Source organism: Schistocerca gregaria, chromosome 3 (assembly GCF_023897955.1).
Source record: "Schistocerca gregaria isolate iqSchGreg1 chromosome 3, iqSchGreg1.2, whole genome shotgun sequence".
NCBI lineage: Eukaryota > Metazoa > Arthropoda > Insecta > Orthoptera > Acrididae > Schistocerca > Schistocerca gregaria.
In genome coordinates, this window is record NC_064922.1 from 383,165,605 (window position 1) to 383,237,693 (window position 72,089).

Below are 72,089 nucleotides of genomic sequence, written 5' to 3' on the forward strand. Positions count from 1 at the left end.
ATGTTACTCTTATCTATAAAATGAGTGAGAGCGACCAAAAAAGGTCAACTTTCTATGCTAGGAGGCGATGGCATCGTCAAATCTTTCTACCCTAGTAATCTCGACGTTTTATGACAATCCGTTAATGGCCCGTTTGAATGTCGCTATTTTAAATACATTGTGGAACAGTTTGACCTGACGTGATGTGATAGCTAGTGTGAAATGGCCTACAGGTTAAAGTCCAGTTCACAGCAGCCGTCACACCACGTCCAAACAGTCCATACTGCGTTTCAACTACTGGCATTCATATAGGCTGTAACGGACTATCGTGTCACGCCAAGTTTTCTTTGGAAGGAATTTTTGGCTGTCTCATCGTCTGCTAACATAGGAAAGTAACGTAATTTCGATGCGCTCACTCGTTTTAATGGTATTGAATTTAGTATTTCTCCTTAATCTGTGTCTTATTGTGCTTTGTTTTCGTGGCAAAGATGGAAACGTTTCATAGCAACTTGGATAATTTTACCATTGAGCGTTCTTCCACGAGCGGGATCAAATATCTGAAAATTAAAAGTTATTTTCGTTTTACAGCGACAGAACAGATCTGATGCCTACATAGTATAAAAATATCATAAGCTGTTAACATAAATTTCGTTAAACGATATTTTAAGTGAAAAAGTCATCTCTAAGAAAGAAGAAAAATACAATTGTGTGTATTGTTAATCATTATGTAAGAAAACAATAATGGATGAAATAAAGAGGCTCTACTTATTCTCCTATAAGTACTGATTGATGTGTTTGTGTGTATATATTTTCACTAGCGAACAAATGTCGCTCTTTTGAAATGTTGATTTATTTCTCGGCAATTTACCACACAGACTTGTTCAAGAACATACGTTATGAAGTTTGCTTTTCCATTACTAAACTTTTCCGAGAATTCCAATACAGATAGACTTGGTATCACAGATGGTAAGTCAGAATCTCACTTTCATCTTTCAGTACTGGGCTATGTGAATTGATGTGACATGACAGACAGAGTGAATACGCAATGGAAGTATAAAATTCTTTACTCCATGGAGTTCACCCTGACGTAGCGGTGAGAGACGTTACGCGAAGACCAATGTGAAATGGCCGAAACTAACGATGTTAAGAAGACTGCATCACCGTTCCCCTGGTCAACGTCAAAACATACTTCTCCAGAAACTTTGACGTTCCGTCCCTTCTCAATCCGTTGTGTTGATGGATTGCTTAAATAGCGCCATTTGAATATATATATATATATATATAAGAAAAATTATACGGTGATGTTTAAAAGTACAAATAGACGTACAAATTAATTTTCAATATGAATGTAAAATGACTCGTTACACATAAAGACGATTTATCATGCATTGTGGGATGTTCCGACGAAGTTCCGGCCAATTTCGCTCCGACAAATGTAAATCGATCTTTATAGTGGAAGAATGTTGAGGTGTAGTTTTCGCTTCGTTGCTAGTTGCTTTGATAATATTTCGCGGTATGTTTGAATCTCCGTTGCTAGGCAACGACTCTTTGAGGACAGTTCCGCATTTGTGACGAATTGATTAAGGAAGAAAACGTTTGCGTCTAAAACTGTTATAAAATGTCAGCCTTCTAAAAATGTATTTCGAGACAGTTTATGGATTTCTGATTTTTTATTTTTGTGAGTATTATCCAACCTCTTACACTGTAGTATATAAAACTATAAAATAACCTAGCCGTGTTTCCATTTTCTTGTGTTACGTAAGGGATTGTGTGTTGTTACAGGCATTGAAAAAGTTACAGTGCTTTCATATCGACCAATTAATTGGAGCAAAGCCTTAGTTAAGAGTATTTACAATAAAGAACGAATGCGTTATCATCCAGCCTACAATGAAGCTATCCCAGCTTTATGTGATCTAACAGAAAATTGTGATATCTGTTGTAGTGATCCGGTAAGAAATTCCAACGTCTGTTAAATCAGCGTTGATATGATTATCAATTCTGTAGGGATTTTAATTTAAATGTTTATTTATTTTGCTTGTAGACACCAACTGGTGTATCATGGATATGTAATCACACACACACACACACACACACACATATATATATATATATATATATATATATATATATATATATATATAATAGAAAGAAACTTCCACATGGGAAAAATATATTAAAAACAAAGATTCCAAGACTTACCAAGCGGGAAAGCACCGGCAGACAGGCACAATGAACAAAACACACACACAGAGTTACTAGCTTTCGCAACCGATGGTTGCTTCTTCAGGAAAGCATGAAGGAGAGGGAAAGACGGAAGGATGTGGGTTTTAAGGGAGAGGGTAAGGAGTCATTCCAATCCCGGGAGCGGAATGACTTCCCTTAGGGGGAAAAAAGGACAGGTGTACACACACACACACACACACACACACACACACACACACACACACACACACACACACACACAGTGTTTTGTTCATTGTGCCTGTCTGCCGGCTCTTTCCCGCTTGGTAAGTCTTGGAATGTTTGTTTTTAATATATATATTAAAATTAAAAACAACAGACCATAGTCCTCTATAAGGTGCCACATTTTAGAGCTTGGTAATTTGTTGTACAATATTTGACCACTAATGCATGGACTATGGTCTGTTGTTTTTAATTTTGTTCTTTGTCTGTAGTAGCAGTCTTTATTTATTGTATTATAGGCATGCATATCAGAGCACTTTGTTGCTTTGTTTTGATGTGTCACAAAAAATATAATTAATTTGTAAAGATACAGTGAGCAGACTGTGAGGTATTTATGATGGACAAAGATTTCCTTGCATTAATCTCTATACCCTAATCCATGGATAATTCTGATTGCTCTTTTCTGTAGGGTTAAGAAACTAAATTTATATGCTGATCAGTTCACCACAGATGAATGTTGCATAGAGGTGTGAGAGTTATAATCCTAATGATATTTTGTGATCAGTTATCCCCCCAGCACGAGATTGTGTCCCATTTTGGCAAATGATTCAGTAATGACACGTAGAGCCCACATGTGCTGCTTTTATAAACTGGGAGTCTAATTTCAGCCCTACAAACTGGGTCAAGATCTTAAATCACTCCTTTCAACTGTTATACACTGATATATTTTATTACTTGTGTCTGCTTGGTCATTTATATGTGCTTTTCATTTATCACTGATAGCTTGTTAATTATGTCACTGCACTGTTATTTATCAAGAATAACAAATAAATACTGCTGTGTTGAAAACTGACAGGGCAAGACCTTGTTTGTGTGAAAATATAGCTTAATTCCTACAATAAGATGAAGGCAGCTACATGTCACTGTTTAAACAATGCCATTTATTGTATGCAAATAGCATTGTTACTCGTTTTGAACTGATTGGTTCAGTGTCAGATGGCTGTTCCCATTTTAAATGGCAAAGTTAATACTCTGGAATACAGAGATTCATTAGAGAATATTCATACACATTCTAGAAATGAGTGGATAACTGCCAGTTGTCTGGGGGATAAGCTGTTTTTGTGTCATCTACAAAATTTGGTTAAGGCACAGGGGAATTACAAATGTTGGCTGCAAGTGGGCATTGAGCTAAATCAGTGGGGGAGGTTGAAAATTTGTGCTGGACCAGGATTGGCTTCCTGCTTACTAGACAGATGCCCCGACCACTAAGCCATCTAGACACAGTGGTCATTGTAACTGCATGGGCTACCCTAGCAAGCTTCCCATCAGACCCAAATTTTCAACTTGTCCACACACTATTGGTGGAGTGCCACTTGCCGACTATTCTCCTTATTTGCGGGATTTTGCCGATTCCCGTAAGAATTCAAGCCTGTTGTGCATCAGCACTGAAGAGATCATTATCCGTCGTGTGTGTGTGTGTGTGTGTGTGTGTGTGTGTGTGTGTGTGTGTGTGTGTCTGTCTGTCTGTCTGTCTGTCTGTCTGTCTGTCTGTCTGTCTGTGTGTGTGTGTGTGTGTGTGTGTGTGTGTGTGTGTGTGTGTATTTGTTTGTTTGAAAGAACAGCCCCACCATTTTGATGTACCAGCCACTATGAGTTCAAGAGACAGAAGAATTATGGTTATTGGCTGTGAATGGGCGTTGATATAAATCAATAGGGAAAGTTGGGAATTTGTGCTGGACCGGAATTTGAATGTGGGTCTGCTGTTACTAGGCAGATGCTCTGACCCATAATTGGACGCAGTGGCGACTGCTCAGACTACCCTATCATGCCTGTGTCTGGTCGGGTTAGTGGTCAGAGCATTTGCATAGTAAGCAGGAGACCCGAGCTTGAATCCTGGTCCGGCACAAACTTTCTACAAATCAGTTTCCACCCACATTCATGGTCTGTAATTCATTTGTGTGTTAATTCATAGTGGGTAGATCATAAATGGTTTTGTCGGTGGAGAATATTGCAAAACACTGCGCTGATAACAATAGCTGGAGTCACAAACAATGGCAGTCAAGTTTAGGCTTGTTGTGTGCAACTATGTCTTGCATTCTCTGGCGGCCTATGAGTGTTCAGTAGTGTCCTGAGTACTCCACTGTGATTGTAGTAGCTAGTGTGAGGAACTGAAAATGATTGTAATGAGTTATTTAGTGAATTGTTACTCAATTTGTTGCAAGTTATCATGGCTGATGTCAGTGGCAAGCGACAAATTCTACGCAAGCACATGAGAGACATAATTTGCGAGGTACATGCTTTCATCAAGTGTAAAGCATTTGTATGTGTGCAGTGCACCCGTCACCTGGAACTGGCAACAATGCAATCCCTGTCCACATCTTGAACTACCCGAATTACCATTGTTCATGGATCACACCATAGCATCATTGGGGACAAACTGTAATTGGATAATGGGAGTGGAAAATGAGGCAAAAATATGGAAGCAATACATCGAGTGGCTTACAGACTTGGAATCAATGAATTTCACAGGATTGGTGAAACATCAGAGGGAGGGACTCTTAACTTACATCAAGTGAAAAGGTAGGGCGAGCACTATATAACCTCATCATCTTAGGATCACCATTTTCTTTGTCTACTTTATATGTCTCTCTCTTTCCTTCTGGATTGTATCTCTGTACTCTATTGTATACTTTCATCTCATTCTATCCACATGCAGTTTTCCTCAACAACTGTATTCAGTTATCTTATCAGGAAAAATATATGGTGGACATTGGGACTTGGTGATATGCACACTTACTGCTGAACTGATATTGCGAGATCATGTGTGTTGGTGTTTACAGAAATATATATAAAGCTGAGAACTGAATTGTGAATGGGTGGGTTTACGTGATAACAGTTATAGGTAAAAATAAATTAGGGTGTGTTTGGGTTGGTATCGTGATTTACGTTGGAGATCTTCCAGGGGTGCCAGATAGCTGTTCATGACATCAGAGCGGACAGGGGCTCAGCATCTTCTGAGAAGTGCGGCATGCTTGGAGCTCCATCCATGGCAAAATTATGTGATCCTGAGACTTGGTGACTGGGTAGACCAGTAGATAACACAGAACCAAATTTGACTCAGAAGTCTAATTACAGTCTGTTCTCGTTGTTGGTTGTAAAAAGTTCTTATCAACTGGAAGTTAAACCAATTTGTAATTGGAATAATAATCCCTTGTTTGTGAACCCACCAGTGCCTGTTACTTCGTGATAATAGTTATTTCACAGGAGAAGTCTGATGGATGGCAGGATCCCTCCGAAACGAGTAGGAACACTTCAAGAAGGAGAGAACTCTCACAATGGCATGCTCTATACTACTATACGGAGGTCACCTTTGAAAGTTGTTGGATAGTCAGTGCTTGAATAGGATGACCATGAACATGTCTGTCAAACTGATCCCACAAATGCTTGATGGGGTTTTAATCACGACTCATTGCTGGCCATTCCATTCTTCAATGTCCAGGTGTCACAAGACATCCGAAACCAGAACGTTATCTTAATGACGATCCACTCACTGTAGTGGAGACATTCTTAGGACTGGTTTTCAACGTCCAATTGATGTGGCTTCGTTATCTTCGTCAGCTGAAGTGGAAGTGCTGGCAGCACCTTAAGCCCTCCACTGCCTGAGCAACACCAACTGGGATGCAGATCGCTCTAAGCTGCTGCAGCTCTAGAGAGTCCTTGTTCAATTCTGCCTGTTTTATGGTTCAGTGGCACCCTCAGTGTTGCATTTACTTGACCCAGTGCACCACTGTGGCATTTGACTGGCAATAGGTGCTTTTAGGATGAGTCCAGTGACCAGCGTCCTGGTGGAGGATGGAGTCCCTCCATTGAAGGTTAGATGTGGACAACTGCTCACCAGTTATGCTGCACACATTCATAGTTTCCTCAGCATCTGAATTACCGTCTCCTTTTCCCATCCACAGCAGTTTATCTCCCACATCGGAGGCCCAGGTCAGGGCTTAAGATTGTGGTTCACATCTGATCTCTTCTGTCTGAAGTGGAGTCCTTGCCTTTACCACCTATACTCAAGGTCCATTCATGTACACCTCCATGGTGTACACTTAGGCAGCTTCTCCTGGACCTTTCAATGGTCCTAAGGGCTCAGTTAACCCTGCGGATCTCTGCTCTCACTACCCCTCGATTCTTGACATGTACTGGGACCATGAAGTTATGTATACTGACGGCTCGATGGCTGATGGTCACGTTGACTTTCACATATGTTCATGGAGGACACATTGAACAATACTCCTTGCCAGATGGCTGCAGTGTTTTCAGTGCAGAGCTGGCAGCCATTTCTCATGCCCTTGAGCGCATCTGCTCATGTCCTGGCAAATTGTGTCTTCTGTGTACTGACTCCTTGAGCAGCCTACAAGCTATTGACCAGAGCTGCCCTCGCCATCCTTTGGTACTGACCATCCAGCAGTCCATCTATGCCCTGGAACAGTCCAGTTGTTCTGTGGTGTTTGTGTGGACCCCAACCCATGTCGGAATCCTAGGAAATAAACTTGCTGACAGGCTGGCCAAACGGGCAACATGGAAACCACATCTGTGGATTGGCATCCCTGTAACTGACCTGCGATCATTACTACGCCGCAAGGTTTTTCAGCTTTGGGAGACGGAATGGCATAATCTCAGTATGCACAACAAACTGTGTGCCCTTAAGGAGACTACGAATGTGTGGAAGACCTCCATGCGAGCCTCTCGCAGGGTCTCTTTGGTTATCTGCCGGCTACACATTGGCCATATGTGGCTACCTTCTCTGTCGCGAGGACCCATCTCGGTGTCACAGTGGCTCACATACGACTGTCATCCTTATCTTACTGGACTGCACACTCTTAGCCGCTGTTCAGCAGACTTTTAATCTTCCCAGCATCGACAATCCCTCAACAGCAAATTGAGTTTTCCATTTTATTCGTGAGAGGGATTTTTATCATACCACCTAAGGGTGGGCAGTTAGCCTTCTAGAATGAGATTTCCACTCTGCAGCGGAGTGTGCGCTGATATGAAACTTCCTGGCAGATTAAAACTGTGTGCCCGACCGAGACTCGAACTCGGGACCTTTGCCTTTCGCGGGCAAGTGCTCTACCAACTGTAGCTCAGTTGGTAGAGCACTTGCCCGCGAAAGGCAAAGGTCCCGAGTTCGAGTCTCGGTCGGGCACACAGTCTTAATCTGCCAGGAAGTTTCAGTTAGCCTTCTCTCTGAGGTCACCACCCTCCCTCCATTTTAACTCTGTCGAACTTTCTTTGCAGTTGTTTGTCTTGGTGGTTGTCATTTCACTACATGTGTTCATCTTGCCTTGTCTTTTTGGGGTGGACATTTTAATGTGTAGCAGAACGGCTGGCTCATCCTCTTTTATTACTGTGATCAGCCAGCCCAGACCATATGCTCTATGGTTTTAATGCCTTCTCCTACTTTTCTTTGTGGTGTATGTTGTCCCCATTTTCTGTTCATTCCATTCATTTTCTTTCTAGGTGTGGTGTTGGGTGTTGTTGTACCTTGAGTCTTGATTGCATCAATAAAAAGGGACTGATAACCCTGTAGTTTGGTCCCTTTATGCCCCAAATCAACCAACCAACAGCCATTGGGAGATGACTTGTATTTTATCTGATCAGTTTAACGGTATTTTACAGACACTCAGCAGCAGAGTAATAGAGGGAAATAGAAACAGTTGCAGTCAACAGTTAGGTATAGGAATTTTGACAGCAGCCAATAATGATTCAACATCAGTTATGTAAGTTTTCTTTCGGCTTGAGTAGCAGTAACTATGCAATCCGTATTAAATTTTTAACTACCAAAAGTGTCCTTAAACTGCTACGACATTTCCATGTGATTGATAAACATAACATAAGCAAGTGTTCCCTAATAGTGCAGTTACTCAAGCACATCACAAATCATGGGAAAATCGTAAGCCATTCATTAACACTGCATCATAATTCATAATGACTTCACTGATTACAGCTTAATATTAATAAGACCCATTGGGGTGTTGGGTGAGTTGTGTAGCAGACGCATTGATAGCTACTGGCTGTGTCGTTGGTCTCAGATTATTGCAATGTGACATGGTGCTGTGATGGGATGGAACAGAGCTTGTCAAATGCTGATAACCATCACTGAGTGCTTGTGGATGTTGGCAGTGTATTAACACAGTCATAGTCATGGACTCTTCTGTTATAACTCACTCTCGATGGGAGTGTGGAAAGAGATGTTGCAGTTAATAATTACTTTTATGTGCAACATCTGATTTTAATTGAGGTGGTTTTCTCCAGTTAAATATTCTCGATACGTTGTTATTGAAAACTTGTTTATTGTTGTTTAATAGCCTGGCAGCCTGTTAGTTAATGCTATTGTCAATCTCAATTTCTTTGTGCATGGTTGAAAATTAATTTAGCATGGGGCTAACTCAGGTAAATTTTTGGTTAACAAATAACTGTTGTATACCATGTGTCTTTCCTAAGAGCTGTTTGGCGCATTTTCTCTAGCATTTGTCCAAACAAATACTGCTCATCATTTCTTCCAAGCGATGGCCAGTGTTGACAAAAAGTGTTGGTTTGTTTCCTGTTGCAAACAAAATTATTTGTAAAGCAAAATTTTATGTGCCCATTTGATACTGCTGTCAGAGTCTAGTGTGATATTTGTTTTATCAGTAAGTATTATCAGGGACAGTAATACACTAAGAATAACCAGCACTTCACAGTGACTGAACAGTGTTGACAGGTAGTTGTAGCTGTCAGCACAGGCCAGGACAGTGCTGTCGTGGACTGATAGCCTTTGTAGCCTGGTCCCTTCAACCCCACAAACCAACCAACCAGTGCTGTCGCTGCTGGAGTACTGGTTATTCTTCATGCTTTACTGTCCCTGTTAATACATACAGATAAAATGAATGTCACACTTAACTAATTTTCAGCTGCTCTATTGAATGGGCATGTGAAATTCTGTTTTAAAAATCACTTTGTTTAAAATGGGATACAAACCACTGCTTTCCATCAACACTGGATATTGCATTAAAGAAATGATGAGCAGTATTTGTTTGTGGGAGAGATGGCCTATGTACGGTGTAGACATTATATCTCTAATTTTTATGTTCTGTAGTTGTTAACACTGCAGTACAATATCGCAGCACTGTTACTACAACTGTACAAGTTGAAAGCTTCGATTTAATATAATTCTTCTTCATTGTTCTAATAGTTTCTTATTGTAGGTAAGTGTCTGAAAATATCAGGCTCCTGAAGTGACACTTTTTAGACATGTCTTCTTCTTTGTTAAAATATTTCAGCTTTGTATTCATATCTTGATGTAAGGCTTGAGACTTTGTTTCTGAATCCATGGTTTTTCTTGGAGCAGTCACCACTTGTGAGGGCTCCGATGCTCTTTGTGTAAGTTTTTATGTAATTTTTATTGAAATTTTTACTTCTTCCAGACTTCCTTTGTATACCAATCTCTACTTTCTATACGAGAGGCATATTGATAATAAGAAAGGTTGGTTTATTCCGGCTCAGTAAATAACTTTTGAGTGCTTGAGTTCTTGCAAAAAAATCCCCTTTTTACATTGAGTATCTTTTTTTTCCCTTAGATATCTGCATAGATTATACTAGCTGGGAAACACAGCTTTACCCAGTATTTATTTATGCTCATGCCCGAGACAGTGTATTTATTTTTGACTTGAAAAGCTTCTTTGTATACATTGTTTGAACAAAGAGCTTTTTTGCGTCACTAATATCGAAAAGAGCCATGTGGTTCTGGCTGCATGAAAAGCAACTGACACACATGCACACAACATGCAGTGTCTGGGCTTGTCTCTTTTTTTATGGTTATAGCGTAACATAAGTTGACTGGGAATTGTACAAGGTTAAAGGGAAATAGTAAATTGTTTGGAATAAGCAGGGTTCAGGGTACAAAAACCCATTTGTCTGTGCCACTTCCTGACAAAATTTCCGTTTATATGATGTTATGTTGGAATTAAGTAACTTTAAGCCTCTGTGAATGAAGGAGTCTTAGGAGTGAGAGAATGAATGATGCTCTCGGTCACAGGTACGTTGGGCTTCACTTCTAAAAAGAGTTTGCAAAGAGCACATTAAGGCCTAATCCTCTCAGGCCACAGCAAATCGTGCCTCATGATCTTCATTGGATTCTTGAGACTGCATAGTGATCAGTCTTTTAGCCATTCTGTTGTGTTTAGAAAGACTTGACCATTTTATGGGCAGTAGGCACCCAAATCATGAAGGAAACTTAATAAATTTGTTTTCACGAGCAAAGAAAATAAATAAACCCTACTGTAAGAAGCAAAGCACTGTCATAAATATTTTAATGCACAAAGTGAAATCAGTAAATCCATATATCCTAGCCAAGTAAATTGTCTGTTAGTTTGCATTCATAAAGATAAGATTGCTGCACTTAGTTCTGTCACCGATGTAAACTATGGAAAATACGTGATTCTTGAGTTTATCTCGGCGTATTTGATAATCAAAATATCCACGGGTGTACTGCCGGTCTATAGTGTCCAACGGGCACTATAGACCGGCAGTACACCCGTGGATATTTTGATTATGGAAAATACGTCTGTTACTTAGAAAAAATAGTGCCATCTTTTGGTTCTTGAGCATACTACGAAACTAAAAGTGCTGTCTATTGGTTCCTTGGTGTGCTACGCAATGATGATTGAATGTCCGAACTTCTAAGCTGAGCAGACGAATTTAGATAAAACTTTAAATTATGATATCTTTTATTTTGTGATCTGGTTCTGGTGAAATAAAGCTTACACGTTACCTGTTAATACCCGAAGAAAATTAATCATCTAGTTTTGGAGATTAGCTTGTTCAAACATACAGACGCAGCAGTCTTAGATAAAGCTTTAAAACATGAAACATTTCTTATTTATGATCCGATTTTGATTAAATAAAGCCAATATGTTGTCCCAAGTTATGCTCAAGTTACCTGTGAAAATCCTATGAAAATGTGTCAAGTAGTTTTGGAGGTTAGCATGTTCAGACAGACATGGCAGACTCTGTGGCATACTGTATGGCATTGCAGACTCCTAGTAAATACCTGTGTTGATGTCAGTAAGCTGAATGAGGTCCTCAACTGCCACACAACACCCCTGCAGCATCTTGTACAAAAATATACCAAATACCCCCAGTATGTAACAGTATTATGAAAAGGATACTACTTCTCACCACATAGTGGAGATGCAGAGTTGTAGACAGGCAAAACAAAAAGACTGTCAGAAAGTGAGCTTTCAGCCAACAAGGCCTTCATCGGAAATAACCCCCCCCCCCCCCCCCACACACACACACACACATGACCACAGTCTTTGGCTGTCGAGGCCACGCTGTGTGGATGCTCTCTACGAGCAGATTTTTCGAAACTTAGACTCGAAAGGTAATAAATGGAATTGAAAATTTTGTTGTCATTCTGACTCTCAGTCTAAACTATTAGACTTAAAAATATGAAAGTATGATAGGACTTTCATTATGTAATGAAGGTGCACACTACAGTAGGTTTTGTAACACTCAACCTACAACGAGGCTAAATTTGCATTTCAGTAGTGCAGCTCAATGCCTGGCACGAATCACTGGTTCTAGAAACATGAAATTTAGAGAGAATATTCATTATGTATCATAGGTACTGTCCAAGAGAACATTTTTCCATAATTCAACACGCAAGAGTATAAATTGGGTATGAAGTGTGGCACACACTACAAACTAATTGACAATGTAGGTTGCATTGTGGACCAGGTAGTGATGGAGCAAGAAAAATTTGTTCGTGGAGTGTGATAGGCATTGGCAGTTTATTTCATAATTTTGTTGGTAAACAGCAATTGGGGACTGTATTATGTGGACACTACACTGGGGCAGTTTTAGATGGGGAGTTTTTTTGAACTGTAGAGACAGATAGGGGTTGTCAACTGCACAAACAATTGCACTGTAACCACTACCAGTGCTTTGTGTACTCGAGTTTGCTTTATGTTGTGGATTGCTTGTTACCTTTTTTTCTCATTTTGAAATGAATGAAGAAAGTAATTCTGGTGCATAAAGGGATTTGCATGTGATGCTTCCCACAACAAAAGAAATCAACAATGCCTATGACCATTATGTCAGTTATGCTTAAGTGGAAGCACAGAACCTGGACTTAGGGTGACAGCCTTTTGTGATGGAGACAGGGCTTATTCCCCTGCACTGTTCCTCTCCCCTTGGGCGGTCTAAATTCTCATTAGTTTGTGATTGTGGCGGACTGACACAATATACTGTCTGCATTTTTCTAGTCTTGCACTTAAGAGTTTAAAGTAAACAACTTTTAGTATTTGTGTAAAGGGGGAGTACACCCAGGTGGACTTTTGTGCTTGCTGTGAATTGAATAACTGACTGCTACTATTAATTCAGCCCAAACATCCATGGTAGTAGAAAACTGTTTCCTTGTTATTGTTGTTAATGGTGGCTGAGTTGTATGCTTGCAGGTAAACACTTGTTTGATGGGGTGACTCTACAAAAATTATCTGGCAATACAATTAGGAATAACAAATTACATTTATTAAGAGTATGTTACGAAATGGTACTAAACTCTGGTACATTTTGATGTGTGGCACTTGATGTCCTAAACCTAATATGATGAAATCTAAATAACTTTGCTGTTTCTTGTCTACGATATTGTTCTTGCAACAGAATGTAATTACACTGATGGCCTGTCAATGGTTCTAGTTTAGTCTTGAGAGTACTGTACTGAGCTGACTGCAGGGACTGTCTGTACTAATTGCTGTCCTGGAACTGTCTTAGTGTGTGTGGCACTTTGTGCCAAGCCTGTTGACGGTAGAACATCCACATCTGCCAGCACAAACTCTGAGTGATGTAGTCTGCGGTTGACAGCATTCTTTATTGGCTGTCCACACAACTGGTGGATGTGCATGTCATGCTAAAGGAAGGGGCACAAAATCAGAAAGATGTCTGTATTAGTGAGTGCCATCTGGAGGCCGTTGCATTTAACTGAGGCACACAAGGTGAGTGGTTGCACCGGTGTGGTGTTAGACCCTCGCAGCATTTGTTGTGCACCTCTTGCTTAGTACACAATAGTTCTCTCTACACCCAATGTTTAATGTGTGAAAGCAGTACAAATGGCTGTAGAAGTGATAAATATTAATGGGCAAAGTGCCATGACATATTGTTTTCCATTATTGGCAATGAAGCCTGCCTGTTTCATTTCCTCCCTTTTTTTGTGTTTCACATGAGGATATGGTCAGAATAATGCATGTGAAATCTTCAATTTAGTTGAAAATCACTGGAATGAATTTTCAGTCACTTTACACTATAGTGGCAGTGCTAATGGCAATACACAGAATGAGCATAATGATGATATTATTCAGCCTTTGACATATGTGTTGACTGCGTGAACTGATTGCAGTAAGTGGAATGTTGTGTATGTTTTTTGTAGATTATTTTAACAGTAATCTATTTGCTGAAGCAGATACAAAGGTGTTTACAAAATATGTGTCAAATGGTCATTTTGATGCTTTCCTGTCTGACGAGGAGAAATTTTCTGAACCAGCAAATAATTCTCCTCTAAAAGTAAATTGTGCTCTAGGTAATAAATCAAAGTAAGTACATAAAACTGGTATTTTTAAAAATTTAGTTTGATCATCTTCTACTGAATCTTCTTCAGTTTTGCCGGAAGTTTTCAACAGTCAATAACAGAAGCTGGGGGTTGGATAGATAGAACACTTAATAAATAGTGTGTTCAGTAACTGGCTATGTAAGGGATACCATTATTTGTTGTACATTCAAACTGCTGCCAGTTAACTAACACTTTCACACTTGTTTCCCTCTGATATGGGACACAGTAGGCCTCTCAACAGTGAAGTGTATCTCAGTGGGCCAGTTTCAGTGGGAGACAGCACCTCAGATTTGTTAGTTATGGAGATGAGTATTAATACCATGAGTTCTCCCTGATCTGTGCATCACCTGTACAGGGCTCCTAGATCTGCTGTTGGTACACCACTTACTGTCAAGTGAATGAGTGCTGATAGATACGGTATATTCTGTAGAGGAGACTATATTTGTGGGAGAGGATTATTGTGATTTCATGTCATCAGTATCTTCATTGATCATCACGAAATCCATTCCATTAGACAGTAACCTAAAGTCATAAACAATGACAACTTTCTTATGTACAGGAAACTTCATTTGCTATAACATAATCATACACTACACACTTGAAGAATCCCAGAAGATAGAGTTAAATGTTAGTCTTCTATTTAGATCTCTACATTGTGAATACATTTTGTTCAGATACCCAGTGGTAATTCTCCTCTTTCAGTTATTCCATTTTCAAATATGATCTTGCACATTTATAGAAGAACCAGTCGTATATTCTGTTTACAAACTACATGCTTCATAGCATTAAAACACTGTATGTGTTGGGTATATTTGAGTATTTTCATTTCTAATATGTAACTTCCTGAACACTCAGGAGTTTTACTGTAGAGGAAGCAGAGAAAAATTTAGGAGAACATAAAATCATGAATTGAGTGGTATACAGCGAAACACATATGGTACACTGCTGCTAGAAGACGAGCAAGTTCTTTTGCTTACTCTATGTAAAAACGTATTGGTATTCCACAATGTTCGACGCCCTTTTTTTGTGTTGAGTGATTTCAGTTGCTTTGTTATGCTGTGGTCACGTACTTTGATATCTTTTATTTGTCATTGATGTGACAATGTAAAGGAAGAATCTTCCTCTCTGAAACAGTTTTGTAAAAAAGATGTTTTGTATTCTGGCCTTTTCTGTTTCATCCTGTGTTTCAGTAACATTACGGTCACATTGTCTTGACAGATGGCTTTGATTGTTTACTGATTTATCATGATACTTAAAATTAGAATTTTCTGTCAAGAGCCGGCCCCTGTGTCCGAGCGGCACTTCAATCCAGAACTGTGCTGCTGCTACGATCGCAGGTTCGAATCCTGCCTCGGGCATGGATGTGTGTGATGTCCTTAGGATGGTTAGGTTTAAGTAGTTCTAAGTCTAGGGGACTGTTGACCTCAGATGTTAAGTCCCATAGTGCTTATAGCCATTTGAACCATTTCTGTCAAGAAGATAGATACACTTTTACTTTCGAATTTGCTAAATGCTTCTTGCATGGTTCTCCTTTCCAAATGTATTGAAATGGAGCACAGTTAAACCAATGCATAAAACAGGATCCAAGGAAGAGGTTTCAAATTTCAGGCCCATATCATTAATACCTGTCTTCAGCAAAGTATTTGAAGTTGTGCTACTGACACAACTTAGTGACTATTTCTTGAAAAATAAGTTCCTAACAGAGACACAACATGGACTCCGAAAATATCATAGTACTATCACAGCAATTACGGAATTTCTTCACAAAACATATGGTGCCCTTGATCAAGGAATGCAAACAGCTGGCATATTTCTAGACCTTACTAAAGCTTTTGACTCGGTAAACCATGGGTTACTTTTAAGTAAACTTGAGTCATACAATGTAAATTCTGCATCCATGCAATTGCTGGCTACATATTTATTTAACTGCAAGCAGTGTATAAAGCTGACTTACAAAATCAATAATTCGATCATTAATTTCCAGTCCAAATATGGCCAGTCACACAAGGTGTACCCCAGGGCTCAATTTTGGGCCCTTTCCTTTTCCTAGTGTACATAAATAATATAGAGCAACCTTTCAACTCTCAATTGGTAACTTATGCAGATTATACCTCACTGTTATTTCTTGGTAAACAAAATGATGAGTTAATGTTGGTAGGAACTGAGGGACTACGTCAAATAACTACTTATTTCCAAGGTCAAGGTTTGAAAGTTAATATCAGTAAATCTCAGTTATTGCCATTTAAACTTACAAACTCACACCAAACCTGTATCAGTAACATAGGTGGAATTGAAATAGTGGACACAGAAGGCTGCAGATTTCTAGGTATTCACCTAGATGAAAATCTAAGATGGGTAAACCATATCAAATTTTTATTCAATAAAATCAGCAGTTCATTACATCTAATCAGCCAGTTATCAAAAGTAGTTCCACATCAGACATTAAAAACAATTTATTATGGAACCATTTTTGCACAGATTAATTACGGGATAGAGATATGGGGTTGTGCTGCCAACATACATATGAGCAGAATATTAACCCTACAGAAAAGAGCAATCAGAATTATCCATGGATTAGAGTATAGAGATTCATGCAGGGAAATCTTTGTTCATCATAAATACCTCACAGTCTACTCACTGTATCTTTACAAATTAATTATATTTTTTGTGACACATCAAAACAAAGCAACAAAGTGCTCCGGTATGCATGCCTATAATACAATAAATAAAGACTGCTACTACAGACAAAGAACAAAATTAAAAACAACGGACCATAGTGGTCAAATATGGTACAACAGATTACCGAGCTCTATAAGGTGCCACAAAGGGAACTCATTCAAAGTGAAACTGAAATATTTCTTGATTGATATAGTTGTGTAAAATCTGAATATTTGTAATAGGTACGATGTAACACCCAATTTGTGCCTTATTAGGTACAATGGTACATTTGTATCATGTATATATGACTGTACTAAGCTCTAAGCTTGTAAAAAAAATGCTATGACGTTTGCAAAAGACACCAGTTGCTGTCTCCATGAAAAATAAATAAATAAAAAAAAATATAAAAAAGTACATCAATAAAAATAAACAATAGTTTTGACTTTTGTTAAGTTTTTGCTTGTTCTGGAGGTTTTGGCTGTGTTTAAATTTCTGGTGAAGCTATCTTTGTTTTCGTAGCAACTTTCTAACATGGCTGTTGAACCACATCAGGTCTGTTTTACCAGTCACAAATTTACGCAGCACATATCTGTCAAAAGCATATTATACAATACTGTTGAACTTCATCCGTTGATACTCACCATTGTTAGTGCTCAAGATGAAATTTCCTAGGTGGCTGTTAAGGTAGCTAAAATCTGTTTCTTGTCATTTTTGCTAAGCAGGAAGATCTTCCTACCTTCCTTTGTATTCCTATTTACAGCTGTATTCAGTGATATTGTAATGGACTCTGTAATGGCCTTATGATCACTGATCCCATATTCTACGCTGAGTGGAAAAGTTCGAAAATGTTTGTCACCAGCGTATTTAAGATGTTATTGTCATGAATCAGTTCTCTGGTTAACTGCTCAAGGTTATTTTCAGATAAGTCATTTAGAACTATTTCACACAATTCACTGTCCCAACTAAGTGTCCTAATCACTTGAGTCTCCCAGTCCACAGTTATTAAGTTTAAATCTCCAACTAGTACTATAATACAACCAGGAAAATTACATGAGATATCTTCAAGTTTCCCCTTAAATGTTCAGCCACTACTGCTGCAGAGGCAGGAGCATCTATAAAAGTATCTGATGATAGTGTTTGATCCACCTTTAACATTTGTCTCCACCAAAATTGTATTGTATTGTTTATTTATTGGTGCTGTGAATCAAACACTTTACAGGTGAACATAATGATACAGGACAAGTCAATGCAATGTAATTTAACAGAAAAAAATGTTGTATGGTTTTCACTATATAGCAGTATAACTCTAACATATGGGAATAATATTTCACAAATACACAAATAAATTTTACATGCACACATTTCATACTTTCGGCCTTGATTATACAGACACACACACATATGTAATAGACCACATATAATACACAGATAAATCTACATGTACACATTTTTTATTTTGGCCTTAATTGTATAAACTATTTAAATTTTTCACATGTTTACATTGTAGATAAATATTCATCAACACTATAGTAGCAATTCTGTAGCAAGTAGTCACTCACTGCAGTTTTGAACTTATGCAGACGAGTTATTGCCTTAATTTTTTTAGGTAGATTGTTATACTGTTTTTTTCTGCTTGCAAGGGTCCTTTTTGTTTTAGTGTTGTATGTGAAAACTGTGTATGTAAATATTGATTATTCCTTGTGTTGTGTGAATGGATAATTTTGGTTTTTGGAGCAATTGTGCTATTTTCATCTGCGATTTTCCTTATAAACATTATTCTTTCTAGGATATCTAGGCATGGTAATGGAAGAGTATGAAGCTTTTTAAATGAAGGTTTGCATGAAGATTGAGGTGCTGAGTCTTCCATGGTTCTTACAATTCTTTTTTGAGCAGTAAAACAGCTTTTGCTGGGTGGTGAATTTCCCCAGCAAATTAAACCATATCTTAGTAGTGATTCTGCATGGGCATAGTACACATTTTTTTATGGCTTGCATTGATGTGCATCCAGCAAGAATTTTTATACTATAACAAATGGTATTTAATTTACTACATAGGTGTTCTGTGTGTTTCTACCATCTTAGGTCATCTTTGATCCAAACTCCCAAAAATTTGGTGCTATTTACAATTTCAAGTCTTTTGTCTAACAGTTCTATGGTTTCAGTTAAAGGCTGTTTATTCTGCACTGTGTGTAGATGCATAGTGTGTGTTTTATGTGTGTTTATTATTAAGTTGTTCATTGTGAACCATTCTGATACATGTGAAGTGCTCTTTTTTATTTCATTTGGGAGCTCTTCTGGGTCTTTCCTTTGATAAGTATATTTGTATCATTGGCATATTTAATGTACTTATAGCTAGGGCTGGATGGTTCCAGGTCATTTACAAACAGCAAGAACAAGATTGGTCCCAGTATGGAACCCTGCAGCACACCGTATTTAATACACTGTTTTTGTGATTATAGGAAGTTAATTTTTTCCTTCTTTGTACAAGATTTCAACTATTTGGTGTCTGTTTTGTAGATATGACATTACCCACTCATAGACTGGGCCTCTGACACCAACATTTTCTAGTTTTATTTTGCTATGGCTATAAATGTGTCTCCACCACCAGCGTTCAACTTATCTTAGCGATATACCCTGCCAGTGCTGGAAAGATGACACTAATTTTGATCCCATGATGGCATACGCCACCTGCAGGCTAGCAGATGTACTTACAACGGTTTGAACATAGTCCAATCGAAGTTTAAAGTTTAATCGCTATTAATATCTGGTTGCAGCCAGTTTTAAGTCCCTAGTACTATCTGAATATTATTACCGTTTTTAAACAAGGCTAGTCCTGGGACCTTTCCCTTAGGTGTTCTACAATTATCTAATACTAAATAAACATTTTATTTCTCCTATATACTGTGATGAATGCTACCTTTAATCGGAATGCATCTTATCAAACTTGTGGAGGGATTTCTCTATCCTAAAAAACCAACATGTGCACGCCATACATCGTCTGCTATCTTAGTAAACATTTCCTGCATGTAGTGCCTGCCTGACCTGTTCCTACAATACTCCATCCAATAGTGGAGGTTGGGAAATCCACATCTGAGATAGCCACAAAATCATCTGAGCCTCTGGTTTAAGGCTCCCTCTGAGCTTCAAGCCAGAGGACAGCGATCAATTCTGGGGACTATGCTGCAGAATACTAGCTCTGGTTCCACCCCCTGAACGAGGATAGATGCCTTCACCTAAGCAGCCAACCACCTGTAAGAACCGAAGATGACCTCTGACGCCAGGCGACAGGTGTCATTCATACCAACGTGAACCACAATTTGCAGCTGAGTGCATTCAGTCTGCTCACTTGCCACTGACAGAGCCTCCACATCTTAGACGAGGCCTCTAAAAAGAAAACACAGAGGACATCGCCTTTCTATCCCAACCTGACATTGTCTTTCTATCCCAACCTGCCCACCGTATCCCTGATGGGCTCCATCACTAGCCCACATAGGAGCTCCCAATGATATCATCTTTTTCACTGAAAGCCGTGTACCACTCTAAAGTTGTTATGGCTTTATTTTTCAGAGATGAATGATAGGCATACCAATTTTTGGTGTTAAAAGACGAGGCGGCATACCTGGCAAATAAAGTGACTGATTCATTACATTGTTGATTCACCTGGTATTTCATTTTGAATGCTGAAATTGGTGCCTTTGACATCACTATTTTTGGCTGTTAATATAGAACATGCAGTGAGCCACTGATCAGTTTTGTAATTCTCTGCAATATGTGGGAAAACTTTGTTAGTCAATTCATCTGTGGTTACTGTGATTGTACATAAGTTCGTTAGCACTGTGATTTATTGTGTGAATTCATAGATTGCTATTTTGTCATTCTTAGTATCCAGCAATTGTTTTGTAAAACATTCAGATGTGTCGTGTTGTAGTTGTAGACAGACATTGGCCTTTAAAGTGAATTTCTGCAGATTTTGCTGCAAAACTGCTGATGCATTAATTTCATCAGTGGCTGCTGAATGCAGTGTAACTGGTGCAATTTGTCGAAAATTGCTAGATGATAAAATGAGTGTCCCACCAAAGAGAAGTTTCTTAATTTCCCCTCAAATCTCTGTGTATGATGAAATGCTTCCTAACCTTTTTTGAGTGGTAGATTATGTTTGTCTCACATAATGATGTGACATGATTTAAGCACTTTACCCATTCCAGAATTTTTGTTGATATTACACGTTGATATCTCATTGATTTGCATATTCAGTGGCAATTTCAGTGTTGATTGTACTGTTGGGCTACCATCCAAAAGAGGTGCCCCAATTCCAGATGATACGATTGGCAGTGCAATGTCTTTTCATTATCATATGGTTGCTAAAATAAATGAAATGAGAAAAGTTTTGCCTGTAGCTCTGGGTGCATCTAGGAAATACAGTCCACTGCTTTGGTTTTGACACAGTTCTGTCATAAGCTATGTGTTGTACCGGAATCAGTTTTAGAAGATTTATTTGGCAACTATAAATGTCACAGCTTCATTATTAGTTGGTGCATTCTACTGTCTTTTGTGCTGGCAAGCGGATGTTTTCTCAGCTTGAATCAGCCGGTATTTGTTTAAGGACAGTTCCGGACAATTGAAATAATTTGTTGTGTTGATTGAATGGAATTTGTAATTTAGTGACAATTTCTTTTTTATTACCAATATTGAATTGACACCATTGATTGACTTGTTCATCAGAATTTTTCGTAAAACAAATTTGAAGAAATTTGTGATCTGCCTTTGGCAGTGGTGGTAGTGATAAAGAACAATTGTAAATTAGCCATTGTACTTTGAATGTTCTTACGTAATTCTCATGCATGATATTTGTTGCACAAAATATGCCATTTGGGGACATAAACTGTACTTGCATATGTTTGCCAAGAAATGTTTAGGCTAACTTGTCACATGATACTACCATTGACAATGGTTTGGGTTGAATTTGAGGGCACTGTAATGCACACGTAACTTACCCATTATTCATAACCACACTTGGATGAAAACTGTTGTCATAATTAGTATTACAATGGGATGCATCTAGATGTAAATCAATGAGAGTGTTAATCTAGATTGAGCCATGTGTACTCGAAAAGTATCGAGTCTTGCTTCCCATTGCTTGTCTGTTGCTGAAGCTCAAGATGCCTTTTTCTTTTCTGTTTGAGGTATAAACAAAGCAGTTAGAAGTTACTTCGGTGGGCATAATTGATTTAGTTATGTTCATTCAGTAATAAATTATGGTATTATTTTCTGGGGAAACAGTGCTCAGAATTTACAAACAGTATTTAAAATGCAAAGGAGAGCAATAAGAATTATAACAAAAAGCAGTAAGTGGGCCAACTGCAGAGAACTTTTCAAAATATTAGAAATTCTAGTTGTTCCTTGTGAATTTATATTCCAAACCACAGCAGACGTTAAGAAAAACATAGAAAATTATAGCACAAATAGCAGTTTTCTTATAGTACAAGAACAAGTCACTGTCTTCACCTAGACAGGAAGAATAAACATAAGACTCGAAATAGCTTCTTGTATGAAGGTGTAAAACTGTATAATACGGCCACAGAAAATAAAAGAAACAGATAACATGTACCACTTTAGGAAAAATCTTAAATTGTTTTTGCAGGAACACTGCTTTTACACTATAAGTGAATCCCTTAGCACACAGTGATTGTGAATAACTCTTGTTTCACAATATTTAACTAAATGTAATGTTTTGATAAGGTCTGTAAATAACTTATATGTCACAATGTTTAACTACAGGTAACAGCAAACTGTATAAATATATGAATGTACACAAACTGACAACATCCATACATTTTCAAATGTTCATGGATGGATGAATAAATAAATAAATAAATAAATAAAATAGAAACCGGATTATATGTATCATAAGAACCTTAAAATATGTATGCAATATGGGTGAAAAATGATTAAAAATGAATGAAAAGTGTCAAAATATGCAAGATCAAGTAATATAAAAACATGGTAGTTACTGCATGAATTTTATCTCAGAGCCGAACCTGTGCATATCAATTACGAGGAATAACACTGGCCATGTGAAAAATCGGTACATTTAGAACACTGCTATCATTTTCTGAATTACTTCTGGTAGAGGTTAGGAAGGGGACCTTTTTGGGATTATTTTCTAAAAATTTGCAGAATGGGGACAAATACTGTGTTTCAAGAATTGTTCCTTCTTTGCTATAGTTGTTGGTAACAAATGTATGTGATCGAATGAGTCGCAGCAAAACAGTCGATATGTACAGGACCATCTTCTAGATATATTACACGTAGAGGGGCACGTACAAAAACTCTGTAATATTTTATTTAAAAAACAAAAGACAGTCATGAAATTTTTTGAACAGCGTTAACTTTTAATTAATGCCATTGGCCCAAAAGATCATTTCCAATTTATTTTACATTTTTCTGCTATTGTAAACATAAACGACAAAGAACTGTTCCAAATGTGTGGAAGTAAGATTGTGTCTTTGATCACTCAAAACATTTTTATAAGTAGAAAAGGACCGTTCTATATCAACTGAGGTAACTGGGCAGAATTTGAATTTGGGTGCTATGTTGGCACTTATTGTTTCTGGTAAAAGTTAAGCCATCTCATTAATAAAACTATCAATTTGGGACAACGGTTCAAAGCCTGGGTTATTGTTTGAAATGTTTTCAAATTTATTTTAAGTTTTCTTGCGAATACCTGTGGCAATGAAGAGTTCACTAGAATAATTTTATTGATTAACTGAATATATTCATTCAGTGCCAATATTTGAGTGTCAAGCTTTTTAATGCTTGCAGGTATATGAGAAAAATGAGTGCTAATCACAGCAATGTCTGTTTTAATATTGGAATCCTTAAAAACTTCCTTGCACTGGCAAACTGCCAAAGGCTCTGCGATATGGAAGTCATTTACTACCTCTCTAATGGCCTCAAAATGTTCATTGTAAAACAACACAGCTTTGACTCATGTACCCCAGTGATTTACCACTGGTTTGGAAGGTAAAGGCACATTTGGTAATTTTTCTTTGTAGGTCTTGTGCAGGCAGAAGCCTTTAGAAACATTTTCTTCATGGATGAAATCAGTTTATTTACAGGCACAAACGTGGAACGTACTTCTTCAGCAAGGCGATGTACGCCATGAGCAGAGCACGTCACATGAATCAAATTGGAATAAAATACTCGGAGGACTCATCTTGCTTTGATCATACAGGGAGCATCGGCAGAAATAAACACAAACACCCTTTCATCTGCAGAAGATTCTGAAAATATTTTTCTAATACCCTTATTCACAAATGTGGCAATTGTAGAATGATTTAGTTTTTCAAGTTCTTTGCAGGCCTCTAAATAGGAGGAAGAAGGCTCTCCTTTTAAGGCACCAACAATTAAATTTGCAATGTAACAGTCACAAGTGTATACATCTACATCTACATGATTACTCTGCAATTCACATTTAAGTGCTTGGCAGAGGGTTCATCGAACCATAATCGTACTATCTCCCTACCATTCCACTCCCGAACAGCGCACGGGAAAAACGAACACCTAAACCTTTCTGTTCGAGCTCTGATTTTATTTTAATGATCATTCCTACCTATGTAGGTTGGGCTCAACAAAATATTTTCGCATTTGGAAGAGAAAGTTGGTGACTGAAATTTCATAAATAGATCTCACCGCGACGAAAAAGTCTTTGTTTTAATGACTTGCGTACCAACTCGCGTATCATATCTGCCACACTCTCTCCCCTATTACGTGATCAAACAAAACTAGCTGCCCTTTTTTGCACCCTTTCGACATCCTCCGTCAATCCCACCTGGTAAGGATCCCACACCACGCAGCAATATTCTAACAGAGGACGAACGAGTGTAGTGTAAGCTGTCTCTTTAGTGGACTTGTTGCATCTTCTAAGTGTCCTGCCAATGAAACACAACCTTTGGCTCGCCTTCCCCACAATATTATCTATGTGGTCTTTCCAACTGAAGTTGTTCGTAATTTTTACACCCAGGTACTTAGTTGAATTGACAGCCTTGAGAATTGTACTATTTATCTAGTAATCAAATTCCAACGGATTTCTTTTGGAACTCATGTGGATCACCGCACACTTTTCGTTATTTAGTGTCAACTGACACCTGCCACACCATACAGCAATCTTTTCTAAATTGCTTTGCAACTGATACAGGTCTTCAGGTGACCTTACTAGGCGGTAAATTACAGCATCATCTGCAAACAACCTAAGAGAACTGCTCAGATTGTCACCCAGGTCATTTATATAGATCAGGAACAGCAGAGGTCCCAGGGCGCTTCCCTGGCGAACACCTGATATCACTTCAGTTTTACTCGATGATTTTCCGTCTATTACTACGAACTGCAACCTTCCTGACAGGAAATCATGAATCCAGTCGTACAACTGAGACGATACCCCATAGGCCCGCAGCTTGCTTAGAAGTCGCTTGTGAGGAACGGTGTCAAAAGCTTTCTGGAAATCTAGAAATACGGAATCAACTTGAGATCCCCCATCGATAACGGCCATTACTTCGTGTGAATAAAGAGCTAGCTGCGTTGCACAAAAACGATGCTTTCTGAAACCATGCTGATTACGTATCAATAGATCGTTCCCTTCGAGATGATTCATAATGTTTGAATACAGTATATGCTCCAAAACCCTACTTCAAACCGACATCACTGATATAGGTCTGTAGTTCGATGGATTACTCCTACTACCCTTCTTAAACACTGATGCGACCTGCGCAATTTTCCAATCTGCAGATACAGTTCTATGGGTGAGCGAGCGGTTGTATATGATTGCTAAGTAGGGAGCTGTTGTATCAGCGTAATCTGAACGGAACCTAATCGGTATACAATCTTGCCCGTATCAAGCGATTTGAGTTGCTCCCAACCCCTAAGGTATCTACTTCGAAGAAAAACATGCTAGCAGCTGTTCGTGTTTCAAATTCTGGAATATTCCATTCGTCTTCCCTGGTGAAGGAATTTCGGAAAACTGCTTTCAATAGCTTCGCTTTAGCGGCACAGTCGTCGGTAACAGTACCATCGACACTGTGCAGCAAAGGTATTGACTGCGTCTTACCGCTTGTGTGCTTTACATACGACCAGAATTTCTTTGGATTTTCTACCAAATTTCGAGACAATGTCTCGCGCTGGGACCTATTAAAGGCATCTCACATTGAAGTCCGTGCCAAATTTCGCGGATCTGTAAATTTTAGCCAATTTTTGGGATTTCACATTCTTCTGAACTTTGCATGCTTTTTCCGGTTCCTCTGCAACAGCGTTCGGACCTGTTTAGTGTACCATGGGGGATCAGTTCCATCTCTTACCAATTTATGAGGTATGAATCTCTCAATTGCTGTTGCTACTATATCTTTGAATTTGAGCCACATCTCGTCTACATTTGCTTAGTCAGTTCTGAAGGAATGGAGATTGTCTCTTAGGAAGGCTTCTAGTGACACTTTATCTGCTTTTTTAAATAAAATTATTTTGCGTTTGTTTCTGGTGGATTTGGAAGAAATGGTATGGAGCCTAGCTACAACGACCTTGTGATCACTAATCCTTGTATCAGTCATGATGCTCTCTATTAGCTCTGGATTGTTCGTGGCTAAGAGGTCAAGTGTGTTTTCGCAACCATTTACAATTCGCGTGGGTTCGTGGACTAACTGCTCGAAATAATTTTCGGAAAAAGCATTTAGGACAATCTTGGAAGATGTTTTCTGCCTACCACCGGTTTTGAACAAGTATTTTTGCCAACATATCGAGGGAAGGTTGAAGTCCCCACCAACTATAACCGTATGAGTGAGGTATTTATTTGTTACGAGACTCAAATTTTCTCTGAACTGTTCAGCAACTATATCATCGGAGTCTGGGGGTCAGTAGAAGGAGCCAATTATTAACTTAGTTTGACTGTTAAGTATAACCTCCACCCATACCAATTCGCATGGAGTATCTACTTCGACTTCACTACAAGATAAACCACTACTGACAGACACAAACACTCCACCACCAATTTTGCCTAATCTATCTTTCCTGAACACCGTCTGAGACTACTTATTTCAGGCTTTAGCCAGCTTTCTGTACCTATAACGATTTCAGCTTCTGTGCTTTCTATTAGCACTTGAAGCTCAGGGACTTTCCCAGCACAACTACAACAATTTACAACTACAATTCCGACTGTTCCTTGATCCAAGAACGTCCTGTATTTGCTGTGAACTCTTGGAGATTGCAGCCCACCCCATACTTTCCCGAGGCCTTTTAATCTAAAAAACTGCCCAGTCAACTGAAATCCAGATAATGCTGTCCTTGAGTTCATTGTGTTTTTCTTCCAGAACATTTACGTATATTGTCGGTATGTACTTTCTACGCCATGTTGATTCATCTGGTTTATTTTGATTTAACCAATATTTTTACAGGAAGCCTTTGAGGATAGGGTTTGTAAGTCTGTGAAGAGGAATATTGCTTGCAATGAATGCTTCACATAGCTCCATGTAAACCAACTTTTTTGGTTACCTTTAGACAAATCCCTGTTCCTGCAACTTGCAGCTGTCAGAAGTTGTTGTGGTCCTTTTTCTTGTATCCCTGTGACATGAAGACTTGTCTTGGCATGCTGGTCTATTTGAAACGTTGCACAAAACGTTTTTCTCGCAAACTTGACAATATAAAACAATTCTGTCATATGTAAATGTTCCAGGATGGTCAGCTATCCACGAAACGAAGTTTCTTTTCTCGTGTGGCATGGAACACAACAAATTACACTCCACACGTCGTAAACATGTTCAACTGTGTACAAGTAAATGTACAGCTAAACTGAAACAGTGGACGGGTGACTATAAGCTTGCGTACTTTAATTTAATTGTTGCCAACACATACGGTATGGCAGTGGAGGGGATTAACTGGGAGCGTGGATGCAGGAGCATTGACTCTGTCTGCCTGTTCCTGCTCCTCTCCTGTAATTTCACTAGGCAGTGACCTCTCTGTTAGCGACTGCACGCAGTTCTAGGTCGTGGTAAATCTGTGAGGCGTCAAAACTAGATTGAGCTAGAGAATGCACGTCTAAATTTTTAAAATATTGTAAACATAGAGCAAAAATATGTATCGTCACTAGTTTTTAGTTATAATATGCAATAACTGGTGAAAAGGAGCCAAATATGCAAATGCATATAATCTGGTCTCTAGTGATTACTACTGAAAAATCACTTGGAAAAAGAAAGGAAAATGAATGTAATATCTATTATCTAATGTTGATGAGTATTTGGAATTTCACATTTAACACCATGTATTGTGTCATATATTAATTAAAATGTCACTGTTTGTATTTAATTTAATTCAATGATGTCATATGTGCACACTCATGCACTGGAAACACACCAATTGTTGCTAAACTATATACTATTGTATAATTGATTTTGTATATGTCTCTGTGGCAATGCCTCAGTATTATCACAGCTCCATAAGTATTCTTTTTGCTTGCAGCCATTTGCGGTTAAGTTGAAAGCTGGCAACAGCACTGCCAAATGTCAGGGATCTTCTTTGTCACCTCTACTAAACTCGGAAAACTTTGCAGACATGAACACAAATACTCAACAAAGTTTCATCACAATCTGATGAATGGTGTAGGAATGCATAAGGCACAATATTTATGTAAAGTAGGGATCAAAGTGCAATCTCACAAGATATGCAACAAGGAGCACCTTTACCCCTAGCATGCAGTTGTCAAAATTGCTTCCATGAGTATGTCATTGTACCAATAAGTAAAGGTCAACGCTATGCATTAAAAAAATGCAATTTATTATGCACTTAATGTTTTATTACTATGGTGATTTTTTTAATGTCTTCATATTGATCAACTGGGACCACATAACAACTCCAGTGCCTTTTCTTTCTTTGTCATTTCCTATTATTCCATCACTCCTTATATTTTCCCCCCATAGTATCTTTTTCTTTCGTCTGTCCAACTTGTTTCTGATTTGCCCAGAAAGTGCTCTTTATTTAGCATTGGTTTTTTTTTCCAGAAATACAGAAATATTTGTTTCGTTAGACTGTACTCATTCATTATGGAGAGGTGCCTAAAGAAGATTAATCTTTGTTTTGGTTTTACTTCTGATATTTGCTGTATATTTTGGAAGATCTTCTCATTTTCCAACCATCTGTAGTTGGTATTACAGCAATTATTTTTCTAATATTTCATATTTCAAGTGTTCTGTTCATTGTAAATTGTTAATGGCATACTCTTTCAGTTTTGTATTTCTAGAGGTGCATTACTTGTATTTTTAGTTAAAGTTTAGTATCCCTGCCAGCTGACATTGAGATGGATACAGAGCAGCTAGATAGATATTGTTGGATCATATAGTTTACATTTGTGCCAACGGGATGGTTTGTGGAGTACAGATACTAAATAAACCACATGCTTTTTCCATTTTTTCCAACTCTTAAACCTGTTTCAAATTCTTCTAGTCCATTTTACTGTATGGCTACTTCAAGATATTGAAATATACTAACTTGCTCTATTTTTACTTGTTTGTATTTCTATGTATTGTGGTGCATCTTACATATTTGTCATGAAATTTTATTCCAGCTAAAATTCTTAGTCCTGCTCTACTGTCTGTTCATTCCAGAAGATTTATTCTGTCAGATCTTCTGAATTTGTCACAAAATCATTTTCGAAGCTAGACAGATTACCCTAATTCCATTTGTTTTCTTATCAGACTTATTGGTTCAATTTTTTGCTGCTTTTATTTCAAAATTCCAGATCATTACAATTTTTTCTAACACACAGTTAAACAGTATAGGTGATAAGCCATTCCCTTGTCTCCCACACGATTTTATATGGAATGGGTGAGACATTTTTCCCATGAATTTCACTTTAGGTATTGTAGTTGTTAGAGTTTCACAAATTTTATATGCTAGTTTTACTTTAAAAATAAGTTCTCCAATGTTGTTATCGATTATTTCTCTATCTGCAGAATGAAGTACTTTCTTGAAAGCAATAAATGATAGTATTATGGGTTTTCTGTTTAACATTCTGTGACAATTTATCGGTTATAAGTTAAAAGTGTGTTTTGTGCAGGATCTTCTCTTTCAAAAATGACCCTCATATTCTTCCAGTTGTTTATTCAATTCATTTCAGGAAAATGATTCATAATATTTTGTGTGACACTAGTAGAAGTGACACTCCTCTGCAGTAGCCGACATTTTGTCAGTCTTCCTTCTCATGTAGTGGACGGATGAACACAAGAATGGTGGAAGTGGTCAAAAATGACTCTTGACACATATTTTGGTTGTTTCATATAAAGTTTTTTTTTTTACTTTGTTCATGAAATCTTATGATTTCTTTCTAATTTTTCTTCTCTTTACAATGATGCATTATGATTTGCAAAATGTTTGTATTTTCTTGGCCATTGCATTTGATTACTTAAAATGGCAGAAGGGGCTCAATGTGACACCACTGTCATTTTTCTGAACATATGTAGATAATCCAATGATGAAGTGGCAACAGTCAACCATCATGTGGAGGTTCTGCTGCTCATTGTTGCATCTTGGCAAGTGCACATTCAAGTGTGCCACAGTTTATATGGTGTCATTTGGGTAATATTCTTCATGTATGAAAGATGTTTTTGAATGTGTCTCAGCTGCAGGGACCTTTTGATGAAGCAATGTTACGTCTCTTGAGAATTCCAATGATGAATTGGAAATTGACTTCACTTATGAACATGAGTATTTTTGTATCAAAGACAAATGGAGATGAAGACACTTTGATTGAGGTGGGATTAGTAGGAGAAAATTCAGGTGCAGATCTTCATCAGTCCTCACCTCATTTGTCACAGAATCTGGTTGAATGCCTCTAAACAGGTGGTCACTAAAGATGGAACCGAGTGGGAGATTGCCAATTGTTCTTACTCTGGAAGAAGGTCTGCTGTAAACATTCCAAAGGACAGTGGCAGTCAGACTACTTACGCTTGCTAATGAGTAAATGACTCTGTCATCAGTGCTTTGTATGTCTACGGGTGATATGTGGTTGCATTTTTGGGACCCTACTTTTATCTACGGGGCAGATGTGTGGAGCTTTTCAGATTCCTCTGTTTCGATGAAAAAGCAACCTGGACTGAATACCTAGTAGCCAACAAATTCACTCTTGTATCTGGAATTTGGGGAAATTCCATAGAAAAAAAGGTATTCATTTTTACTGCGATGGAGAAAATATGACCATACTAATTAATGGAAAATCTCATATAAAGATGTGAAACAATTACTAACAAAGAGATAGAGGGGCTGGCCAGTACTTACCTCAGCTCAGCACAGCCGATAGAAACACAAAAAACAACCGAAAATTTAAGTTCCTAGCTTTCGGAATAAATGTTCCTTCATCAGGGTGGAGAGAGGGGGAAGAAAGGGAAGAAGGGAAGGTGGATTTAGTTACTCACAACCCAGGTTATGAAGCAACAGGGAAAGGAAAATAGGGAGGGTAGCAAGGATGGAGGCATGGTTGTCAGAGGGAAAATACTTTCTAACACTTTGGGTTATTAAATTTCCCATTTCCAGAATGCTGTTTTGCTATTGGCAGCATGCATTTCAGATTATTTTGTCTTAAGCAATTATCAGTTATTTTAATGCCAAAATAGCAAAACTTATCTATTAATTTTAGTGTCTCATTTTCTAATCTAATTCCCTATGCATCATCTGATTTAACTTGGATACTGTACCCTTGTTTTATTTTTGTTAATATCCATCTTATAATCTCTTTTCAAGACACTTCCCAGTCGATTCAACTGATCATCCAAACCCTTGTCTTCCCTGACAGAATTACAATGTCATTGGCAAGTCTCAGCAGTTTCTGTGTCTTCTGTCTGAACTTGAATTATCTTTCTAAATTTGTCTTTTGATTTTATTACTCCTTGCTTAATGTACAGACTGAATAACCTCGGGGATGAGCTACAACCCTTACTCCCTTCTCCATGACTTCTTTCCTTTCTTGTCCTTTGACTCTTGTAATTGCAGTCTAGTTTCTGCACAAGTTGTAGAACTTTTCACTCCATGTGTTTTGCTTTCACTGGGTTTGAAAAATGTTATAAATATTGGTTTCTCTTTCTACAATCTCTTCTTCATGTGTTCCTACATTTTTCCAGAATCCAAACTTCTCATCCTCTTTTTCTACCAGTCTTTCATTGTGTCAATAATTTGTGTTTTTATTTTGCAATCACAAATTGTTCAGTTACTGGCTGTGTAATATTCACACCTTGGAACTGGAATTATTACATTTTTCTTTAAGTCTATTTTCTAAATAAACTGAGGTTTTATGAAACTGATGGTATAGCCAACCAATGGACAACGTATTACCAAAAGAAGGTATTACTTTAGTTGGTGTAAACAGTGGAGCTTATTCTAACCGGAGTGAAATCACTGATGGGGTCCCAGAAGGCTCTGACTGAGGTCCCTTATTGTTTTTCGAATATGGAAACGACTTCCCTTCTAATATACAACTAGCAGTGATGTGGCTTCTAAGCTACGAAACTTTACAAGAGCAACCAAGCAGTTATTATTCGAGGTGTCTATTGATGGCTACTGTTGTCTTCTCATATGAGATAGTGTGGATGAAGTGACTACAAAACTGGAGAAATTGAATTCTGAAATGTATTGCAATATGGAGTTGACTGTTAATTAGCTGGTAGTTAATATTTTTGGCTCATTTTTTATGTGCTTATTGCAAAATCTGTGAAAATTATCAGTGTAAATCAATTGTATGGACTTACTTGTTAGGGTATTCCTCAAGATAACTTAATTTTACAAAAGTGTTATTTTTACGTATTCTGATTTCTTTGATGTTCGTCTATATGTGATAGACTTTGGATTTCTGTAGTCTGAGGTCATCTTTGACTCCACCAAGCAGCGCCTATGTTTTAGCTGGTAGACAGAAGACTGCCTTCACTTGGTGCTTCCGAAGAAATTGTCCTCCTTGCCAGATAATTGTCACAAAAATGAATAAATGCAGGAGCTGCATCCTCCTGAGACTTCTCCTCTGTTTCTGCCAGTTGTAAAGGGGTTGTAGGACGTAGGATTCTATGAATTTTTCACTTGTTGTAGACCTCCTTCCAGAATACCATCATCAGATGTTAAAGTTTTTGGTTAAGACTCATTGTCAGGAAGGGAGCGAGCACTATGTATCACTATTTTTAGCTTGCCATTCCTCTGCACAGGGTGGTAGCAGTTGTCCATGAGTAGGCATAGGTCTTCCCAATGTGCTGTCCCCTTCCTTGTTATCAGGACATCCACACTTCCATGGTAAAATGTATGTTTTGTTGTATGGAACTGAGACGTGTGAAGAAGTCATCGAGCATCTCTCTTCCATGTGGCCGTATGACAAAGACATTGTTGCCTATCAGAAGATAGGCATAGGTATTTCCTTTGGGCTGATTCCAGGGGACACTTGTCAGTGACAACTGGTAAATGGGGACCCCCATGCCTACTCCTTCCATCTGCTTGTAGTAGGCACCTTCAGTAAGAAAGTATGTCGACATTGAGACATGCCTAAAAAAAGGTTACTTGTCAGTATCAAATTTCTGGCAAACAAGTTCTAAGGATTATTGTAAAGGCACTCTGGTAAAAGAGAAGCAACATGAAAGCTCACAAGGATGTCAGTACTCGTAAGCCTAAAGTTGTTCAGGCATCCAGCAAACTGCCTGGAGTTGTGAATGTGATGTGAACACTTCCCGACATAAGGGCTAAGCAAATTCTTCAGGTGCTTAGAGTGTGAGTATGTTGGGGTACCAGTGTTGTTAACAATGGGGCATAGACTGTCCATAAAATCTCAGTGGATCTGTTGCTCTCCATCAAAGCCTGGTAATAACCTCATCTGACAAGCCAGATTCTTTGAGAACGACCATTGTCTTCCTCGATCCCCTCTTGATGGGTTCAGTGTCAATTGTCTGGTATGCACTGTTTTCTTGCAGACCCCTCAGTTTCTGAGTGTAATCCTGATGAGATTGGACCACAGTTGTGTTACCTTTGTTGGCCGGTTACACCATGATATAGAGATCTTCTCGTAGTTCCCGTATGGCTGCCATTGTCCTGGTAGAGATGGTTAGTTTTGTAGGTTTTGTTCAAATGAGAATATAATAGGTTGTGTGAAATACTTCTTCAGTTGCTTCAAGTAGAAACCATACAGCTGCCTGTTCCGCTGTGCTGATGATATCCTAGTTAGGCGTGGATTTAGGTGTTGGTGCCAAATTGGTTCCTTATTTTAAGAACTGAAACCAACACCCTCATTGTGTTGCTTGGCTGTGAGATTGATGATAGTCTTGCAGTGAGCATCAGAAAGCTGCTTCTGATAGTAGTTTGGCATATAGATAAAGCACCAATTTGGTGGGTACAGGCACTGTGTTGTAGATTCATGGTTTTGAAAACAAATCTGAGGAGAAACTCAAGTCTGTTTGGTACAAAAAGAGCAAAATGTTAGGAAGTCATAAGTATGACAAAGTTGGAGGCAATTCTTATCTGAAGTTGGTGAGAAACAGTTTCAGAGTAGAACAACCCATTTATAGTTTAGGACAACTGACACTTGTAGTTGGTAGAAGGGTTTAAGAATACTAACCAAATGTAACAAAAATAGCACTTGTTGACAAATAGTGCTTTGCAGGCTTCATTTCACAACTGTCACAAACAGAACTGATGACCTAAATCCATAAACTGCTTTGGTATTTACACACATCACTTCACACCAACTGTATTAAAATTCAGTGAAGTGTAGTACTGTATTTACAGTGTAATGTCTATACTCTGAGAATTCCAGAATGGTGTTCTCTAGGAGACTAGATGATTCTGTTGAATACATTCATAATTTTTATTTCTTAGGTACCATAGATTACAGCTTATATTTATTGTTTTTTTTACAATAATTATGAATTTTTCAGGATTGCAGTCAGCATGACAAAGAAGTCTTCATTTGCACATCAAACAATGAGGTGCAGTCAGATTATGATTCACTTGCATGTGAAAAGCATCACCTACATTCTCTGCACAATGGATGGTTTCATCTTCTGTGCTATGTTACTGCTAATTCACCTTACTTGGGCCAATACTTCATCGAAATGAAGAAAATTGTTTCACTCCCAGTCCTGAATGCATTGGTGGAACAAAAGGAGAGAAAAAACAGTTTCTACAACGATGCCAACTTGCCATCAGATGCAGTAATCAGGAACAGTCAGTACATGTATGGGGAACCAATTAAGCTGATATGGAACATTGGTTCAGACTTTTCTCTCAGGTACAGCAGCTATTTTGAACTACCTCAAAATTTGTTAAGCATGGATAGTGGGTCATGTGTTCTTTCACAGGAAGTAAAATACCTAGTTAATAGTAATGCAACATGTGTTAGGAAAATATCAAAGGAAACATGCAATAATAATATGAGTTATTATTTGAGTGTTGCTCCATATGCTTTGTTAGGAGATGAGGATTTTTTCACAGTTCAGTTACCTGCTGTTGCAAAAGGTAAGTTTTCCACAGACTCAACAGAAACAAGAACGAAGTATGTATGTTTGAAAAATGGATCAGATTATGTGACATTTTCAAAGAATATATTCATGAAGGCTGCTGCTGAATCAGATTATCAAGTGAGTGACGACTCCAATACAACTGATTGTGAAGATGTAAATGATCAGCTATTGTCTACTTTCTACAATGATTCAATAAATGTTTGTGGGAATGTGCTTGTTTCTGCTGATTATAATTTCATCTGGAAGGGTAGTGAGATAGTGATGTTAAATGTTGTATATATGTTGACTGATGTGTTCTTACCTGAAATATCAATGGGGAGAGGTAGACAAGCACCAGCAGAAGGTGTGGGAGCTACTAATATAAACAGTCCAATACTAAGTGATACAATAGAACTGTATGTCACACAATATTTCTCAGTGAGTTATCATTATTATTCGTATAATTCATCTGCTTATAATGAAACTGAAACAAACTAATTACTTCCTGATTATTGCCCATAGTAATGAGGGTAGTGAGTGATAGTTTCAATAATATTTCATATGATGAGACACTGGTGATATTATTCAATTGTTAATAAATTTGCCAAGTTTGCGAATCTGTTGCCATCAATTTCGGTAATACAGCAAATACTAATTTCTGGTTTGGAAACAAATCTATAATCATTTTCTTGTACTTTATTATTGGGAAACTGTTAGGGAAAGAAATGTAAATAAGTTTCCAAACCCAAGACCAACTGCTTATTTTACATAGCTTTACCACAATATTTATTTTTCAGTACTGAAAAGGGAAGTGTTGTATCTTGAAGGCATTCTGGGAAGGAGTTTAGGGAGCAACTTCTGATACACTGCATATAATTTAATTGAAAGAAAGTAATACAGAACAGTTACGTGATGCATAAAATCCGCATTTACATAAAGAATGTTAGGAATAGCAACAATGATAGAAAGATTTGCGTCTATCTTGACTATCATTGGTAGAAAGCTTCAAACCTAATTTGTGGCATAATCATAATGAAACATATCACCACTGGCTCATTTTTTTGTTATGCCCTTTTTTTGTTATTCCATATTTTCTAAATATTTTTAAAACACTTTGTACCTTAATTTGGTATGGTTTGTCAATGTACATCTACATGTCTCCACTGCAAGTCATCTTGTGATGTGTGGCGGAGGGTAGTGGGTGCATCATTTCCAACTGCCATTGTCCCTCTCCTGTTCCAGTAGTAAATAGTGTTTATGAAGAACAACTATCAGTAACCTCCTTCATAAATTCAAGTTTCTCTTATTTAACTGCATTACTCATATTGTGAAGTATATGCTGTAGTAAATTATATTAGTTTGAGTTGTCTTGGAATGAGTACTCTTCAGATTTTAAAAATAAACCAATACGATACCCCTTTCTTGCTATATCAGGCACAAGAGAAGGGAGGAGCATCTGCATGACACTCTCACTGGAATGAATCTCTGATAAAACTTGCAGTTTATGTGAATTTTCATCATTTCTCAATTAATCCTATCTTGTTGGTCTTCTAGACCAGCAAATAATACTAAAAAAAAATGCTCAAATTATAGTGCAGTAAATTACCTACTTTGTATCTACAGTGTCTACATTGCTTGAGGAACTGAATTTTATATGGTACATAATACACCAATAAAAGTAATTGCTTAATTCTTGGATTAACAGGAAATCACATGTGTCTATAAGAAACAGATGTTCTCTGATGAAATTTGTTGAGACAGAGGTACTACAAGGATCAGTTCTCGGACAATTCTTTTTCATAATTGCAATCATCAATTTGCCACATCATGTTCCGCATTACTACATATGTAGATGACACAACAATAACTGCAACCCATCAAGACACACCAGTCTTACAAAAAATGTCACTGGAATCACAAGAATCTGCTGTGAAATGGTTCTCTTCTAACAAATTTTCTGTTAGAATTATCTAAAAATGTAGGAAACAGAACAATTAAACTTACAGGATTCTATATTGGCTCAAAGTTGACACAGAGAGGACACATCAGACATATTTGCAAAAGAATATCATGGGTAAACTTAAGAGACATAGTTATTAGCACTTCCAAATATTTAAGACTGACATATTTTGGACTGTTCCAATCCCACAGTTCTTATGGACTGCTGGTATGGGGACTCTTTTCACATGTAAGTGATATGTAGAAGATAAAAAAATCACATGAGAAATGTGTGGGGCTGGACTGAAAGACTATGCTTGACCTCTGTAAAAAAAATCACATGAGAAATGTGTGGGGCTGGACTGAAAGACTATGCTTGACCTCTGTCTAGAAACCATAATGTAGTCACAACTGTAAGCCTGCGTTTCTGTGTATGTATATAATCATTGCTACACATTAAACTGAATGTAAAATAATTTCAAATCAGAGGAGATTCACCAGAACAACTCTTTGATGAAAATTAAACTGGGTATTCCAAGACAGAGACTGCTAAAAGTAGCCCCCTCACACAGAGTTAGCCCTCTAAAAATCTTTAATAAACCATCACTCTCAGCATGGTCAATTTGTATTTATTGGGCTGAAAAATCTACTTTACAATATAACAGAATTTTTTGAAGTACCAATTGTGAAGATATGTTAAAATTCAAAATGTATGAATAACTGTCAGTAATTGTGTCTGTAATTAAGTACAGTGTACTCCTGATTATTCATGTGTGGAATATTCGGTTAGCGGATTATTCATGCATAAAAAAAAAAAGCACATGCGTTGCACAGGGGTACCAGCTGTATGGGTTGCTGGCCGCAAGGGGCAATGACACACGCAATGAGTTTAAATTTCATAGAATGGCTAACACATGAGTTACAGTGTTAATTCAGCTGCTATGTTGACAGTTGTCAGAACATTGAGAGGATCCAGTCTGTCGTTTGTCTGTGTGGTAAGTGAACTGCTTTATTTGGTGAATCCTTCAATTTATCTTTGCAGTTTGTTCAGTGAAATATAAATTAAACATTTCTAATGTGTATTTAGCATTCAGTTGTATGAACTAATTTAGAGATGGGCAGAAAATATGAAACGGGACATTGTTTTGAACTATAACAAGCTACATCTGCTCAGATCACTTTGAAGAGACATATGTGGATGACACAAATGATCAGAGGTGTCTTCTGTCCAAGGCAATCCCAACTGTCTTTAATTTTCCACAACATTAACAACAAAAAGAAGGTGAAATCCCATAACCAGGACCCAGAAACTGAACTTTTGACAATTTGTGCAATAATAGTCGTAATGAGTCATCAGTATCACGCAGTAAGTCTATAATTTAATAATTATACTGCTTTTATATTATTTGCCAACAGCCATGCCATGGTGATATCACTGGTTCCTGTTACATCACTGAAGTTAAGTGCTGTCAGGCTGGGCTAGCATTTGGGTGGGTGACCATCTGGGTCTGCTAAACGCTAGTGGCAAGCAGGATTCACTCAGCCTGTGTGAGGCCAATTGAGGAGCTAATTGATTAAGAACTAGTGGCTCATACCCCTTCATATCCACATCCCTTGACACCTATCAGCTTAGAATGATACGGCGGTTGGTGAGTTCCATTGGGCCTTCTGAGGCATGTTCGGATGGAGTTCTACATATTTTCATGCAAAGAAAATACCATTTCTGTTAGCTAATGCAATGCACATTTTGAAGTTTTCTGAATCGTCACGTGGTGCCTGCTCATTTTGCGTTGAATGACATTCAGTTTGCGAGCAAAAAGAAGTTATTGAGGGTGGACGAAAATGTTTTGAGTTGTCCCACAGTTTTATCTACATCAATAACTTAATGCATATTTTGACTAAAACTTTCCTTGTTGCAGCCAGTGTGCACAGAAATCTCTTCTGTTTACTGTTTTTTTTCCCCCAAAATAAATAATGCTAGCGTGAGCTATGTGATTTCAGTCAAAGTCAATTTCAAGAGGGTGAAACGGCAGACAACGTCCTTGACTACAGGTAAAATGGAAAACTGATACTCACGTATTCACGTGACGTATTCACCGTCCAATCAGGAGCCGTCCAATCACAAGCCGTCCTGGGGCTACATAAGGTCCACCACAGCTGCTGTTTAGCCAGTCAGTTTCCTGACGATGACGATGGTGGTGAATATCGTCGAAAGCTCGAGGTTTTATCAAGATTTGACACGGCAAGAAGTCCTAGAATATTTTATTCAACAGTGCCGTCGCGAAAGACTTCATTCTCATGATATTCATTTTGCTTCAAACATTGCAGATACATAGCCACTCTACAAAACTTAAGCTCTCTCAGCAGACACTAAGCCATACCAGCAGCGGAAGATGAATGTGCCAAGGTGCACCTGAGCTAGCGCAGATATCTGCCGCTGATGCTGCCACTTCTACCTATCCAGTAGACAGCCTTCTGAATATGTGTTTGAAAGTATCTTGATTTCTCATGTTTTTCAATTAGTCATGTGTCTTCTCCCCCACATTACCCCGAATAATTGGGAGTATACTGTATGTCAGAATTATGTATAAAAGATGAATCGTGTTCCATTGTATATATATAGTTGGTGACGAATAAAGATGAATCCAGCAGTATTGATATGTACTTGGACTTTCATGGTGATAGTATTAGTTTCATGGCCCTTAGTTCTGCTGGTGGTGGTAAAAGCCAAGGGTGTTGCGGTAAACACGTGCCGTGAGGAGTGGTAAGTGATGAACCTGCAGGTTCAGCTCTGTGATATGAACTTGTTTGGAAGTGGATTCTGTAGGAAACATTATTTGGCATCATAAGCAATGGACTAGTGTTGATCACACTGTTTCCATACTCCCCACTGATCCTGATTATACCGTTAATTTTATAATATGGGAATGAGGCAATGAGGGCTTGACGTTTTGGCATTGAGCAAGGTGACACAGTGGTTAGCATAATGGATTCATATTCGTGAGGACAATGGTTTAAATCCTTGCCATTTTAGTTTTCTGTGATTTCCGTAGATTGATTGAGGCAAATGTGGGGTCGTTCCTTTGATAGGGCGCGGCTGATATCATTTCTCATCCTTCCCTAATCTGAGATAGTGTTGTGTCACTAATGACATAATTGTTGTTGTGATGTTAAGTTCGTATCTTCCTTCCTTCAAAGATTTACTTCATAAACACAAAGTTTTTGGAAATAATGGTCCTTCACGTGGCAAAATTAATAGACCAGGATCAAACTGTGGGAAAAGTAGCTTATTATATATGCCACAGTTGGCCAGAACGCCCTACTGAAGTTAAGAATCTGACACTACAGACTTACTTTTTAGCATGCCTCAGATTAAATCAGAGCTATGGTGTACTATTGCTATCCACAAAAGAGTTTTAAAATACTAGGTGGTGTTCCTGATCAAATGCCGTACTATTATTCAATGAAGTACACTACAGGATGTCTAGGATGAAGGGATTAGCAAGGAATTATGTATTTTGGCCAGGCATTAATGCAGGTATCAAATGGGTGCACAAGGCTTGCCAATTATGAACACAAAATCAGTTGACTTTAGGATTTTACCCTACCCTTCTCAGTAATCTATAGAAATGAGTACAAGATACAAATGCATTCATGGGGGTTGTGTAGTTACTCATTGTGGGAACTCTTCAGAATTGTCATTGTGTTGCCCAGGTGCGGTCAACAATGGCCAGAGCTGCAATACGGCCACTGGCAACTATATTTGATATAGATGAAGCACCTCACATTATAGTATAAGATAACAGCCCACAATTCATATCTGGCATGTTCTTTCCCTTATGTCAAAGGAATGACATAACATATCTGTCTATGGCTCCTTTTCAGTTGGGTCCTAACTCTAAGACAAAGCAGATGGTCAAGGCATTTGAAATCTGACTAAAAAGCTATAATGAACTCTGATGAGTGTCTGACATGCTATTTCACTTCCTATTGCCCCACAACCATGGCTCAGCAGAGATTTATATGAGAGTAGGCTTTAGGAACTATTCAGCTTCTTAAGCAATAGAACCCAGTACGTTGTCCTCGATGGTGAGTGTTCATCGGAGGTGAGGGTATCATCTGGAGTGCCACAGGGAAGTGTGGTAGGTCCCCTGTTGTTTTCTATCTGCATATATGATCTTTTGGATAGGATGGATAGCAGTGTGCGGCTGTTTGCTGATGATGCTGTGGTGTACGGGAAGGTGTCGTCGTTAAGTGACTGTAGGAGGATACAAGATGACTTGGACAGGATTTGTGATTGGTGTAAAGAATGGCAGCTAACTCTAAATATAGATAAATGTAAATTAATGCAGATGAATAGGAAAAAGAATCTCGTAATATTTCAATACTCCATTAGTAGTGTAGCGCTTGACACAGTCATGTCAATTAAATATTTGGGCGTAACATTGCAGAGCGATATGAAGTGGGACAAGCATGTAATGGCAGTTGTGGGGAAGGCGGCATTGGTAGAATTTTGGGAAGATGTGGTTCATCTGTAAAGGAGACTGCTTATAAAACACTAATACGACCTATTCTTGAGTACTGCTCGAGCGTTTGGGATCCGTATCAGGTCGGATTGAGGGAGAACGTAGAAGCAATTCAGAGGCAGGCTGCTAGATTTGTTACTGGTAGGTTTGATCATCACGCGAGTGTTACAGAAATGCTTCAGGAACTCGGGTGGGAGTCTCTAGAGGAAAGGAGGCACACTAAGCAACAAGATATTTCGATGATGACTGACTACATAGACTGCTAATTCTAACCGCCCCACATCACGTTTTTGTAGTTCCATCAGTACCCGAAGTTGATTTCAATATTGTGAACTAAATTGCGCAGGACCAAGACTCGAAATCGGGACCTTTGCCTTTTGCAAGCAAGTACTCTGCCATCTGAGCGACTCAAGCACGACACGCGCCCTGTCCTCACAGCTTTCATTCCGCCAGTACCTCATCTCCTACCTTCCAAGCTTCACAGAAGCTCTCCTGGTAGAGCACTTGCCCGCAAAAGGCAAAGGTCCCGATTTCGAGTCATGGTCCTGCACACAGTTTTAATCTGCCAGGAAGTTTTGCCATTGTAACTGTTCCATTGATATTTCAATGGATTATTAGATCTTTACACTATGCTTGTTGCTTATTTATGACTGATGCTGGTATCTGTTAGTTGTTTTGCAAAAAGGTACTATCTTGGCCTGCTCAGACAATTCCAATCACCTCATGGTGGCTGACTCAGAAAATGCTGATACCAGTAATCAGTTACAGCATCTGAAATGGGTATAGATGAGAGCAAGATCTAATGTTACATGCATTTTGAACGAGATACACTACTTTAATGATGCAACCCCTTTGGAGATGACAGATTTTCTATAGATCAATTACAGGAATTATTGTGTACATTAACAAACACTGATGACAAAATCCACAATCTACTTGATGGCACAGCCAATGTGATGAATATATAGTCGCAGTCAAGCATGCCGTATGATGCACATCACAGGAAATATAAGGGAAATTGATGAACACCAAGGGTCACACTACTGTTGATGATAAACAACCTTCCATGACCGGAACTTCACCAGCTAATCTCAGACTGCCCATTATAAAACTTGAGGCATTTTCTGGAGATGTTGAGACCGGGGCTCATTTTTGGGAAGAGTTCTAGCAACCAACTGATCATAAGTTACAGATATCTACCATTCATAAACACACATTTTTCGTGGTTGCCTAGACGGAGAGCCAAAGTATTTAAATGATAGTGGTGCTGTTATCTCTGACATACAAGAAAAAACCAACAGAATTCTCACGGCACGGATAGAATTATACAAGGTCACGTGGATTACTTGAAATGTATTAAACACACACACTTTCCAAATCAAGGATCATACAATTTTTCATTTATCGATTGCAGTCATCGCAACCAAGCATTGTGAAGACTTAAATGCTTGTGGTTGTGAACTAGCACAAAAACTACTCAGAACTTTTCCTGACAATATCTGCTGATGTTGTGTTATTCGTGTTGAAGCAGACAGGTCTTTGATGGGGTTATAGTTCAGTTGATGGGATTTGTAGGAATGGAAATAGGTGCAGCACTTACTTCACAGAAAATCCACTGTGATGATAAAATGTTGATTTACTTTCAACGGCAGCAGACCTTCATGTCTTTACTGGTCAGAAACAAACTTTACCCAAAGACAGTAACAATTACACTCCATTTTGCATATTCTGCAAAGAATGTTGTCATTAGACCCAAGGATATAATGAAATGACTGATGTCACCGAATGAAAACAGAAATTGAGAAGTACAAAACGGTGTTTTTTACACCTAAACCAATGACATAGTTTCACAATGTAGGAAGGAGGGTAGGATATTTTGTGCTAAGTGTAAAACACTGCATCACAAGTCGATATGTGTCAAAGGTACGGTGTGCAAGATCTCAGCAGCACAGTTGCCTCAACTGTACAAAGCTTCATGTTGTTGCAAACAGCTCAATACTTCAGTATCCTGCTAGGTACCTTGTAATATCCACAAGACTTTTCAGTCTCCAACAGTTTAATTATTGTCTCAATCTCTTGTCAGTGTCACTGAGATGTATTTCAGGTATCAGTGTTGTACAGCCATTTTCTAAGGGAGTTAGATGATTCCCAGTAGAAGCTAACTTTTTGTTTAATTCATCTATGGTATTCAGAAAGTGGTTGTTAAATTTTGTACATTTATCTGAATTATCAGGAACAAAAACATTTTTGTTATGTATTGAGTTTATATCTTCCATCTTGTGCTTTTGGCCAGATGACTGACCATACTGTTTAATTTTATCGTGAGAATTAGCTGTCCTCCAAAATGAGATTTTCATTCCGCAGCGGAGTGTGCGGCAATATGAAACTTCCTGGCAGATTAAAACTATGTGCAGGACCGAGACCCGAAATCGCGACCTTTGCCATCTACATCTAAATCTAGAAACATACTCTGCAATCCACCATATGGTGCGTGGTGGAGAGTACCTTGTACGACAACCAGCATCTTCTCTCTGTTCCACTCCCAAACAGAACAAGGGAAAAATGACTGCCTATATGCCTCTGTACGAGCCCTAATCTCCCTTATCTTATCTTTGTGGTCTTTCCGCGAAATGTAAGTTGGCGGCAGTAAAATTGTACTGCAGTCAGCATCAAATGCTGGTTCTCTAAATTTCCTCAGTAGCAATTCACGAAAAGAACGCCTCCTTTCCTCTAGAGACTCCCACCCAAGTTCCTGAAGCATTTCTGTAACACTCGCGTGATGATCAAACCTACCAGTAACAAATCTAGCAGCCTGCCTCTGAATTGCTTCTACGTTCTCCCTCAATCCGATCTGATACGGATCCCAAATGCTCGAGCAGTACTCAAGAATAGGTCGTATTAGTGTTTTATAAGCGGTCTCCTTTACAGATGAACCACATCTTCCCAAAATTCTACCAATGCCGCCTTCCCCACAACTGCCATTACATGCTTGTCCCACTTCATATCGCTCTGCAATGTTACGCCCAAATATTTAATTGACGTGACTGTGTCAAGCGCTACACTACTAATGGAGTATTCAAATATTACGAGATTCTTTTTCCTATTCATCTGCATTAATTTACATTTATCTATATTTAGAGTTAGCTGCCATTCTTTACACCAATCACAAATCCTGTCCAAGTCATCTTGTATCCTCCTACAGTCGCTTAACGACGACACCTTCCCATACACCACATCAGCAAACAGCCGCACACTGCTATCCATCCTATCCAAAAGATCATTTATGCAGATAGAAAACAACAGCGGACCTACCACACTTCCCTGTGCCACTCCAGATGATACTCTCACCTCTGATGAACACTCACCATCGAAGACAACATACTGGGTTCTATTACTTAACACTTTAAGGTCTGGGACTTAGTACGACATTCTAGCACAGGAGACTGGGGTTTCTTGACATTTTTCAAAAAATCGTAATTTAGGAACAGTAGTTAGAGAAAAATCATTACAGTTTTTTTCATTTTTACCACTGTAACTTAAACTTTACAATGAAGTAACACATTATAGTTACTAACATCACTTAAATTTACACTGTTATCACAAGCTGATAGCTGAAAGAAGGAAAATATAAACATCTTGTAGTAGGATTTATTGTTGGTAGAAAGAATACGGCACTGGATTATGTTTTATAAAAACAAAATGAAAGGTATTTATTTTAAAAAATTACAATGCACAACTAAATTACATTAAATTTTGTATAAATCATTTCTATACATAATTGGCTTTTGTATGAAATAGATCAAAGCATTCTGGCACGCACAGCGAAACATCACACATTGCACAATAATAAATTGTATCTTTCCTCTTCCACTTTCCAGTTTCTTTCTTAGCCCTGTCACCACACACTTTGCACGATCTGCATGTTCTCGCTTTGTTGTCAGTTGGAGGATTTTTTCTTCCAAAATGATGCCCAGTTAGTCTGTTGCCTACAGTCGAAGGGTTCACTCCCACTTGTTCCTCCCTTGCTACCGTGGCCAGTTTTTCTCCAGTCACAGACATGAATCTATGCAGAGAACATGGTTGTCTGTGTGACATTTTATACGTTTTGTAACTGTTTACTATTTCCGAAATGAAAAGATGGAAGAAAAGCTTCTTCCACCATTTCATATTTTTCTTTTTGAAGGGATAGTAAGCAAAAAGTTGATCACTTCGATCAACAGCTGTCTTGTTCATATTATAATCAAGGACTGCATCAGGCTTGAATTTTTTTATATGGCCCCCTTTAGCCCTGACAGTTAAGTCACATACTGGTGCCCCATGTTTTGAAGACAACACTGCCACATCCCTGGTGTCTTTCCACTTACAAGCCATCATATGTGGTCTATGTCTGAATGTCATTTCACCTTTCTTCAGTAAAACTTTTTTCAAACTCTTAGGCATTTCTTTTCTGTTTAGCATAACAGTGCCAACACCTAAAGTGTCTTTGCTCCATAAGAAGCCAATAACTTTAGAGCTAGTATAAAACCGGTCCATGTAAACAGTGTGACCTTTAGATAAATAGGGTGAAAGTAGACGTTCAAACAAGGGAATAATTGTGAAGTTATCACCTTTGCCTGTGTAAATCTCCATATTTAGAACATAACCAATGTTTGAGTCACACACAAAGAACAGTTTGATGCCATACTTCTCTGGTTTGTTCTTCATGTAGACTCTAAACTGTATCCTGCCTCTAAAGGCACACATTCCTTCGTTTGTGGTCAAATTCTCACTTGGCACTAGCGAGTCTCTGAAGCTCTGCACAAGATAATCAAAATATGGCCTGATTTTATGTAAAGGATCAGGATTTGGCTGTCCACATTGTATTTATGTATCATTATTATTTATATGCAGCATTGCCAAAATGGACTTGAAACGATCTCGGGACACCAGTTTAGCTCCAAATGTGGAGTGAAGAATGGGAGCTGCAGACCAGTAATCTGCTATGGATGACTTCTTTACCAGGCACATGTGAATTACTACAGAAAAAAATTTATAAACCTCTGCTAAAGTGACAGGTATCCAGTGCGATCACAAACTGTGTTCCTTGATTTGATTGGTACGCCTCAAGTTTGCAATGGTATTTGCATTATACCTGTTTGTTTCTTGTTTCACAAGCTTCGCCATATTCCTGTTGAAATTGTTTTTAAAAAAGTGAAATTCAGTCGATGTGGCATCAAGTGGAACTGTAACTCTCGGAACTTCTCCATAAACAGTGTTCCTTACAGGAGATGCAGACATAGGAATGTCATCCCACCCAAGGCAGCCAAAATTGTTGACTTTTATTACAGTCTACTGAAATAAAGCACAGAGAGGGAGGGAGAGCAATTACGATTCCAAAATTCGTGATCTATTGGACGTGTTTCCTGCTGAAATGTCAAGTCAACATCGTTCTGAAGCTCTTCTTCTGTAAATAAATAAGTCATATGTACAACTGGATAAACTTGTATTATCATTATAAGTCTAAAATATATTACTCGAAATATACATAGCAAACGGGTATGAGCAGCCTACTATTTCTTACATGTTTCAAAGTATCACAATCTAAATTTCAGTAAACATGTTATAATTACCTGTAGTATCTCTGTCATCTTCAGAATAGTCACTAAGCTCTCCTTCAGGGCCCGAATCATTGAACAGAACATCCAAAATTTCTTCATCTGTAAGTCTTCGTCTACACTGTGACATCTTGCCACCACTGCTAATGCGTGGATGTGACAGACTCTATAGAAACGAACATTTCTCCAGTTGGTGCTGCTGTCTAGCAGTTTTTTCGCATAACTAAACCATCAAGTTGTGTAACGGAACACACAAACTGTGAGTATAACCCATAGTTTGTTTTCTATGCATTTTTATACATCACTGTGGGCATAGCTCGTCGCTCGTCGGCAGCGCTCACAACAGGACTGTGGGCATAGCCCGCGGCTAGACCGCAAAGTGTTAAGAAGTCTTGCCTTTCATGGGCAAGTGCTCTACCAACTGAGCTACCCAAGCATGACCCGCTCTCACAGCTTCAGTTCTGCCAGTACCCCATCTCCTACCTTCTAAACTTCACAGCACTAGCCTGCGGAAGGTGAAGGTCCCGAGTTCGAGTCTCAGTTCGGCACTCTGTTTTAATCTGCCAGGAAGTTTCATTAGCTGTCCTGTTTGCATACTGCACACTTTTTGCCTTCTTTATGACATTTGAAGCACCTTACAGTACTGCTTGTAATGGACTCCTGCAGTTCATCTGTTACTCTTCCTATCATTTTGATATAATTACCAGTTTGTTGTGCATGTTATCTTTATCCCATTAGTCAGCCATCCGGGTTGCCTATTAGTGACAGTATGCTATTTTAAACTTTCTAACGGAAAGCTGTTTTAAAACAGCATAAGAAGTGTGTTGAGGAAAGCAATGTATTTATCATCTATGTTATCTGCACTATAAACTCATTCTCATGCTGTCCTTAATTAGGTTTAAAAAAGTCCCTTTCACTATTGGATTAGCATTTCTAAATAGTCTATAATTATATTTAACATGTATGTCTGTACCCAAATTCCTTTTAGTGTTAAAATTTGTGAAAAATTTCTGTAATCAGAATTAGGGCACCCACAGATAACTATAATTAAAATCGTAGTTTCATCGACTTCAGCTGCTTCTGCACAACATTTGGTGACCTCTTCATGCAGTGCTTTAATACGTCAGTAGGTCTGTAGAGGCTTGGGTTGAGAGCACTACTGTGGCTAGGATGATGGAGTGTGAAGTGCAGTGTAGCAGGCCGGTCGGCACACTTGGCACTAATAATACAGCTTTAGCGGAACAAGAATTTATTACATTAAGATTAACAATTGTGTATACGTCTCTGTGTCAGTACTGAAGCCAGTAACAGTGCAGTGCTGGACCTTGGAACATGCTGATGCTGTCTCAGCGATCCGTGGCGGATGTCGCCCTGCAGCGTCCGGTTCATGTAACCACAATGTTGGATGAGGTGGTGGGGAGGGGGGGACTGAGGCCGTTTCTTTACCAAAGCAATGTCATTGGGATGGAAGAGATATGCTTGGGTGATCTGTCAGCAGCTCTGCATGGTGTGGAGATAGTAACAGCTTAGTCTTTCCACCAAGGACGGTCAGTGATGTGGATGACTGTTTACAGGTACTAGTCGGGAGCAGCAACAGTTAGCAAGCCTGTCCTCCTGTCCTCTAAACTCTTGAAGTTGGGCGAATGTATTGGTAATGCACCAAGTGAAACTGTCTAAATATATCCTTCACCCAGCAGTCTTCTTACCAGTTCCCATTTCCTATTCCCCAGCCTCCTCCTCTCTCCTCATCCTATCTAGTTCCTCCCTTACGTTTTGTAAATGGACCTAAGGGCACAGATCTGAGGCTCCTGCTTCTCTATTGACTTATTTTTGGTACATATCCTGCAATTCCTAATGAGAATCTCCAGTATTTTTGACAAATCTCACATTATGACCCACCACTCATGAAACTACAATAAAGCCCACACTTCTCATTCTTGGTAAAACTTTTAAAGCTGTCAAAAAAATAAAACACCTATCTATGTTACCTCACTTACCATAAGAAAGGAAAACGCATACTCATTCACCCAAGAAAGCACACCTCAAGCACACTTGACCGTTGTTTCCAGCTAGAATGCAACTGTGTAGCATCGAGCATAAGCAGTAATCCAAAGTGGGGTGGGTAACGAGGAGTGGCTGTGGGGGAGGGAGGGGGTAATGGCAGTAGAAAAGGAGAGGAACAGAGAAGGGGAAAAGACCGGTGGGTGCATTGGCAGAGTGTGCTGCACAATGAGGGTGAGGGGATGTCAATTGGGAGGAGGCGATAGGGTGGAGAGGACTGAAACAGTTGGTGTAAGGTTTAGGGACAGTAGGTTGAAGCCGGGATGATTTTCAGAGTGCAGAATGTGTTATAAGGATAACTCTTACCTGTCCATTGAAATAAAGCATGTTATGGTCACCTACTTGTTGTGCCACACTTAGCTTTTGGCCACATTTCAGGGTTGGCCATTCATCATGGGGACAACTGGTTGGTAATCATATGAAAGGCTGTGTAATGATTTCAGCAGAGCTGGTATATGACATGGCTGCTTTCATAGGCGTCTGATGAAGTAAGATAAGCCTGTGACAGGGCTGAATAGGACGTGCTGGGTGCATGTATTGGGCAGGTCATGGACTTGGGTTCAGTTGTTCCACTCTGCAGTGGAATGAATGATTGATAGGGTGCTTCATTGTAGCTGGTTCTTGGGGATGGTGGGTGGATTGCTAGATATTGTATGGAAAATCTTTTTGCAGACTATGTCTGGGGGATAGTGTCTGTCTGTCAAAGCTTTTGTGTGACTCTTAGCATACTGGGCAAGGGAGTTGTTGTCGTGACAGATACATTACGCCTGGGTGGCCAGGTTGTGCGGGAGGGATTTTTTGAAGCAGAAAGGACAGCAGCTTTCGAAATGAAGGCACTGTTGGTGATTAGTGTCTTTAATGTGGATAGAGGGTGGATAATGCCATCAGAGAGGCTGAGGTCAAGTGCAGGAAGGTGGCACACTGGGTTGAGGAGCACTAGGTGAAATGAAATGAATAGGAGATAAGGTGTTGAGGTTGTGAAGGAATGAAGATAAGATGCCTTGGTGCTGAGTCCAGATTATGAAGATGTTGATGAACCTGAACCAAAAAAGCATCTGGCATTTTTGGAGGCTAGTAAGGTTTCCTGTAGATGGCCCAGAAACCCATAAAGAGGTTGGCATAGGTGGGTGCCATGCAGGTGCCCATGGTTGTGATGCAGATTTGTTTGTATACCTTCCCTTCAAAGAAGAAGTGGATGTGTGTTAGGATGAAGTTAGTAAAGTGTATGAGGAAAGAGGTAGTGGATATGAAGTCTGAAGGACATGGGCATTATGGATTTTGGTACATAGGGAAGTGGTGACAGCATTGATGAGTAAGGATCCACGAAGTAAAGTGGTGGGGATGGTGGAGAGTTGGTGAAGGCTTATCTTTGACATGATTACCAACCAGGCTTATCTTTGACATTAGAGGCTTGATTTTGGGCAGTTGGTTGGTGGTGCCCAAAGAGGGCCAAAATTCTTTCAGAGGGAGCATAAAGACCAGCTACAATGGGATGTCCAGGATTTTTTGTCTCGTGGATTTTGAGGCACACATAGAAGGTGAGTTATTGTAATTTTTTTTCTTTTTTTGTGAGGATGGAAATAGTTTCTGGGAAGAGGTTCTGGGAAGGGCCTAAGGTTTTAAGCATGGATTGGAGGTTATGTTGATCTTTTGGGATGGGATCACTTTGACAGTTTATAGATGGTGGAGTCATACAGTTTGCAGACTCCTTCTGCCAGATAGCCACTGTGATTCATAACAACAGTGGTGGAACCTCTGTCTGCAGGTAGGTTGTTTGGATCAGGATCTGTTTTGAGGCTGTGTGTGGCTGTGCTTTCTTCTGCTGAAAGTGTGGTGTTCTGAGGAAGGGACCTGGGGAAAGATGATGAGACCAAGTTGGAGGTGAGAAATTCGTGGAAGTTCACCAGAGGGTGGTTAGGTGGGAGGGAGAAGAGAGAAGTAGAGTACGGCTTTTTGACAAGTCCAACATGTGTCATGTTTTATACTTGTTTAGAATTATGTACCATTTTTTTTAAAGATAATACCTGTGTCGGTGAGTACTTATTAATATATCAAACAAAGACGAGAACATGTCAACCTGTAAGTAGTAGTGACCAAGCATTAATGTCTCTGTCATCTTTTTGGAGTTCTGTGAGTAGGAAGAGCCTGTGATGCTATATTTTATGCTTGTGTAGCATTTTTTTGTCAAGATTGAGAGGAGGATGCCATTAGGTATTGATTTGTAAAGGTGTGTAAGAATTTAATCTGTCTAAATGTTTTGAATAGAATTACTTAGTGAAAACTTGCATTATGATTTGTAATAAGCTTACCTGGTATTTTATCCCATCCTTTTAAGACATTTTCAGTTATTTAAATACTATTTGTGGTGCAGAGTTGTGCTACGAATGAACGAGCTGCTGCCGCAGCGCATTCAAACTGCATTAAATGAAACCAATCATACTGCAAATAAGCAGACAGGTAATAGTGAACTAAAATTATTTCTTTCAGCTTTCAGGATTGTAGGGCAGAGCAGCAGATTTTATGATGTGTTTTACAGATGGACGTGGGCTCCAGATGATATATTATTAACAGTGCAAAAAGATAATTTACCTTCATGTCATAAAAGAAATCTTGCTGTGCGTAGTTCTGGTCTGGCAAACATTAGAGTAAAAACATTTTTTCTCTGATAATAGTCTCATGTTCTCTTGTTAGTCATGGTACTTATTGATGTTTTACTGTTAACAAAAGTCCACAGCAAAATTTTGATGTTGTGCAAACATTGCGTGCTGTAACCTCAGTATTGATAATGAAATAATTTTCAGTAACCTTTTCAATAACTATGAAATAAGGAAGATATGATGAACTTTATAGTGAGTTACAGTAACGAAACAATGTTTTGTTTTTATAGAAAGCCAGATGCAAAATAATAAGAACATAATAAATTTTGTTTTGTTGAAAATTAATGATCCAAAGAAAGTCACAGCACAGCACCCCTAAATAGTATTTCAGGGCTCTTTTTGTAGCAACATATTTTATCTCATATATCAGTTGTTAGATGAGCAATAAGAAAGCAGAGACAGCAAAAACAGTCATACAAACGAGCACCTCTCTCTCTCTCTCTCTCTCTCTCTCTCTCTCTCTCTCTCTCTCTCTCTCACACACACACACACACACACACACACACACACACACACACACACACACACACAACCACTATCTCTGGCCGATCCGACCCAAATGCAAGTGTGTGATGTTGAGAGGTGTCAGTAATTTGAAGTTTGATGGCTGGGCCCTCACTTTGTACTCCTGAGATGGTGACAGGCTACCGAGTTGTCTGGGCATCCTGGTGCTCAGGCGACAGGCAGGTATTCAGGGCTTGACAATGGTAGAAACAGTTGCATCATCAGCACGGCGCTGTCTATCACAGACTGGACATCAAACAACTGTCTAAGCTGTTCCATGATGACGAGCTGGTTTGGCCGGGTTTAAATGCTGTGGCTCCCTGCTGAAATTGTTGTGGTCACTGCATTTGTTGGCCATGCCAAACGCTTCTTGAAGGTTGGCCCTAGGATGTTGACACTAGAAATAGTGTCACTTCTCACTGCTGCTGAGGGGTGCTGATCAACTAGAGACGACACCCAGCAGCAGCCATTGCCCACTTTGTAGTGTGCCGTTCTTGTGTCCAAGCTTTTCTGTGGTTCAGCCTGTCACAGATGAATATATTGCAACGGATTTTGATTGATAGTAGACCACAGATTGTACTAGGTTATGCTTCAAATGCAGATTTACAACATTTTGACTTTGATATTTGATTACACCTTCGGGTGTTATTTTTGAAAATGTGTTTTCAGGAGTTTTAGATGATTGTTGAATAAACTAATATTTCCAAGATTTTTGCAGTATTAACAAGTTGCATGTCTGCATTTACTTGTATGCACGAGATCAACGTTTTACACATTTTAACGTCAGAATTTCCAAAAGACTGAGTCTAAATTATAATTACCTACCAACCAAAACAATCATAAAGGAATAGGTAACCTGTCATTCACGTTTACAGAGTGCAGTGTGAACTGAGAGATCAGCTTGTTTGTGTAACTGAGACATTTATGTTTCATACATTGTGGAAGGAAGGAAGGAAGATTGGGTTTAACGTCATGTTGACTTTGAGGTCGTTACAGATGGAGCACAAGGTTGGATCGAATAAAGGATCAGGAAGGAAATCGGCTGTGCTCTATCAGAGGTACCATCCTGCCATTTGCCTGAACATTGTGTATTGAGGTAGAATCTTCAGGAATTTAAAATGACACAATGCAGATGTTAACAGACAGAATTAGCTGCCAAAAAGTAATTACATCTTCTGTATTAACATTTAACTGCCAATAAACAATTACATATTCACCTGTGTGTGTTTTGTATAATTCGTATAACCTATTTTGTAATAAACGTGTTTCATAATAAATCAATGTTTATAATTTACAGTTGCTGTGAATGAGTAACATTGTGTCACATTAGTTCTCTGTTTTAATAGGATTTTACATTAGCTACATTTATCATAAATTAACACTCCTGTCAAATTTTCTTTGTAATCATAACCTGAAAAGTGCTTCAGAGAAATAGTGAAACTTGTAACAAGTTTCCTGTTATCATAACAGATAGCTCATTTCTGGCTGTAGATTACTTAAATTCCAAAAGAATACTGATAATAATTAGAGTATGTCGGGCTCATAAATTAAAAGAGAATCAGAAACTTAGTATAAAGTTATTTGTTTACTGTTCTGTAAAGTATTGCACCAGACATCATGCAGCACCACTGTGCTTGTTCCTAGGCAGAGGACGATTCGGTTGCTATTCGTAAGCAGCTGAAAATCACCCCAACTACTGTCAAACAATTGGTAGCTGCTGCAAATCAGTGAGCTGGAAGAGCTCACATATCGGTCGACACCTAAGGTACCAAAGTTACTTAAAGTACTATCCTCTCCTGTTGATTGTGTCTCATCTGCAGAAAGCATGGGATCTGTCCTTACTTGTCCACTTTACTATGAGTGGCATGTCAGTGGTAGTTCTATGTGTCGTCTACAGGGTAGACAGGGACCAAGGAGGAGTCAGGGTGTTGTACTGATCCCCCCAAAATCTGAAAGGAAATCTGCTTTGTTTTGTGTCAAAAGGAAACAAGATGCAAAGGGGCAGCAGTCTATTAATCACTGGCAGTTCAAACATATTGCAAATAATGGTACCTCCATAGAAAATAGCAGCAATTGACAGGAAGGAACATAAGGTGCACTCACTGTGTATGTCTTATGGCCTCATTCAACATCTTGAAGAGCCATTGAGGGAACAAGGTGCAAGCAACTGCTGATTGTGGCACCTGTTTGAACAAATGTTTTTTGTCATCTAGGCTCTGAGGTCATATTTGGATCATTCCAGTAACTGGCAGAGAAAGTTCAGGAGCCTAGCCTTGCACATGGAGTTTAAATGAAGATCACAATTTGCACCATTGCCCCCAGAACTGATTGTGGCCACTTACTTCTGAGTCAAGTGGAAGGACTGAACCAGAAATTCTAAAAACTCTGTAACAAGCTAGGTGCAACTTCCTGGACTTGTGCCATAGGATTGAAAACTTTAAAGTGCCACTGGATGTGTCAGGTGTGCACTACACATCAGAGGCTGATACCTAAGTAGCTGAATGTGTGTGGAGTGCACACAAAGATTCTTTAGTTTGTGTGACTCTCCATTCAATCCAGATGACAGCTGTAGGAGACCCAGAAGTGTAAGTTTGAGATCTAAAAGAACGCCCCTTGCAGGCAAGAGTGTCAAAATATTAATAGTAAACTGCTGAAGCATTCTGAACAAAGTGCCAGAATTCGAAGTGCTCCTGAAAAGCAGTGAAGCTCACATAATACTAAGTACAGAAAGCTGGTTGAAACATGAAATTGACAGTTTTGAGATTTTTGGGGAAAATTTAAGTGTATTTTGAAAGGATAGACTAATGAGAAATGGAGTTGGTGTATTTGTCACAATAAACAAGAAAGTCAAATCCACTGAGATAGAAATTGAAGCTACATGTGGGATTGTTTGGACAAGATTCGTATAAATGGTGGGCGTAAAATTATTGTAGGGTCCTTGTATCAACCACCAGATTCTCCTTCTGATGAAACTTAAAACCTGAGAGAAAATCTCACGTTGCTTGTTAATAAGTTCTCTAATCATACTGTATTCATTGGAGGAGACTTAAATCGTGCAACATCCAGTTGTGGAAATTACAGTTTTGTATGTGGGAGTGTGACAAGACATCCAGTGGAACAGTACTGAATGCCTTCTTCAAAAACTACCTAGAACAAATAGTTCAGAACCCCACTCATGATGGAAATATATTTTATCTAATGGTAACAGACTAACCTGACCTCTTTAAGGAAGTACACGGTGAAACTGGTATTGGTGACCAAGAGGCTGTTATAGCAACTGTGAATACCAAAATACAAATGGCAACTAAAACAAGCAGAAAAATTTATATTTGCAGCAAACTGGATAGAGAAACAGTAGCGTCATATTTCAGTGAGGAACTTGAAACTTTTAGCTCAGGACAGCAGCATGTAGAACTATGGCTCTAGTTCAAAGGAATAGTTGATCATGCACTGGATAGGTATGTACCCAGTAGAACAGTTCATAACGGGAGTGATCTTCCATGGTATACAGTCACTGTAAAGAAAATTCTAAAGAAATAGAAACTATTGCAAAATAGGTATAAAACAATCCCAATAGATAGAGGTGCTGAATAAGGTGCATGTGGCAGTCAAGGAGAGCAATTCATGAAGCCTTCAATGACTACTGTGGTAGAATATTGTCAAATGCTCTTTCACAAAACCAAAAGAAATCCCGCTCATATGTAAAGGCTGTTAGTGACATTGGAGTTAGTGTCCAGTCACTCTCGGATGAGATAGGAACTGAAAATGAGAGTAGAATATTTCGTTTTCATCTTGCTTACGGGTCTGTTAATTGATATTGCGACACCGAAGCTGCCTGTAAATTACGTAAACTTCTATATAATAGAAGTCAGACTTCTGTAGGCAAGCATACATATATTAACAATTACAAAATACGCACCTCCTCAATGTAAATGACTCTTTCTTTAATAACAGCGAAAACAGAAGTAAGACAGACAGAAGTAGTAGTGGCTATCACAACCATTTCTTGAATAGAACAAGAAAACATATTATTATCTGTAATTGTAGTGGTCAGGGATGGTAGCTATATTGTTCAGACTAAGCCTCTGATAAAAAATGATTACTGTACACTTCAGACATTTTAGAATAAGTTACAAAAATCTCACAGTCTTTAATGTCTAGATATTTGACTTACTGTAATGCCAGGAGCACACTGGTTCATGGTTTGTGTGTGGCAGTGCACTTAAACGTTCAATGCCACTTTATTACACAAATAATATGAATTATTGTATCCACAAGTTCAAAAATTCACATACATTACAATGTTCATACAAACCTTTTGAAAAATATTTGAGTTGATATTGTCTTTGAATCTAGATTTGAATTCACTGGTGCTACATAGTCACAATGATTAAAATCTTTATATATTTCTACATAGTTATGTGTTCAGTTGAGTATAGTCTGTAGATTGCAGTTTGCTGGGGATTAATTTTTGTCGGATGCTCCTCCATTTGGATGTGGGCTGACAGAAAACTGTGGTGGAGAAGGCAGACTATATAACTCATTTCTTTCATTTCATGCTTTTTTCCATATGTCAAGGTGCAATTAAAACAGTTTTACAGAAACAGAATTGAAAATACTATAACAAATAATGCAATCTCTACATTGCATAACATTACATGCCACATGATAAAAGTTTTTCAGTTTACAGTGTTAAGATTTAATTTTTCTTGATTTTGGTTTTTGTTTTTTGTTGGTAGTTTATTCAAAATTTGTCACTGTGGGCACAAAGGTGACCACTACATTTTCTAATTAAAGGTTTTTTTTGTTATTTGTTTCCAAAAGTTCTTAAATAGTCAGAGTCTAATTTTTTCTATGAGATTCTGCACAGTGGTGTATAAATATTTTCTTAAATGCCATTGTCTTGATGCATTGACATAGTCATCGTATGATGACTGGAGTGGCAGTGCATTGGCTGGAAAGGGATGTTGTCGGTGAGGTGAATGCTTGACCAGAACACGTATTCATGTTTCGAAGTCTGAACTAGAAAAATAATGCTGCTAGTTTGGAAGATTGCCGGGTGGAGTCGTGAAGGCCTACTCTCTCCGCTCTGATGTTCAGCATGATAGATTGAGTCATTATGAACAGGTTCATGAAAATAAATTTAAACATGGTATAGGATTCTGACTACAGACAGATGTTATTTTGGTGCAGGGTAGAATTCAATTAATCTATTATTTATTGTTCCGTACAGGCCCAGTTTCTGTCACTGTCTCCTACATTACACTTGTGTGAGCATTTAGTGTCTTCCTTTTCCAAAACATGGTTGCTTTAATTCATACAGCATAAGTCTGTTCACAAATGTTTCACATATAGTTTGTAAAACAGCTATTAATTCATTAGGTATGTGAAATTATGATGCACGTCACAACATAGGCACTTAATAAGCATTCCTCTGTATGGACAGTTTGCATCCAACACAGGGTTGCACAAAAATTTCCACTCACATCCTCTCGCAGTTCATTTCAGCTGGAGTCTGCAGCGAAGCAGAATTTTACATTGTTGATGCACTGTAACTCGCATCCATTCCAAACACATTTACTTCACCATTTTGGTTCTACACTCGATACATTTTAATGTCTTGTGTTTTTCCGTGCATACTGATGTCTTGCCACAGATTATACATAGTATGGGTAAGATTCAATATTACATGCTCTTGTCACTAAACATAGTTAATTCTCAGTCACCGTTACCACAAATGTTCACTTTTCAATTGCTTTCACCAACATACTTTGTTTTAAAGTTCGTGTCAGCTTAGCACATTTGGTTGCAATGACTTTGCAGCTGTATGTTCCTTTATGTGCTGCAGTTCACAATTTCAGTACATCTTGTGCATGAACATATAGGTACATATTTATTTGTGTTTCCTTGTTATTACTTACAGCATCCTATATCATTTTGTGGTCAATAGACCATTAAGACTGGTAACAAGACTCTGGTATGACTTTACAATGTTTCTCCTTCTATTTCAAAGCAAGTCATATTTTTGTAATTATATTTTTCTTTGTAGGAGCACCAAACATGTTTTTGTTTTTTACCTAAGTAGTGAACTGCGGATCCCGCCGTGAAGTTAAATTTAGATCATAAGGCCACAACTAAGGAGGTACATGTGCTCAATGGCATGACACAACTAAAACAAATGACACTACATGTTGTACTATCATAGCATCATAGATGATTCATGCTATTTGCTGTTTACACTGCATTACACGTGTGATCATTTCCTCCATTGTTTTCATTAAAGTCTCTTTCTGATTTTATTAGCATGATTGCAGTGTAAATACTTATAATATGAGAATTGAAAATCTGACATAGCTTCCATATCTATCAAAGAACTAAAATTACATTTGAAATGGAAATAATTAGCAAAGAAATTTCAGTACAAACATAAAGTCCCTTTTACTCATCGACTTCTTAATCCTCAATAATAATTACTACTCTACAAGGTAATATACGATTAAGTCCCCTAAAAATGATTAGGGCTTATGTCCAGCTGACCAATGCCACTTATCTGCACAAATACATTACACAATTGTCACAAAACTGTTCATGAATTATGCAGTAATCAATGAGAACTTACAACTACAATCAAATGATGAAGATTCATTGAATACTTATATATATTAACACATAAGAAGAGAAGAACTTTTCTACATCTACTGTACAAATTTCATTGTATGTACATTTTAAAATTCTTATACGGATACAAGCACTTTATCTTGTCTGTCTTCACATTTACTAGCATATAGCTACAGTTGAGTGGCATATGTATGATTTTGTAAGGTTCTACATACAGAATTTGCCACTTCTTATTTCTCTTATTTGTTAAGGATGACTTAGGGTGGTTTATTGGTAGTTAATAGTCTTTTTCACAGTCTTATCATATTTTGCTTTCCTCTGTTGAGCGCAACTAGTCAAACTGACTAGAGCTTCTCTCACTTTTTCATCTCTTGATTTATTTCATCCTGGTAATTTGGCTTAACCACTAATTTGATTCAATTACATTAAACACAAGCTCATTGGGTGTGTAACTCGCCGCTGGATGTGATAATTTTTGTACATGCTTTTAATACAGGCACCAATTCAGACCACCTGGTGTGTTGTTTAGAGGCATAAGTGCATACAAAGCAATTTATTTCACTGGTCTTGCTTCTGTGTGGAATCTGCCAACTAGAATGTGCTTGATGTCTTGTTCTTCAAGGAACAATTTTCATTTGAAACTAGTAAAGTATTTGACATTATTAAATAAAATGGCAGGGTTGTTTACTCACTTTTGGGGTATAATATCTCAAGATTCTTTTAATTATTGGGTTCACCGTAGTGGTTTTCATGATATAAAGTTTGAGATACTTGGTGAAAGTATCATAGACAGTCGTTCAATATTTGGCTCCACTCCTCACTGTGGGTTGGGGTCCTGCAACATCCACAGATGTTAACCAATTTGGATAAGCCGGAACAGTGTATTGGAGCTCAGTTTTGCATGATCTGTTGATTAAGTTTGCCTTTTGATAGACTGTACAAGTTCTTACAGTTTTATGTATGATGCGTTTGAGGTTTGGAATATAAAAGTAGCTTTGAATGATGGCTACACACTTTTCAATTCCTACTGATGGCTACACACTTTTCAATTCCTACGTGACCCTAAGCATCGTATGTATACCATATAAAAACTTCGGTGCACTCGTTGGGGATGCACACACACCAGATTTTCAAATTCATGCCCCTCTTATAAAATAGCCCATCATTTTGTACCTTGTAATGTGGACTTAAGTTACTACTTGGGTCTGTTTTATGGACTGTTTGATCTTCCTCCAGATGGGATCAGAGTCCTGTAGGTGTTTTTGCATAGGTGTAAATATTCACATCTGTGTGACTGGTTCTTTATTGATAATATTTTGAATTCTGACACTCGGTCTACTAGTTCCACTAATTATGGTATGCCCTGTGGCAGTCTAGATGAAGTGTCTCTATAACATTGTCCTTTCAGTTTATGTACTTTATCTGGAAATTATATTCCTGCAGGGCTAGAGTCCACCTAGCTAATATTGCATGTAATAGTTTGCATGTTAATAAAAAGCTTAGAGCTTCACGATCACTAAATACTTTTATTCGTTTTCCATAAACATATTAATGAAATTTTCTTAATGCTAACATGACAGTCAAAGCTTCTAACTCTGTAACAGAGTAAGATATCTCACAGCATGTCAAAACTCTGATTGTGAAAGCAATAGCTCTGATCTTGTTGTTGCCAGCTTCTTTTTCTACTTGAAACAAACACCCCCCCCTCCCCCCCTCTTTGTCAATCCATAGGAAGATGCATCTGTTACAAGACAAAAGTCCTTCTCCATATTAGGGTTGTATAGTATGTTTGAATTTATCAGTGCCTGTTTAATACACTCAAAAACTTTGTGGCATTTATCTGATCAAAACCATGTAGTATTTTTATGTAACAAACCCAGTAAAAAGCATTGCCGTTAAGCAATTTGTGCAGCACGAATCTTCTAAAAAATGTTAAAAGGCCAATAAACACCTTTGATTCCCAGCCTTGAGAATTCCTCAATTACCAGCATTTTCTTACTATTGGGAACTATTCCTAGGGAAGAGAGATGGTATGCCCTAAGAACTCTATTTGTTCCATCCCAAACTTGGATTGATTGTTACCCCAGCATCTGCAAATTTTCTCAGCACTCTTTCTAAAATGTCAACATGTTTCTCCCATGTAGAGATAATTGCTAACAGGTCATCCATATATGTGATCATTGTGTCAGTAGATCTGGTCTTAACACTGTATCCAAAGTAGTTACAAATACTCTTGCACTCACATTGTGCCAAAAGGGTAGTATCTTAAGTTGATGACTTCTGTCTCCAAAAATAAATGCAGTGTACTTTCTGGATTCTTCTGAAAGCGGGATCTGTCAGTAACTGGATTTTAAGTCTAGGTTAGAAGCTCCATAGAATTTCTGTATCTGCTCTTCCAAATTCTCGGACCTTGTGCATACCGGTGCAACAATCTTGCTAATGTCTCTGGTGTCCAACATCAACCTAAATTTCCCTCTCGACTTCACCACAGCAACTAATGGACTACTATATGGCAATAAAGATGGTTCTATTATACCCCATTCTATCATTTTTCTTATTTCTTTGGTAACTGCATCTTTTTTCGTTCACGGGACAGAGTGACAAAATGTTTTGTGGGGATCCACCTCAGTAATGTATAAATAACTTTTAATTATACCTGGTTTCTCCAAAAAAAATCTAAATAACCATTTGATAGTTGAATCAATTGCTTTTGTTGCTTGAAATCCAAATAATCCAATTTTTACACTTTGGAGTTAATCACGAAATCCAGAACAATTCACCTGCCTTAATTCATTATGCTAAATTCTGTTCCATAGGTCAATATTTGCCTTTCTTTCACATTAGAAGTCACACCCCAGGATACAGGCAACCGTTAATCCCTTAACCACAAGAAAAGAGCATTTCATGGCTTCTCATGTGAAAATATCTACATGCATCTGGTACTTAATACTTGTGCCTTTGCACCAATGGCTCCAGACACCTTACAGTACTGCACTGGATACATGGGCAATTTTTGTGTATTACTTATGGCTTTGAACAAATCATAGCTCAGGACACTATCTGGTGCTCTTGTTCGATATATGTATCCACAGGTATGCTACATATAAGTGCTCTATTGCTTGCAACATCTAAACTCTGGTGCCCTTGCACCTGTGTGGTTCAATTAGTATATCTTTCTGCATGTCGATACCATCTTTGTACCTCAGCATTTGTGTATTTGTGCTTTTGTCAAGAGATGTGTCCCCTCTCTGCCCATCAACCAACAATTGGGAGCTTATTGGGATTGATTCTAGTTTGATGACCGCGAGGAGTCCGAATAGCTTTCGTTCATCATCTTGGCAATTCTTACATTATGATTTGGATCAGGCCAGTGTTGTTGGTCGAGGTTTACATTCTGTCCTGAATTCCTACTGTCATTACTATAAGTATGATTATTATCCTGTGGTGGTGATGGTGGTGGTGGTGGTGGTGGTGGTGGTGGTGGTGGTGGTGGTGGTGGTGGTGGTGGTCTTGTGCTCTAGATCCACTGTACTGGATAATTACTGTTACTGTTGTAATTGTTAGACCACTGATTTCTGTTATTCCTTCTCTGCTGTTGTTATAACTTGGATTAAATCTCTCATTATAGTGCTGTTTTTTGTTAAACTGCTCGTGACCATTTCTGCTTGGCAGTCCACCTGTACCTTGTTGTTGCTCATACTTCCTCCTATTATCATTTCCTTGGTTGGAATGAGCATTTTGGTTTTCATGTTTGCACAGAGACGATTGATTATTCCCGTGCTCTCTGCTTGCTTTTGTGTCTTCTTGTGCCATGTCAGTGGTGTCTAACACAGAAAGATACTTTTCTAGATCATCTTCTGAGACATTTATTAATATATCTTTGATGTGACTAGATAGTCATAATTTCAGTATCCTAGTCACATCTTGAGTCGAAATTGGTTTGTCCCAGTACCAGGTAGAGCACTTGCCCGTGAAAGGCAAAGGTCCCGAGTTCGAGTCTCGGTCCGACACACAGTTTTAATATGCCAGGAAGTTTCACCTTTGTTATAGTTGGCAACTGAGGCTTCACATTTGCCGGTGACTTTGTTTCTATCACTTGGTATCATGTAATAAATTTTTTCAGTTCATCCATTAGGATATATGGGCTTGACAACATCACCCACTGTCCTATCCTATAATGTGAAAACATTCCTCTATGTTTCCCAACTTCTTCCTGTTGTTCCAGGAGCTTGGTGTTTTCCTATCTTTCCCAATTCTTGGTCTGATTACGTCAAACGCTTAACGCTTCTTCCTTCCATATAGTACCTCAAGAGAGGTAGCCCAATGCTAGTGAAAACCTTTGAACAGTATGCCGTGACAACAAATGACAAGTAAATATTCTAATTATTATGGTGAGAATTGACACAGTAACGCAACATTCCACCAATAATAAGATGCATGCATTCCGTTTTACTGCTGGCTTGCAGGTGCAGTTCTTAGTTTCTGAATCAGTAGCAAATAACGTAATTGCTTCTCCAGGGCTCACATGAAATTAGTACATCAGTCTGTCATTACTGTTCCAGGCACGCCAAACTCAGCAAGTAGTTGTTCACCATGCTCCACTGTAGTCATGTGTTGATTAGGAATGGTGAATATTTCCATGTACTGTGAGAAATAGTCAATAATCATTAAAACAGTGGTTCCCTGCTGGAGTCCACTTAAAAATTCTTTGAATACCCATTCTTATAATTCCAAAAGGTTTAGTAGCCTCTGGCAACCTTTGTGGTGGTACTTGCTGATGATTTGTATCTGCTTATTGCACATACAGTACACAATTTATAATGTACTTTCCTTTTTTTCCACCAGTAACACTCCGCCACCCTTCATCACCATCCGACACCCTTGCCCAAATAGCACATGGTTGTGTGCTTCCTTCAACATCTCTTCTCTCATGTTAGTGGCTACCACCACACGTGGTCCCAGCTTATGTGACCTACATGACAGGCCATCATGCACAGTGAACTGTGGCTGTGTTGTGTACAGCTTGTGTCAGTGTCAGCAGCTTGTGCTGTCTGCCACTCTGCAAGGTCATAGCCCATTGCTTGCACTACCATAATTATTCTGCTTGTTTCATCTGCATTCCCATGCTTTTTGCCTGGCTTATGAATAACTTGATATTCAAACGCACTTAGTCTTTAGGCCCACTTTGTGAGTTTGCTTGAAGAATCTTTCGACCCCCAAAACCACTTCAGTACTGTGTAGTTGGTTACCACCTTGAACTACTTGCCATACAAAGAACACTGAATATAGTTAACCTGTGTATTAAGTGCAGCATCTCCTTCTCTATTGTGTATGAATTCCTTTCTACATTATTTAACTGTTGAGTAGCATAAGCCACAGGATGCTTTTTGCCATCTGTTACTCAATTCAAAACGCATCTCAGTGCCTGATTGGAAGCATTGCATGATAATACAAACTTGTTCTCATAGTCTGGAAAAATCAACACTGGACTTAAGATCAGACTGTCTGTCAAGCTCTCAAACATGGCTTGACGCTTTTGCCTACACAAATTTCACTACTCCTTTTAGCAATTGCTTAAGTGTCCATGCAAGATCTGCCAAATCTTCATAAATTTTGTAAAACAATTGACCTACCTCAAAAAGGACTGTAACTCCTTGATTGTATTAAGGGTTCTAAAATCTCTTAGTGCTTATATGAGCCTTGGGTTGTTCTTCATCCTCTTTAGACTAATTATGTGTCCAAAATAACTAACTTCCTCCAGGACAAAATGACACTTCTCAGTGTGTAACGTAAAATGTATGGCACATATCCTTTTAAAAACTTCCGTAACTATTGTACATGGCTTCTTCATATGCTTCTTTTTCTTCTTCTTCTTCTTCTGATTCTGTTACCTTGTGCTTTCTAGTGTCAGGGTAGCCTTGCTCTATTTTTGCATTCCACTCTGTTCTTGAACAATCTCTTCATTTCCATGACTGTTTTTTGATTCATTTATCCCAATTTCTTGACCCTGTTCTCCCATCTGATACAGGTTCTTCCTCATCCAGCTCCTCACTACACTGTGGGAGGAGCATAAGGCAGTGACACTTATTTGCTCTGGTTCCTAGTTAGTACAAGTGCTGATGGGGAGTCTTTCATGTCAATGAAGCCTCAGTTCTTCGTAGAGCATTTAGAAGACAAGTTTGGGGAGGTGAAGGGCTTGTCCAAAATGCTCTCTGGGTCAGTATTGATGAAAACGGCATCCCCTGCCCAGTCACGAAGTAACTTGCTTGTGACAAGTTGGGGAATGTTTCAGTTACCATCAAACCCCATAAGAGTTTAAATATGGTCCAGGGTATTATTTTCCATAGAGACCTCCTTTTGCTGTGTGATGACGAGCTGCGCGCCATTTTAGAGCGTTGAGGTGTTCATTTCATCCGGCGAGTTCGCTGGGGTCCCAAGGATAATCAGATTTCTACCAGTGCCTTCATTTTGGTCTTCGAGGGTGATACATTACCGAAGAAGGTCAAAATGATGGTCTACTGCTGTGATGTCAAGCCCTATATCCCTCCCCTGATGCGGAGCTTTAAGGCTGGAAGTTTGGCCATATGTCTTCCCACTGTACTTCCAGCCTCACATGTCGAGATTTCGGACGCCCTTCACATCCCAATACGCCACGTGCCCCGCCTCCCATCTATGTCAACTGTAGAGAGCATCATTCACCTTCATCTACATCTACATCTACATGACTACTCTGCAATTCACATTTAAGTGCTTGGCAGAGGGTTCATCGAACCACAATCATGCTATCTCTCTACTATTCCACTCCCGAACAGCGCGCGGGAAAAACGAACACTTAAACCATTCTGTTCGAGCTCTGATTTCTATTATTTTATTTTGATGATCATCCCTACCTATGTAGGTTGGGCTCAACAAAATATTTTCGCATTCGGAAGAGAAAGTTGGTGACTGAAATTTCGTAAAAAGGTCTCGCCGCGACGAAAAACGTCTTTGCTGTAATGACTTCCATCCCAACTCGTGTATCATATCTGCCACACTCTCTCCCCTATTACGTGATAATACAAAACGAGCTGCCCTTTTTTGCACCCTTTCGATGTCCTCCGTCAATCCCACCTGGTAAGGATCCCACACCGCGCAGCAATATTCTAACAGAGGACGAACGAGTGTAGTGTAAGCTGTCTCTTTAGTAGACTTGTTGCTTCTTCTAAGTGTTCTGCCAATGAAACGCAACCTTTGGCTCGCCTTCCCCACGATATTATCTATGTGGTCCTTCCAACTGAAGTTCGTAATTTTAACACCCAGGTACTTAGCTGAATTGACAGCCTTGAGAATTGTACTATTTATTGAGTAATCGAATTCCAACAGATTTCTTTTGGAACTCATGTGGATCATCTCACACTTTTCGTTATTTAGCGTCAACTGCCACCTGACACACCATACAGCAATCTTTTCTAAATTGCTTTGCAACTGATGCTGGTCTTCGGATGACCTTACTAGACGGTAAATTACAGCATCATCTGCGAACAATCTAAGAGAACTGCTCAGATTGTTACCCAGGTCATTTATAGAGATCAGGAACAGCAGAGGTCCCAGGACGCTTCCCTGGCGAACACCTGATATCACTTCAGTTTTACTCGATGATTTTCCGGCTATTACTACGAACTGCAACCTTCCTGACAGGAAATCACGAATCCAGTCGCACAACTGAGACGATACCCCATAGGTCCGCAGCTTGATTAGAAGTCGCTTGTGAGGAACAGTGTCAAAAGCTTTCTGGAAATCTAGAAATACGGAATCAACTTGAGATCCCCTGTCGATAGCGGCCATTACTTCGTGCGAATAAAGAGCTAGCTGCGTTGCACAATAGCGATGTTTTCTGAAGCCATGCCGATTCGTGTCAATAGATCGTTCCCTTCGAGGTGATTCATAATGTTTGAATACAGTATATGCTCCAAAACCCTACTGCAAACCGACGTCAAGGATATAGGTCTGTAGTTAAATGGATTACTCCTACTACCCTTCTTAAACGCTGGTGGGACCTGCGCAATTTTCCAATCTGTAGGTACAGATCTATCGGTGAGTGAGCGGTTGTATATGAATGCTAAGTAGGGAGCTATAGTATCAGCGTAATCTGAAAGGAACCTAATCGGTATACTATCTGGACCTGAAGACTTGCCCGTATCAAGCGATTTGAGTTGCTTCGCAACCCCTAAGGTATCTACTTCTAAGAAACTCATGCTAGCAGATGTTCGTGTTTCAAATTCTGGAATATTCCATTCGTCTTCCCTGGTGAAGGAATTTCGGAAAACTGTGTTCAATAACTCCGCTTTAGCGGCACAGTCGTCGATAACAGTACCATCGGCACTGCGCAGCGGAGGTATTGACTGCGTCTTGCCGCTTGTGTACTTTACATACGACCAGAATTTCTTCGGATTTTGTACCAAATTTCGAGACAATGTTTCTTTGTGGAACCTATTAAAGGCATATCGCATCGAAGTCCGTGCCAAATTTCGCGCGTCTGTAAATTTTAACCCATCTTCGAGATTTCGCGTTCTTCTGAACTTCGCATGCTTTTTCTGTTTCCTCTGCAACAGCGTTCGGACCTTTCTTGTGTACCACGGAGGATCCGTTCCATCTCTTACCAAATTATGAGGTATGAATCTCTCAATTGCTGTTGCTACTATATCTTTGAATCTGTGCCACATCTCGTCTACATTTGCATAGTCAGTTCGGAAGGAATGGAAATTGTCTTTTAGGAAGGCTTCTAGTGACACTTTATCCGCTTTTTTTAGATAAAATTATTTTGCGTTTGTTTCTGATGGATTTGGAAGAAACTGTATTGAACCTAGCTACAACGACCTTGTGATCACTAATCCCTGTATCAGTCATGATGCTCTCTATCAGCTCTGGATTGTTTGTGGCTAAGAGGTCAAGTGTGTTTTCGCAACCATTTACAATTCGCGTGGGTTCGTGGACTAACTGCTCGAAATAATTTTCGGAGAAAGCATTGAGGACAATCTCGGAAGATGTTTTCTGCCTACCACCGGTTTTGAACAAGTATTTTTGCCAACATACCGGGGGTAGGTTGCAGTCCCCACCAACTATAACCGTATGAGTGGGGTATTTATTTGTTACGAGACTCAAACTTTCTCTGAACTGTTCCGCATCTGTATCATCGGAGTCTGGGGGTCGGTAGAAGGAGCCAATTATTAACTTAATTCGCCTGTTAAGTATAACCTCCACTCATACCAATTCGCACGGAGAATCTACTTCGACTTCACTACAAGATAAACCACTACTGACAGACACAAACACTCCATCACCAATTCTACCTAATCTATCTTTCCTGAACACCGTCTGAGACTTTGTAAAAATTTCTGCAGAACTCATTTCAGGCTTTAGCCAGCTTTCTGTACCTATAACGATATCAGCTTCTGTGCTTTCTATTAGCGCTTGAAGCTAAGGGACTTTTCCAGCGCAACTACAACAATTTACAACTATAATTCCGACTGTTCCTTGATCCAAGCACGTCCTGTAATTGCCAAGCACCCTTTGACATTGCAGCCCATCCCGCACTTTCCCGAGGCCTTCTAACCTAAAAAACCGCCCAGTCCACGCCACACAGCCTCCGCTACCCGTGTAGCCGCCAGCTGAGTGTAGTGAACTCCTGACCTATTCAGCGGAACCCGAAACCCCACCACCCTATGGCGCAAGTCAAGGAATCTGCAGCCAACACGGTCGCAAAACCGTCTGAGCCTCTGATTCAGACCCTCCACCCGGCTCTGCACCAAAGGTCCACAGTCAGTTCTGTCGACGATGCTGCAGATGGTGAGCTCTGCCTTCATCTCGAAAGCAAGACCGGCAGCCTTCACCAAATCAGATAGCCACTGGAATCCAGAGAGAATTTCCTCAGTCCCCCTGCGGGTTCGGGGATAAGAATAGGCCCGTGGTATTCTTGCCTGTCATAAGAGGTGACTAAAAGGAGTCTCAAACGTTTCGGCCTTATGTGATGGTCCCCTCTTGGGTTTGACCTGCAATTTTCAAAATTTCCGTTGTTAGTGCGTGCCATTTGGGGAAGGGCGCCTTACGTGGTGTTTTTCTATTGGTCCATCATGCACCACCATCTTGCATGCTATCTATTGTCGTGTGGCGGGATTTACACCCCATGTCTTCTGGGTTGCCTCCTCGTCTTGTGCGCAATCCCCTTCTTAGCGCCCACGACAACTGTGGACCCTTTCAACACCTAAAATCCAGTACGGTAGCCAGTCCATTGTGGTGGGGTCATCATGTACCCTCTTGGTGGTAGCCCCCCGACCACGCAGGGATCGCACTACAGATGCCAGAGCTGTTTCCTCCCCATGCATGCCAAGGAGTATGTGCCCATCTTGTCTGGGACACGGGGACTCCGGGCAATGGGATATCAGCCAGGTACCCGTTGCTTTGGCTGGGTGGCGCCCTTGGGGAAAGCCCTTGTTCGGGGTAGGTGGCATCTGGGTGGATGTGGCGCAATGAAGCGCAATAAACCTCACCAAGCTGGTGGTCGCACTGCCACCAGCGTCTCTAAGCGAGGCAGAATTGAAGTTGATGCTGCACAATATGACCCTCAGTCGTTCCCCTCGTTGGCTGCGCCGTGGGAGGGATGCAGATCTAGTGCCAAACCGGAGCCTTATGTACCACAATACCTTGTCTGCAGCAGGACTGATGGTGACTCCTTTCTTTCGACAAAGCCTCTGTTTTTTGTGGAACACCTGGAGGATAAGTTTGGGGAAGTGGCGGGGTTGTCTAAAATGAGGAATGGGTCCATCCTCCTCAAGACGTCCTCACCAGCCCAGTCACGGGCGTTGCTCTTGTGTGATAAGCTGGGAGACGTCCCTGTTACCGTCACTCCCCACAGTAGCTTAAATATGGTCCAGGGGATTATTTGCCATCGCGACCTCTTGTTACAATCCGACGACGAACTGAGAGCTGACTTGGAATGACGTGGTGTGCATTTTGTCCGTCGTGTTCACAGAGGACCCAAGACTAACAGGGTGGCCACTGGTGCCTTTATCTTGGCCTTCGAGGGTGCTGTTTTGCCTGAGAAGGTCAAGGTAATGGTTTACCGTTGTGACGTCAAGCCATACGTCCCTCCCCTGATGCGGTGCTTCCAGTGCTGGAAGTTTGGGCATATGTCCTCCCGTTGCCCATCTAGCGCCACATGTCGAGATTGCGGACGCCCCTCTCATCCCAATTCTCCATGTGCACCTCCGCCTGTCTGTGTCAACTGTGGGGAACACCACTCTCCATGCTCGCCGGACTGCCCCGTTCTTCATAAGGAGCGGAAGATAATGGAATTTAAGACCCTGGACCGGCTTACTTATCGCGAGGCAAAACTGAAATTCGAAAGGTTGTATCCTGTCCCACTTCGAACATCCTATGCTGCAGCCACGTTATCGTCGCCCTCGCGGGCGGCAGTTGTTGCCTCATCTGTGCCGCCTTCAGTGGGCCCTCGGGGCCGTACATCTGCCGGTTCCTCTCTCGCGGAAGGGGTCCCTCGGGGCCCTCCCTTCTTCCGTTTCTTCTCCTAGCCAGCCGGATGTCAGCCAGTGGCTGAAGATTCCGCCACCTGCTGGTCGTAGGGCTTCTGCGTCGTCGTCAGCCTCCGACGCTCCTTCAGAGAAACTCTCCCAGCCCTCTAAGCCAAAGGACAGATGCGAGAAGAAGGAACGGAACGTGTCCAAGAAGAAGGAAGTTCCGGCGGTTTCAGTATCGCCTGCTGTACATAGTTCTGGCTCGGGGGATGAGGTGGAGATCCTCGCCTCTGCCGCGGATCTCGCGCTCACGGAACCCTCGGGGGCCTCTCCTATGGACGCAGCTGACTCTCGCCCGGTGGCGGCCGTTGGCTCTGAGGCGCCGTCTGCCTCTTAGTCGCCTTCACGCCATCCCAGTCCCTTCCTGCTTCCATTCTCCAGTGGAATTGCGGCTGTTATTTTCGCCACCTGCCTGAGCTCCGGATGCTTCTGAGTGTTTCCCCTGTTCTCTGCATTACTCTTCAGGAAACTTGGTTTCCAGCAATGCGGACCCCTGCCCTTTGCGATTATCGGGGATACTATAAGAACCGCGCTGCCTCTCAACGAGCTTCAGGTGGAGTTTGCCTCTTTGTTCACCACTCTGTCTGTAGCTCGCCAGTACCCCTTCTGACGCCTTTAGAGGCAGTAGCTGTCAGGATTGAGCTCTTGCCGGCTATTACTGTTTGCTCTGTTTACGTTCCTCCGTATGGGCAGCTCCCTCTACATGTCTTGGCTGCGCTGCTGGCTCAACTCCCGCCGCCATTGCTGCTTCTGGGCGATTTCAATGCCCACAACCCTCTATGGGGTGGGACTGTCTCTGATGACTGCAGTTGTGCCGTGGAGCATGTGTTGGCCTCTTGAACACCGGTGCTCCCACATATTTCAGTGTGGCCCATGGCTCGTTCTCGGCCATCGATCTCTCTCTTTGCAGCCCCAGACTTGTCCCATCCCTCCACTGGAGAGTACATTCTGACCTGTGTGGTAGTGACCATTTTCCCGTCTATTTGTCACTGCCCCAGTGTCATTCTTCTGGGCGCCTGCCCCGCTGGGCTCTGAACAGGGCTGACTGGCCGGCTTTTACTTCCGCTGCCACCATTGCTTCTCCCCCACAGGGTGACATTGACGAGGTGGTCCTTGTCTTGACCACGTCAATTATTTCTGCGGCCGAGGCTGCCATCCCCCGCTCTTCTGGACTCCCTCGGAGGAAGGCTGTCCCCTGGTGGTCACCGGAGATTGCTGAGGCTATTCGCGACCGTATCCGGGCTCCCCAGCGTCATAGGCGGCACCCTTTTCTGGAGACCCTCATCGCCTTTAAGAAGCTCCGTGCCTTGGCCCGTCGTCTTATTGCACGGCGTAAGCAGGAGTCTTGGGAGAGGTATGTTTCATCCTTGGGCTCCCGTGTCTCCCCGTCGCTCGTGTGGTCCCGCATCCGGCGGATTTATGGATACCAGACCCCTATGGGTGTCCCTGGAATCTC

General features: G+C 39.6%; 1 protein-coding gene across 1 annotated transcript; it reads left to right on the plus strand.

The window, feature by feature from the left end:
• Positions 1–1,385: 1,385 nt before the first annotated feature.
• LOC126355023 (uncharacterized) lies at positions 1,386–39,833 on the plus strand. Its single transcript, XM_050005167.1, has 3 exons — positions 1,386–1,657; positions 1,762–1,928; positions 34,605–39,833. Exons 1-3 carry the CDS (start codon positions 1,615–1,617, stop codon positions 35,664–35,666), a joined length of 1,272 nt encoding a protein of 423 aa, XP_049861124.1. The 5' UTR covers positions 1,386–1,614; the 3' UTR covers positions 35,667–39,833.
• Positions 39,834–72,089: the final 32,256 nt, after the last annotated feature.

Coding starts and splice junctions, on each gene's coding strand:
- LOC126355023 (XM_050005167.1), top strand. CDS start 1,615: ATGTATTTCGAGACAGTTTATGGATTTCTGATTTTTTATTTTT. Junction 1,658..1,761: donor ATTTCTGATTTTTTATTTTT/GTGAGTATTATC, acceptor GTGTTGTTACAG/GCATTGAAAAAGTTACAGTG. Junction 1,929..34,604: donor ATATCTGTTGTAGTGATCCG/GTAAGAAATTCC, acceptor TGAATTTTTCAG/GATTGCAGTCAGCATGACAA.